Below are 72,089 nucleotides of genomic sequence, written 5' to 3' on the forward strand. Positions count from 1 at the left end.
CTTTTTTGAGTTTGGGCAAGGACACAGGGGCTCCATGATCCCCTATTGCCCGGGGGCCCCATGAGTTGTCAGTCCGCCCCTGCTCCAGGGTGTCACCCATCCTCTGGAACTCCCTGCCCCAACCCATCAGATTATCACCTATTCTCCTCTCCTTTAGGCGCACCCTGAAAACCCATCTCTTCAGGGAAGCCTACCCCACCCCCTGCTAACTTTGCAACCTCCTCCACTCTTCCTACCACCCCATCCCCCACAGCTATCTCCTCCTGTGCTACCATCCCCTCCCTCCTAGATTGTAAGCTCGAAAGAGCAGGGCCCTCGATCCCCTCATGTTTTGCATTGTATTGGTATTGTTCTGTCACATGTTCTGTCCCCCTTTGTAATGTACAGCGCTGAGCGAACTATTGGCGCTTTATTAATACTGTATAATAATAATAATAATAGAAGAAAGGCTACTTTGTTCTGCCCATACTGCAGTGTCCTATACTATGAGCTGACATCTTCCAGAACTAAATGTGTTATAGAGAGGGGCATACCCAAAGCAGTGGAGAGGTGGGATCTGAAATGAAAAAAAATGGTTATTTATGTATGATTAAAAAAAATAAAATGTGTCTCTAATATTGATGATATAAGAACAAACTATTGCAGCCCTTTAATATTTGTACAGGTCTGCATTCTTAAATTCCTGACCTTTCACATCAAACAGCAACTGTATATACATTTACTTTTAAAAAGCTCCTCCTATCCTAAAAAATAGTCCTTGAGCTTGAGTCAGTGACTTTGCCTAGGCCTAGGTGATATTGCAAGAAAATGAATATACCCACCATTAATGCTATTACTAGGCTGCAGCTAGAGGGAGCTCTAATGATTTGTAGTGTGACTTCAGGACACTAATACCAACAAGCTCACATTAAGCTCAGTAAGTGAGCAACACATGTTTTCTGTTCTCCTCTTGATACTGGTTAGTCACACTTTGTTTATACTATCTTTGTTCAGCTTTATATTTGCTCTGACATTCACTTTCTCTGTTTAGTATCTTATATGTTTGCAATGGTAATTCTCTAGTACAAATGGATGCAATTTTCAATGTGGCCTGTGCTGGCACTCTAAAGAAAATAATTATATCACATTAAGCTCAGTAAGTGAACAACACATGTTTTCTGTTCTCTTGATACTGATTAGTCACACTTTGTTTATACTATCTTTGTTCAGCTTTATGTTTGCTCTGACATTCACTTTCTCTGTTTACTATCTTATATATTTGCAATGGTATTTCTCTAGTACAAATGGATGCACTTTTCCATGTGGCCTGTGCTGGCACTCTAAAGAAAATAAATGTATAATTTTCTCCTTAACACATTAAACTTAGCATGAGCAAGTGAGCAACATGTGTTTGTGCTCTCCTCTTGATTGTTATACCTTGCACCCAGGTCACCGATAATTCTGTAACACAGAGATGATGATATCAGTCTGCTGCAGACAAGAGGAAGTATTTACGCATTCTCTTCTTCCCCAGTAAATAAATTGCAACATTGTAGCTTTGTAGAGAGTAAAAATATTAAAGGCTGCAGCAGGGGCTGATCTGTGTCAGATATTTGTGATCACAGACAGGAAATACGCAGGCACCAGTACCATGAAAGACGATAATGGTGTTTATGCTTTTTACTGTCTGCTACTATACTTAACTCTGCAAGATTTGATGGTTTATAAATACAAGAGTTAAAAAGATATTTTTTTCTCTCTCTCTGGAACTAAGCGACACTGAGTCCAGCAAAGGCCCACAGTATGCCTTTTTCTGGCCAGACTGGACAATGAACTGACCCTTTCTCTCTCCTTAAAGGGTTGTAAACCTATATATATATAGCCAATGACGTTACTAGCCTCAGGTGATACAAAGAAGTGAAGCAAATCTTACTACTATGCACTACACTGCACAGCATAGAGCAGAGAGCTGAGTGTAATCTGGGAGTGGAGGGAATGGACACACCCCCTCTACATAGTTTCATAGGGAAACATGCACAGCTGAGGTTGTTAATCACACAATGTGTGCATTACTAAATTACTAACTGACATATCAGCATAGATGTCACCTCCTTCCTTAAACTAATTCCTAAACTAAATCTCTCTAAAACTGAGCTGATGATATTCTCTCCCCCTTGTACACTTCTACATGACTTTTCCATCAAGATCAATAATACAACTATCAGTCCCTCCCCTCAAGCCAGGGTACTAGGTGTAATCCTAGAATCTGACCTATCCTTTTGGCCCCAAATCCAATCACTGTCAAAAGCTTGTAGACTTCACCTCCGTAACATCTCTGAAATGAACCAATTTAACCAATGAAACCACCAAGCTCTTCGATCTCTCGCCTTGACTATTGCAACTCCCTTCTCATAGGCCTACCTTTCCATAGCCTATCCCCTCTCCAGTCTATCATGAATGCTGCCAGACTCATCTACATTACCAACTCCTCAGTGCCTGCCACCCCTCTCTGCCAATCCCTCCACTGGCTTCCCATTGCCCAGCGAAATAAATTAAAAATACTAACAACATTCATAGTCATCTACAACTCTGCCCCGAGCTACATCACCAATCTTGTCTCCAAGTATCACCCAAACTGTCCTCTCCGCTCCTCTCATGATCTCCTGCTCTCAAGCTCCCTTGTCTCCTCCTCCATGCTCGTCTCCAGGACTTTGCCAGAGCCTCTCCCTGGAACTCTCTACCTCAATTTGTCCAGCTATCCCCTATTCTGACTGCCTTTAGGCAATCCCTGAAAACTCATTGCTTCAGGGAAGCCTATCACGCCTCCAAATAAACATTTATCACTTCCATCAGCTCATCCCCACAGTTATAGCCTGATTGTAAGTTCTTATGAGTAGGGCCCTCTTAATCCTCGTGTTTTGATTGTATTATAGCTGTGCTGTCTCCCTTTATATTGTAAATCGCTGCACAAACTGTTGGGGCTATATAGGTCCTGAATAATAATAATAGTATAAATATAATAATAATATTGTTTGCTTGGGGGGGGGGGTGTCTCTTGGGTTGTTTGGTGTCAGCCTAGACTGTTAGAAGTGACTCTAGCAGTCTATGCAGGTAGCAGATGAATTAGAGGGGAAACAGAAATAACACTAGAAGCTTTGGATTGAGAAATGCACACTATAGAAGGATGTGCTTTGTTCATTTTGTATTTCAGAGGTTTGAAGTACTTTTATATTTCCACAGGATATTAGAGAAATGTTGTGGGACCCCTTTGCAGACAACTTTCTCTTCACATATATCACCCATGGGATAGCTAGTTTGGATTAACTTCATGCTTAGAGATGGCTTTGAAAGGCTGACAGACTCCATATATAATAATTCTCCGTGCTATCCCTTGGATACCAATACAAAAGTCTGGAACCTAATAGACAAGATGTATAAATGCAGCTATAGCACGGTCTGGCCATTTCTATTTATTTCTTTTATATAAAATGCAAACTAACATGTTTAGTAATTACATTTATAACAATATTTTTTTTACAGTTCCTTTTGGAATATTTAGATATGAATACTAGACTTAGTTTGAGTACCCTTTGTTTATCAAGATAGCATGGTAGGAATTGGAAGCAGGGAATACATGCTTTCTATCCATCATTAAGATGATGAGTACATGTATATGGTAAATTTCAATTCAAGAAACAGAGGAGAGGTGGAAGATGTACAAATCTACGAAATGCATAAAGCAAATTCAGGAAGATCCTTGCACTGTAGGTCTTCATTTACAGCTTCCTCTCCAACAAAGAGAACAGTGAGTAGCACAAGAGTGACCTTACCAACTCTCAATTCAAATCTGGCGAGACCAGCAGTCAAAGACAACAGTGGTTTAAATGATCTCATAATGCAGATATACAGCTATGAGGCTACAAAACAGGGATTCATATTTATAGGAAATGCACAGGTATTTTTCAGAAGAAATTCAAGAAAAAAGGTAAAATTTTCTGGGCATTGACTATGCAAAATTAACTTTGCTCTATATGCCTTTTACAATAGCAAAACTTTGCTTTTTGAGCTTAGGTCCACTTTAAAGGGTATGTTATGGGTAAAATAGTACATCTTTGCAATACATGCAAGACCCTGCCAGTACAGAAAAATACATATTGATCTGCCAGAAATGCACATTTAGCTGAGCTAAACTCTACTTTAATGGTCCCTGCCCCCACTGCTGCTAGGATCTTCTGTTGGGTGCCAATCTTTGGCCAACTTCATTGGCTGGCGCACAATGACGTCACTTCTGCATATGCACATGAGTCAGTCTTCACGGCACACATGGACCACTTGCGAAGCTTAGTTTACATGCCAGAGAAGGCAGCAAGCAGGTAGGTAGATATATTTTATTGCAGAAGAGACATTGCATGCTTCTTCTGCAATAAAGAACCTGCCTGTTTGCAGTTTTTGACACTTTTAATTCTACTTTAATTTCCTGTTATGGACTGAAAACAAACAGCATATTTTGGACTCAAGAAATGGTGTCAGTCTTGCACAGTTGTCCTTTGCTACTCTACCGAGTAATTATTTCCTCAGTTCAAGATAGGAACTATGAGAGCTAATTAGACTCCTCGACGAAACAATTTCAATGGTATATTCAACAGATCAAAAGGAAGCAAATATAAGGTCATTGTTAGGGTTTTGATATGCTTTTTAAATGTATTTTTATTAGAACATTTTAAAAAAACGACATTACAATAGAGCAGAGCAGCTTAGCATTCACACATGGGATAGTCTAATGAAAATTGACTGGAAAAATGCTGTATATATAATGCACAAGTACAAGGAACTATAACAACAACCATTGGCCATGGTGGTTAACAATGTATTAACAATGACAATGATTATAGGGACTGCAGTTAGTGTTATACAAAGGTCATTTAATTGTTAGGCAGAGGCCTAATGTGCCAGAGTCTTTAATCAAACCTGTGACAATGTAACAAAAGGAGTATTGGATCCAATGAAGTATACAGTAAAATGAAAGAAGGAAAGAGGAAAGGGATGAGAGTGTCTTCACCTCAGTAGTCAATGGGAGTACGGAGGTGAGAAAGTAATAAAAGTGCATTGGAGATGGCTGAGCTAGCTGGATAAAGGCATTACACAATGGGAGGAACCTATAGGGAGGGATCTGTATATATTTTAGACCATGAGTATTAAAGTGGATCTAGGGATCCGACACCCATTTATAAATATTGAGAGTATTTTTCAAACTTTAAGAGTTAAAGAGTGAATTTGACTTCTTGAATGTGAGAATATACGTTGAGTGTTCTTGGCTCATGTGTCTGCTTCCAGTGGGAGGCTATTGTAGTGCTTACCTCTGAAAGGGCCTGCTATTTTGCCATGGGTTCTTTTCCAAAACTAGTGTATTAGCAGCCAGGCATACAGTTTCAATTACTCTTCTGGCTCAGTAAACAGTCTAGTAGTATAATTTTTGATGCTTTATTATAAGTTGCACTTGGACGTGCAGGGAAGCTGTGGGATACTCCAGTAGCACAATATAGAAACACGTGGACCCTTCTCACTTTCTCAAACAACTTAGTACAGTCCTTCCAACTGCAACTAAGGAACTGAGCAACACTAAGACACCATAGAAATATCCCAAATTGAGCAAGAACTCGAGCTGATGCACAATGGATAGTAGCAGCATACATTCACCAGGATCCTACACATACAGGTCTGTACTTACAAATACCCCTGGATACCTGAATGCCTCCTTCCAATATCAGCAAGACATTTCCTCTGTGAACTCTCATGACCAGATCCTTAGTGAAATCTCTCAATCAGTTCCAGCAAGGTCCATCTCTTCAGGCTGGGAACTTTTCCAGGGCAAGAACCCCACTGCCCCAGACCTCAGACTATTTATGCACTCCACAGGCACCTACTGGAGACCACATAAATATTAGGCTGTAAATTTGAGTCCCCCAGCCCACTACATTCCAGAATCCTCCAAAAGGCAGAGGGAAGTAATCAAACCTGCAACCAGTGAAACCCAGAACAGCCCAAAATAATCACAAGCTGCTCCACTGATTACAGGGGAGCTAAAAGAACTACATTTACTAACCTGACTAGCATCCTATCTAGGAGGGCACTACACTATTAAGCATCAGGTGGCAGTTATTTAGTCTAGAATTAACTTTCTGGAGTCTTTTAGCCACATTGGTTGGTAGAAGACCTAGAAAGTAGATGGATCAAGTGGTAGCTGAATTTTCAGAAGGTTGAAGAGGAGGGTCTTTACTGTCTGTCGTATCTTAGGGAAGGTACAGAATACATGGAATAAAATTCCTGAATCTCAGGGGCACCTCTGGCAACAGTTTAGAATGTTAGAGTTGAGGGATGTAAAAAAGAAGGGGTGTTACACCAGTGGTAAATAATTTTTTAAACGGTTTTCTTTATAGAGAGTACAGAGAGAGAATTTGTGGGTAGAAGTCTATATTTACCTATTTACCTACCCTTTATTTACCTAAAGGAGGCAAACCTATATTCATGTGCTAGGGACGAAACTGTTCCATTTTTCAACAGATATATTTTTTCTTGCTCTTTCTTGAGTTCCACTTCAATGGCACCAGATCATAATGTATTATTGTAGCGATACTTCCATTAAGCCAGAGCCTACATTGGCCAAAAAAGCAAAATACCTTGATTCTTTTGTCTTGAACACCGAAGAAGTCATGGGTGTAATAGAGAAAGCTGTGGAACCCATTTCATCCGGGAAAAGGTGTACATTGATGAAGTTACAAGTTTATTGTGGCTCTTACGATGAAATATTTAAACAATTGAAACCGTGTGGTTCCGGCGCATTAAGCCATCTCTAGATTTAAATCAAACAAGACGGGAATAGCCTCTGACAAAATCAATTATGTTATGTAAGTTTGAGAGGGATGTAGCTCCATTGTGCTGGGATCAGGCCCTCCTGATTTCCATGAATATTGAAAATTAATAATGCTTCAACTCTGCTTTATTAGAAATATGATACCTTAGTAATGAGGGATGGAACAACGAGGCTGTATCTGTTTTTCTTGCAGATAGAAGGCTTTTTCTGCATTGCCCAAACACCCATCCTGCTCCCGAAAATTTAGCTATATTAGATTATGCAGATAACATCTATGAAAATGCTTCTAATCTCCTTAGGTTGCCGAGAGTATAAGCATATGCTTAGATTTGCATTAGATTCTGACTTTGAAATACATTATTATAAGTCCCTGGCTGACTTTGATACCCCGTCTTTACATCTTACGGAAAGGTGGAACATTCAGTTATAGATAGCCCGCTTTTAGGATAAGGCCATTCAAATCTTTTTTTTTTTTTTTTGAAGGTCGATTCGAAGTCTGATGATTTAAAAATAATACTAAGTAAGATAGGACACACAGACTTTAGAGTGATTGAGTTTTTCTTTTTGAAAACAGCGCAGAATTTCTTGTTAAGTCCAAAGAAAATACCATGTCCTTTAAACAACCTTGGCTTCAAAATATGATTTCATGTTATTGTTAACGGTGCACAATAATAGAGTGTAATTATATGTGGTGGTCAGCATGCTTTTGCTCTATAAGTGATATTTAAAGTTGTCTTCTTTCTTTCTTTTTTTCTCTTTCTTTCTTTTTTTTCTTCTTTTTCTTTCTTTCTTTTCTTCTTTTTCTTTCTTTCTTTTTTTCTTTTCTTTCTTTCTTTCTTTCTTTCTTTCTTTCTTTCTTTCTTTCTTTCTCTTTCTTTCGCACGCTTTGCATTCATTAAGAAAATTCTCAAAATGTTCTCTGAATGCAGCCTGTGCTGAGTGGGCAACCTCCTCGGTTCACTAAGCAGCAGGGCAGCCACTTGGCATGGAACCATGAAGCTAGTGGATATCACTGGAGTAGGCTACTGCAGTGATTTCCAACACCTAGAACAGCCTTTCTCAACCTTTTTAACGTGGAACCCTTTAAATAATTTTCTGGTCTCAGGGAACTCCTGCTAAAAATTACCATATCTACAACTCATGATACGTTAGTGTGATGGTTGTTGGGAAGAATGCTCGTTACACTTGTGATTATTGGGAAGAATTACCCCCTTACGGATAGCTAAAAACATCAGTGGTGTCAATGGAAACTTATCTGAAAGGCAGAAATTACTCATTGCTCAAGAAACCCCTGGCAACCTCTAGAGGAACCCTAGTTGAGAAACCCTGTTCTAGAGGGATACCACAGGTATGGTACATGCATACTTACATTGGTCCATGGTGGGCCAATGTAGCAACAATGTCTATACATGGAATTTAGCTTTAAACCCTTTGCAAACAGTAATGTAACAGGTCCAATAAGATACAGCCCATCCCTTTTATTCTGCATTACATATCTGTGTAAGGACACTTGTGGTAAGGGGTGTGGCTGTTAATCAGCTCTGCCAGCACAGAGCACTGTAGAGGGAGGGCAGGGAGCAGAAAAAAGGAATTTCAGAGGGCTTCATAGTGAAAATCAATCACAAATCATAAAATGTGGGTATATAGCACTATAAAGAGATTTTTTAAAAAAAGTGTGAGGCTTCAAATGAGCTTTAATTTTCATGCTATATAAACCAAAAAAAGTCCCAGTTTACACTGGTCCTTTAAACATTTCTAGAGCAGAAAATATTGCTGATTTCCATGAATAAAACGCCGTGCAATAACATCAGCATTCTCCAAACAATTAACTCCTGAGCCTGCTGTGACTTATTAGCCAGAGATGCTCTTGAGTCCATCTCAAATTCTGCTTGCCTGTCATGTGGTTACAGATGGGGTCCGGCCTTCCACTTTAAAGCTGAGTATACAAGAGGAATATATTTCCCTCGCCGTAGCAGATGGCCAGGAAGTGTCATTTCAAATTTCCACCTTTATTGATCCTGGTCAGCACTTATTGACAGCTGAAAAAGATAATATTTTAATTGGGAATCAGATGGATGTCGTCTGGTGTTGTGTGTCAGCCAGGGCTCCCAGTAGAGAATCGGAGAAGCGCTGAAGCCAGAGGACAAAGATTAATGTGTTGTCCTTTCACTGAGGTGACCCACGGCGCGGGTTAGGCTGGCTGCAATGACTGAAGAGCTTTCTTTTTTACGCGGCTTAAAGGTTAACTGAGAAATAATCAATGATTCTTGTTGAGGAGAGTGACTGCCGATATAGTACTGCTTCATTTATAGGCCTTGTTTCTCGCAGGTTATATAGTGAAATAGAAGAAAATCCCAAACTAGATTCAGAGTGGAAACAGATATATTGAATTATTTTACTTGTGAAAGGTTTTTAAAGGGACCTCTAAATTCATTGTTCTAAAAGTAACACGTATCTTTATTATATTTCCAATAGAGCAAATTAAGTCATTTATATTGACAGCATGGAAACTGGGCTGAGACAACCTACAGCCTCCCAAAATCTGATGGTCCATGTGCTATAATGAATCTCTGGTACAATTTATTTCTCCATAATCTAAAAATGCAACTTGTAGAGTGGACCTGCCTCATGATAGCCATGGCAGGGTACACAAATGAGGGAACTTAAAAAAGAACTGAACTCTGCTACACTTACCTCTACTCCAGTAGTGTGAGTTCTGCAAGCTTCCTTGCTTTTGCTGACATAATCAGCTGGTCTTCTTCTAGATATGGCATCTTCAGACACCTTGGCCGACTGGCACAGGGTAGCATCTCTCCTATGCATTCACACAAGAGTTAAAGAGTAAGGCAAGTTAAAAGCTAACTAAGATTAAATCCACTCCCACCCACATTCTAAGACTATTCTATCTACCCTGTAAAAGGAAAGAAGTCTATACTTACCTATGCTGATGCCTCTTCGGTCCGGTCAAATGATCGGGTGCCAGTGTTGGCTTCAGTGCAGAGGAGAGTCAGCCAAAATGGCTCCAGAGCCTGAGCAATGATGTCACCCATAGGCTTACTATTGGGCAGCCATTGTCGGCTGTCCCTCCTCTACCCTGAAGCCGGTGCCTGGATCCAATCATGTGACCAGAGTGCCCCCAGCATAACTAAGTACAGACATCTTTCCTTAACAGGATAGTTAAATACACTTAGAATGGGGGTGGGAGCAGGATTGATCTTAATTAGATTTTGACTTGCCTTGCACTTTAACATGGTTCTAAAGTCATTGCTTTTTTACCTTAATGCATTCCCTGCATTAAAACTAAAAAAATTCTCAGTAGCAGTACTGCCCCCTCACCCCCATAAATACTTACTTGAGTCCTCTCTCAGTCCAGCGCTGTTCCTGTCTGCAGCGGCTCTCTCCTGTCTCCCTGCATTCTCAGGACAGAGAGGCCACAGCAGGAGCCATTGACTCCAGCTGGTGTCAATCAAATCTTGTGAGCAGAGGGCGGGGCTGAGCCATGCTGTGTGTGTCTATGGACGCACACATCCCGGCTCTGTAGTGTGCCCACATGTGTACCCCCATAGGAAACAGCTTGCTATGGATACATATGCAGAAGAGCAGGAGCCCAAAGTGCTGGCAGGGGGCCCCAGAGAAGGAGGTTTGGGGTATTTCTGTGCAATACCATTGGCCAAAGCAGGTAAGTATAAGATGCTTATTATTTTAGTAAAAAAAAATATATCCTTTATAACCACTTCAGTTCATCCTGGCACCCGGCAGATGGCTATGGAACTTAATGGTGGGAAACTAGGTGACTGATCTGCATTTTTACAGCCCCCAACCTCCCACCTACAATTAGACATGACCTTCTCTCAGGTCTGTTTTATATGCCTTGCTTTGCAGTGCAGCAATTTTCACTTGTCATTTCAAGTTTGCCCATTGAAATCAGAGGGGTCATGCTGCAACCACATTCCAAACATGGTAGAACAATGTAAAAACACAATTTAGATTGAGAAAACTGACACAGCAGTATTGTCTCTTGAATGCTCTTGACTGGCTATAAACCATCACTGAAAAGTGTGAATGAGCCCACCCATGTAATGAAAAGCTCACAGTGTGCAGTGCAATCGGAGTCATCAATTTCAGTACAGGAGAGCAAGCAGTACTAGACATGTGCACAGTAGAAATTTTAGTTTCGGAAGCATTCATTTATTGAAGAATTCCCTTCATTTTCATTATGTTTAACTGATTCATTTTCATTTGTTTCATACCTTTGGCAATTGTTTCGTATATTCGTTGGTTTGGGTGGATTTGAAAAAATTTGAAGTTTCCAGAAGATTGCTATATATTCAATATATCATCGAATCAGACGGATTTGATTCAGAGGGATTCAATATTTTTGAACACTAGTCCAACCCATCAAGAAATGGCATGAGTTGATTGTACAATATTGTCTGGAGCCATGTGCATCCAAATTAAGAAACAGAATGAAATTCAGATCCATTCGTTATCCGAATCTGAATTAATAAACGAATTTGAAAATTTAATTAATTACTATTACATCATGTGACTTCATCCGAATGAAACGATTGAAACAAATACATTAGTTCATTTCAATATAACTTTTTTTCTGGTTAGTTGACATTCGTTACAATGTCCATTTAAAGTGGAGCTCCACCAAAACGGGGAAGTTCTGCTTTAAGCCTTTGTCCCCCACTCCTCATTAAGGATTGGCACCTTTGAAGAGCGGGTACCCGAATTTGACAGGTACCCGCTCCCACTTCCGCTGCGATCGCCTAGGCGATCGGAAGCGGAGGTTGTCCTCCCCCCTCCCTCCCCGTAGTTTTCTGCTACACGTGACAGGTCCCAGAAGACAATGAGGCCATTCACAAAGCACAACGCTTCTCATGCATGCGCAGTGGGCACCCGGCTGTGAAGCCGCAAGCTGTCACAGTGAAGATGCCGGCGCTGGGGAGAGAAGACAGCCAGTGAAACCAGCCGTGGTGAGGACACCGCTGGACCGAGGGACAGGTACGTGTCTGTATTTAAAAGTCAGTCAGGGCATGGACTGAGCAAAGCTAAAAGGGAGGTCCTGCATGACCGGGGCTTGCGGACGAGGCAGAGACTGGATTTGGGTGGGAGTATAGGCAGATGGGGGTGGTTACTCATCTGATTGGAGCAATCGGGCTTCGGGGTGGTCTTGCTAGGATGAGGAGAGGGGTTGGGACTTCGCGGGGGTCAGCCAGAGCTTGTGCCAGCACGGGTGAGGTTTCTCCCGCCCTCCCTCCCTGGAGCTGTTTAGTTGTTTGTTTTGCTGTTTTGTTTTGTTTGCTTTGTTTATTGGTTTTGTCCTTTTTGTGTTTGTCGTGTTGTTTGTTTTTTGTGGGTTTGTTGCTTTGTTTCTTTTCCTGATCGCAATTTGATGTCCTGTGGTGTTGTCTGGTTTTCTGTTTTGTCATGGCAGCCAGCAGGGGTCACTGGGTCTTTGAAGGTGGTGCTGGAGTGACAAGTTGGTGGATTATGGGTTGGGCCCATCATAGGTATGGGTGTCCCTTCCCAATTATAAGGTCATGTTGGTAAGGTGGGAGGTCATTGGCTGTATCTGGGACTACGTAACTGTAGTATTGTCCCCGAGGAGGTGTAGTAGCGGCTGCTGGCCTTTATGTTGGGCGTCAGATACAGCTGAGTTATTGATGTGAGTAACAGTGCCTTCAAAGACCTTGGACCCGGTTGGGATTATTACTGTCAGTTATTATTTGATTGTACCAGAAGAAGTGTTATGTAAGAGTTATGTTAAATAAATGGGCTACTATGGCCATTTTTTTACACCAAAAAGGAGAGTCGCGTGGTTATTTAGGTGGGGGAGGTTGAGGGGGGGGTGGTTGTTTTCTGGCTTAGGTGGTAAGGGGGGCGGACTGACAGCTCATGAGGCCCCCGGGCAATAGGGGATCATGGGACCCCTGTGTCCTTGACAAAACTCAAAAAAGCCTATGAAAAAGATAGCAGGGGCATCTCATGGGGCCCCCTACTGACCCGGGCCCTCGGGGAGTGCCCGAGTTTCCAAATGGTCAGTCCGCCTCTGGGTGGTAAGTACTAGACTTGATATTCTGCATGTCCCTCAGTCAAGCAGCTACAGTTTTTGTAGCTGCTGACTTTTATTTTTTTTTTCAGGTGGAACTTCGTTTTAAGGATTCATTTACATCCGAATCTCTGAAAATCTAATTTTCATCCTAAAAATGAATCATAACGAAACTAGCCTGTACAACTGTGCAAGAAGGTAAGGCTTCAGCTTTAATTTTTCCTTTGCGGTAGCTATGTTTATTAATGTTTGCACCTTTTGGTGTAAAATAATAATCAGCTTTTTAGCTAGATCAAATTAAATTTTTTTGGGAACAAATACTCTTTTCCTAAAAAGTACACCCATCACTTTTTTTGCAAACAAAACTTTCAAAGCAAACTTTGAAAAAAAGACTTATTGAGCCTAGAGCAAAGAACACAAGATGCACTGTATATCATTGCCGATGATCTTTTGGTGCGTGTACCCATTTGCGTTTAAAAAGCAAACGGCAGCTATCGGCAGACCCCTTCCTGCACCCTCGTGTTCAGAACCATTGTCATCGTTCACCTTAACAAGAGCAGAAGAAAAGGTTCCACTGTTTCTCTATGCTTTGTTAGGCCTATCATCTCTTTTAATTAATAGTGTTATTTTGAAGCCATCTGAACTGTGTCATTCCCATTATCAAAAAACCCCAATGCCATTAATGAATAATTTTCATTACTGATCCTTGATATCGCTCCGGTTGATCTTCTGTTTCCCAAAGCCAACGAGTGATAGCATCATTTTCTGCCTGCGATCAAACTTAATTTGGGCTCTGATTATATTATGCTGTTGCGACTGAAGTGTCAGTTTTTGTCAGGCAATTAGAAGCTGTAACCTGTGAAGTTAACTTTGATAGGCATTGTACTGTAATTGGATTGTTACAGTAATAGGCTGGAGCATTTGCCTTTTCTTTCCCCGTTTTGCCACTTTGATTGGTAATACTTTGCTTGCGTGAACAAAGGCCTCTCTTTATTATGCAACTTAAGGGCATTTGAGAACACAAAGGGGTCTTGCGGGTTTATTGAAAATTGATCGTTTTTTTTTTTTTTAAAGTTAATCTTTAAACTAATTAGGATTTTGATACCAAGTCAACTTTAACTGGCAGAAATATTAATGTTGCAGTCTCCTCCGGTGAAATTAAGCCAGCCTGCACAGGAACCTAAATTTAAAATATACTGAGATGGTGAGATATAAAACTAAAACTGGTAAACAAGGTCATAAATGACTGACTTTTTCTCTCCTTATTAGAGCTTTATGGAACAGTTCGAGTTCATTCACGGCAGCAGTTGTGAGACAGTGAAACCTGTCTATTGAGCTGCGGTTTTAAACCCCCCCCCCCAACCTCTACCCCTTAAGCTGCAGATGCAGCAGCCAGGGGTGTACATATGCCATGGCTGGGGCAGGAATTATACCCCTGTCATTTTTGAAAGATGCTACCGCCCACTGACTGCGACCCATTCAAATGACTGGGGCCTGGAGGCTCAGGGCCTTACGGTATAATAATTGGCTTATTCTCTTGCGGGTATGTCCAGTTTGTACTGTGTACTTGCTTGGTATTTGTTTATGTTTATGATTTGCTTTTCTTCTTTGCCTTTCTTTTTCTTCTCCTCCCCCTCTTTTTTTCTTCCTCTTCTTCCCCCCCTCTCGGGGGTTTCTCTAGTCCTACCTTTTCCCCTTTCTCCCCCTCTCCTGCCCCCCCATGTTTTGTCAAGGATCTTCATTTGACTCCGTATGATATTTAGCATTGGAATTCCATGTGAATTGTATTTATACTGACTGCCTTAAGTTTGCCTGTTCTTATGTACCTTGCCTTGTTATTCTTTTGTTCGATTTCAATAAACTGTTAAAAAAATTTAAAAAATGAATGTGGCCACTCTGCAAGTGCAGGTGGTTGCGGCATGCTAGTGTGGGGTCCAAGGGGTTAAAGTAGGCAGCGAGGAGGCGAAACAACGCCTGTCAAACACCTATGAAAAGTGTTCCTCGCTTGGATTGCTTTTCAGAGGAGCAGCAGTCTCTGCGGCACATGTGAATGAACCCCTTATAGAGTCATTTTCATTCAAAGAAGAAGTCTAATTTCTTTATTAATTATAGTGTTCCGTTTCCCAGGGGACAAAATACATGTAGTACTTTGTCCCATCTTCCTATGCTCTGTGGAGTGCTAGCTTTGTGGTCATACAGGATGCCTCCATCTCCCCAGGGACGTCCAACAATGCAGCTAGCAAGGAGACAGCTGCTATGATAGATCTGGTACCCTTTTTAGTGTCCAAGTAATTTTTCTGAGGCAAGTGCCAGAAAGATGAATGCAGAGGGAGGGGGTCATGTTGGCTTCCCATGAGGGACGGACTGACAACTCATGGGGCCCCCGGGCAATAGGGGATCATGGGGCCCGTGTCCTTGCCCAAACTCAAAAAAGCCTATGAAAAAGGTACCAGGGGCATCTCATGGGGCCCCCTACTGACCCCAGGCCCTCGGGCAGTGCCGAAGTTCCAAGTGGTCAGTCCGCCCCTACTTCCAATACCTCTGCATTTCCCTTGCTGGTGCTTGTCTTGGGGAACGACTTAGAGCCAGAGCTATTGATACAGCTATCTCCTTGCTAGTTGCATTGTTGGGCAGCTGTGGGGAGAAGAGGGGCATCTATTCCTATCATGTAGTAAGCCTTCTACAGTGTGTTGATAGCTGGCACTTATTTCCATCTCCAGACAACTTTTCCAAGACAAGTGCTGGCAAGAGGAATGCAGAGGGAGGGGGTCATGTCAGTCTCCAATACCTCTGCATTTTTCTTGCCTTGTCTTGGGAAACTACTCATAGCCAGAACTTTTGATACAGCCATCTCCTTGCTAGTCACGTTGTTTGGGCAGCTGTGGGGAGAAGAGGGGTATCTATTCCTATTATGCAGCCAGCTTTCTACACTATGTAAATAGCTGGCACTTATTTCCAGCTCCAGCCAATTTTTCCAAGACAAGTGCTGGCAAGAGGAATGCAAAGGGAAGGTAATCATGTCAGCCTCCCATCCTCTGCATTTCCCTTGTCGTGTTTGCTTCTGGAAAGTACTTAATGCCAGAGCTATCAATGCAGCCATCTCCTTCCTAGCGGCATCAGGGGCGTATTTACCACAAGGCAAACAAGGCATTTGCCTAGGGTGGCATTTTTCAGGGGGGGCAGCAGCATCTTTCATGAGGCAGCTGCATTTTTCAGGTGGGCAGAGCCACCCCCCAAAAGAAGGGATGGAAGAAGGGAGACACGCAGCATGGGGACCAGGTGGGATCTGAGAGAGGGTGCGGGCTGTTTGTTGGTGTATGCAGAGCCTGACTCTTGTTCCCGGGGATGTCCGGAGCTGTGAAGATCTTCTCTCTTGCAGGGTCGGGGGGGGGTTGCCAGTGTATGGGGGAATGTGGTAGTGGAAGGCTCTCTTGGGTAGAGGTGGGGGCTGGGGTGTTGTTGGTCAATGTCAGACTCTATTCATGGGTGAGGGGGTGCTGGTCGGTGTTAGGGTCTCTCCATGGGGGGGGGGCAATTTTTGTGTTGCCTAGGGCAGCACAAAACCTAAATACACCACTGAGCGGCATTGTTTGGCAGAAGTTGAGAGAAGAGGGGCATCTATTCCTACTATGTAGCCAGCCTTCTACAACGTGTAAATAGCTGGCACTTATATCCAGCTCCACACAATTTTTCTGAGGCAAGTGCTGGAAAGAGGAATGCAGAGGGAGGGGGTCATGTCGGCCTCCAATCCCTCTGCATTTCTCTTACCTTATCTTGGGAAACGACTTAGAGCTAGAGCTATTGATACAGCCATCTCCTTGCTAGTTGCATTGTTGGGCAGCTGTGGGGAGAAGAGGGGCATCTATTCCTATCATGTAGTCAGCCTTCTACAGCGTGTAGATAGCTGGCACTTATTTCCAGACAACTTTTCCGAGACAAGTGCTGGCAAGAGGAATGCAGAGGGATGAGAGTCATGTCAGTCTCCCATCCCACTGCATTTCCCTTGCCGGTTTTTGCCTCTGGAAAGTACTTAATGCCGGAGCTATCAATGCAGTCATCTCCTTGCCAGCAGTGTTGTTGGGCGGCAGTTGAGAGAAGAGGGGCATCTATTTCTATCACATAACCAGCCTTCTACAGCATGAAGAATGATGGAACAAAGTATCTCATGTATTTTTTCCCCTGGGGGACAGAACACTAGAATAAAAAAAAGAAACAAGATAGCTCCTTTAAACAGGGAAATGGGCAAAATTCAGACAATGACATGCTGAAACTTTGAGGGATTAGCCCTGAATGTTTCACTGATTCTTACTGGAAGCTGAAGTAGTCCTGATATCTTTTCCCTTGCATCAGTATTTCATTTTGGTTACGTTTACCTTTACTTTCATTTTCTGAAATTGATGTGTTAGCCAGCTGGGGGCAGAGTGACATGGTGGAATATTGCACGTAATGTAAACAACGCAACTTCAAAGAACTTCAGTCTGTACTGTAGAAAAGATCATTTAGGTCCAAACTACAGGATCAAAAGTTCTTCTAATAACAAATCACCCCCACAGCTTTGCCACAATATAGTGTTACATTAAAAAAAAAACAAAAAAAAATTTATTTTAAGGGCTTTTTTATTTCTAACTTGTTTATTTTTGCTGGAGTTCTACTTTAAAGTATATTTAAATTCAGACTTTTTTTTTTTTTAGTCTTGTATAGAGTAAGGCCATAGAAGAGTAAATAATACTTTGAAAATTTTTGTTTGCATTTGAAAAAGATCTAATGAGTTTGTGATAACACCATCATTGATACAAATTCCCCCCCCACTCGACATATTGTCATCCATGTACAACACAAAAGGTGCATTTTTTTGTCGATCGATTTCAGGATAAATGATTGTGCTCATGCGCACTACGATTTATCAGGTTATTGTTTATCAATTCTACTTGCGCTTTGAAAATCATTTGCTCATACTAAAAAAATTCCAACATGACTGTTTGTTTTTTTTTGTAATAAATCTTTGCATTTCAAGAATCTTTATAAACTCACTAATATTTAGAAACTTGCATGATTGGGTGTTTCAAAAAAATTTTGAATGTCTTTTCTACTCATCTATAGCCATCTTAACCTCCCTAGCGGTATTCCCGAGTGTAGCTCGGGGTAAAGTTTCAGTACCAAAATCGGTAACCCTGAGCTACTCTCGGGCTTACCATGCGGCGTTGCACAGGGATTCCCTACAGCGCTTACCTTGTCCTTCGCTCCCACGATGTGTCCCCTGCAGCGTCCCCGGCCATCTCCTCAGGCCGATGCCGGCATCTGGCTTCCGTGTTCCGGTCCCTGTGACGTCGGGACGTACGGGCGCCGGAACTGGTGGCAAATTTGAAAATTTGAAAAAAAATATATTTTTTTTTAAAACGATTATTTCATAGCAAAACATTCCTGTATCAAAGCATTTCACATACATTTTGTCCCACGTGCTTTGTCCTGCGCCCTGCCTGCATTTTTACTGTTCTTTCTGCCTAGAAACTTAGAAAAGTCCACGGCATCCAAAAAGCGTCGCTTTAGGTCAAAATCGGTTTTAGACCAGCTAGAGAACAGCGATAGTAAATTAGAACCACTTGCAGAATTGAGTGATAATGATTCGTGGGGGAAATTCGTCATCAGACGCTGAAAACGATTTTGCGATTTTACTCAGTGATGTGCGAACTTGGCGCTCTATTTCAAATTTCAGTGTTTTTGGTTTGATTATATTATTGAATTAAATATATTATTATATTATTATTTTTTATGATTATTTATAAATTATAATTGATTTCGTGTTTCAAGTTTTATCATACCCGGAATGTTTACTAGACTCTTGTTCGGACAGATTTCAGGGAGTTATTCCTAAATTACAGGCCTACAATAAAAAAAATACATATTTCCATGCAAAATAATGGTACCGCTTTCAGCACCAAAAATCTAAAATAATCATACCACCAGGGAGGTTAATAAAGGGTTAAGACCCTATCAGATTTCTTAAATTTTTTTAAATTTTGTATAGAGTAAGGCTGGCCATAGAAATCGTTCAAAAAAATTTTGTTTGCATTTGATAAAGATCTGTCTAACAAGTGTGTGATAATGCCATCATTGATACAAAATCTCCACTTCCCTCCCAGTTGTTGACATACTGTCATACCTGCATAGCACAAAAGGTGCATTTGTTGTTGTTCAATTTCAGGATTCGCGCTCGTGCTCTTACGCACTACTCTTTATCATGTTATTCTCTATCAATTCTACTACTCACACTTTGAAAATCATTTGCTCATACTAAAAAAATTCCAACATGACTGTCTAATTTTTGTAATAAATCTTTGCATTTCAAGAATCATTATAAACTCACTAACATTTAGAAACTTGAACGATTGGGTGTTTCGAATAAAATTTTGAATGATTTTCTACTCATATATAGCGAGCATAATAAAGGGTTAGGACCAGGGGTGGACTGACCATTTGGAAACTCGGGCACCCCGAGGGCCTGGGGTCAGTAGGGGGCCCCATGAGATGCCCCTGGTACCTTTTTCATAGGCTTTTTTGAGTTTGGGCAAGGACACAGGGGCCCCATGTTCCCCTATTGCCCAGGGGCCCCATGAGTTGTCAGTCCGCCCCTGGTTAGGACCCTATCAGATTTTTTTTTTGTCCATGTTCAGTTGGGGAGATTTTCCAGCACCTATTGTCACAGAGACACAATAGGAAGTGAGAGAGAGAAAGAATTTTCTCCAAAAATGAGATAAAAATCTTATAGTTATAGCCGGAACACGTTTTCCATTTGATCATTTTACCTCCATTCCTGTTCCAATGACATTTGTAAAATGTGGTTTTCATAGCAATTTCTTCTGGTGACAGTGGTGACTAATAGAAAGGGATACAGATGAGATAAAGAGGGGAGATTTATCAGTCCGCCCCTGGTTTTGACAATAAAACCTGGAAGCTGATTGGTTTCTTTGCAGAGCTGCACCAGATTTTGCACTCTTAAGTTTTATTAAATAACCCCTACATTCTTCTCTTGCGATGCGTTGCAGTAACATGGGTCCTGCATGCATTACTGCAACACATGTTGAGGTCAGATTAATTTTGAAAGCAGTGCAGCTCCAATACAGATGCATTGCAGTGTACCATAACACATAGCAACACATACCATGCTGCGTTGCTAAAAATGGTCCATGTATGTCTTTTTAGGATGTTTTGGTGCATTGCCAGAGGCTGCACCAAGACCTTTACAGGTATTTACACTGCTAGCATTTCAAAAATGCATTTTATTATATATATATAATGTATATTTTATTATTTATTTTTTATTTATTCATTATAGGTACTTATATAGCACTGTCAATTTACGCAGCACTTTACATATACTGTATATTTCTCATTCACATCATTCCCTAACCCTCAAGGGGCGTACAATCTAAGGTCCCTAACTCACATTCATACATACACATACTAGGGCCAATTTAGACAGGAGCCAATTAACCTACCAGCATGTCTTTGGAATGTGGGAGGAAACCGGAGTACCCGGAGGAAACCCACGCAGGTACAGGGAGAACATGCAAACTCCAGGCAGGTGGTGCTGTGGTTGGGATTTTATATCTGCCTGGAGCTCATTTCAAAATACAACTAAAGGATTCCATATGACAAGTCCCAAATTCAGTTACTATGTGATGCACAAGCCTCATAAACAAACATAAAACTTTTTTCACCTCCCCTGACTGAGCCAAATCCTCCTTCATTTGTGTCTCCTATGCTCCCCCTCCCAGACACTGCAGCTCACAGTGGGAGGGGTTCAGCAACAGAGGCAGTTCTGCCAATCCAGAAAGTAGTGAACACAGCTAGGAGTGCCCAAGTGATAACTGACAAGTCAGAGGCTTTTGAATCATTAGTGACAATGCTAATAGTTAGCATGTCTGCCTGACAACACTAGGGCTGTTGGTTCAAATCCCAACGATGGCAACACGTGCCTCAAATTTGCATGCTCTCCCTGTGCCTATGTGGGTTTCCCCCCACACTCCAAAGATATAGTTACATAGTTAGTCTGGCTGAAAAAAGACAAAAGTCCAAACAATCAAAAAAAGTTATAATCCTATACCCATCATTGATCCAGAGAAAGGCAAAATAAAAACTCAGCAAAGCATGACTCAATTTGCTCCTGCAGGGGAAAAAATTCCTTCCTGATCCCCGAGAGACAATCGGATATTCCCTGGATCAACTTTACCTATAAATGTTATATTCAGTTATATTCTGTGTATCTAGGAGAGAATCCAGGACTTTTTTAAAGACATGTTGGTAGGTTAATTGGATCCTGTTTAAATTGTCCCTAGTATGTGTATGTATGAATGTGAGTTAGGGACCTTAGATTGTACACCCCTTGAGGGTTAGGGACTGATGTGAATGTACAATATATATGTAAAGCGCTGCGTAAATTGACAGCGCTATAGAAGTACCTGAAATAAACAATATCCACACGCCCTGCAACATCTTCTCATCCCACTGGAGCTCAAGCAGGAAAAGCCTACATGGGAGTGGCAACGCTGCACATTATTCATGCGCGGTGCAGCATCGTTGCCACCCCATCACCGTAAACTGCATTAGTTTAGGGTGACCAGACATTCTTGGTTTTCAGGGACAGTCTTCGATTTTAGGAGGCTGTCCCCGGAAAAAAAAGTGTTTTTTAATTTTGGCCCCAAAAGAATGTGGTCCCAGTTTCTTTCAGGTGGCTTCAGTGTGATCCATTTTATCAGCATTTCTATGATTGGCCTGGAGCAGGAGGGGCGGGGGGTGGGGGTTTCTCCTCTCTTGGCTTGTGCAGGGTTTGTCTTGGATAGCAAAGGATATAAATTATTTGTTGCCTTGCCCTTGTGACCTTGGCCTGTATGATATTTATTTTAGAGTTTGTAAGTTAACCCTACACTGGGGTACAGGGTTGGGAAAAAGGGTGAGTGGGCATCCAGGTGAAGCAGGTGGACTGTGCACAGTGTTTTATTGTGGGGGTGGGGTTCCTTGTGGCTAGGTAAACCTGTAGCAGTAGACACCAGGGGCACTTTGTGCCAATAATATACTCAGCTGGATTATGATCCTTTGCTGGCTGCCACCTCTAAATGCAGCCTGGGACATGACCTGACCCATGAGCGTGCTGGTGATGGCCTGTGCAGAAAAAAGCAGGGGGGTTCTGGAGAGGTGACATGCTCCATATGACGCCACAGAACACCTCCCCCCCCCCCCCCCCGCTGCTCTGCAAGTATATGGTGCCCGCTACTCTAGATAACTTACTTCTGACGCCTGCACTGTATGTTACTTACTACTGACCCCTGCACTCTACATTGCTTATTACTGATTCCTGAACTCTGCATTATATACTACTGACCTATACACTCTGCATTACTTATCACTGACCCCTGAACTGTGCATTACTTACTACTGACCTCTACACTCTGCATTACTTATCACTGACCCCTGAACTGTGCATTACTTACTACTGACCTCTACACTCTGTATTACTTATCACTGACCCCTGAACTGTGCATTACTTACTACTGACCTCTACACTCTGTATTACTTACTACTGATTTTTAAACTTTATGTCATTTACTTCTAACCCCTGCACACTTCATTGCTTACTATTGACTCCTGAATTCTGCATTACTTACTATTGACCCCTGCACTCTGTACTTCTTACTACTAGTGAACTCACCAGCAGATGGCAAATTGTGGTGACTCACCAACAATGCCATGCCAAGGTATGGTGAGTATAAATTCAGGGAGCAGGGGATTTATGCTGGAAGTGGTCATGGGGGTGGGGGATTGTACTCCGAGGAGGAAGGAATTTTCGTATGGAGGACAGTTTGTGCTTTACTTACTTTTGGCCTCTGCTGTGTGATTAATCACTATTGGACCTGTACTCGTTGTGCTACACACCCCTGCACTCTGTGTGGTAAACACTCCTGACCCCTGCACTCTGTGTGTTACACACCCCTGACCCCTGCACTCTGTGTTACACACCCCTGACCCCCCGCACTCTGTGTGTTACACACCCCTGACCCCCGCACTCTGTGTGTTACACACCCCTGACCCCTGCACTCTGTGGGTTACACACCCCTGACCCCTGCACTATGTGAGTTACACCCCCCCTTACCCCCCGCACTCTGTGTGTTACACACCCCTGACCCCTGCACTCTGTGTGTTACACACCCCTGACCCCTGCACTCTGTGTGTTACACACCCCTGATCCCTGCACTCTGTGCGTTACACCCTCCTGGCCCCCGCACTCTGTGTGTTACACACCCCTGACCCCTGCAGTCTGTGAGTTACACCCCCCCTGACCCCTGCACTCTGTGTGTTACACACCCCTAAACCCTACACTCTATGTGTTATGCCCTATCAACCCAGAGCAAAGAAGGCTCAGATGTTATTAAATCATACCTATTTAAGTCCTTCCCGCTTTAAACACAATTTAGCCACACCCAACATTCATAAGCCGTTGTTAGCCCTGTCTCGGTTCAGCCCCTGCTTTACCCCCAAAAAGTGGGTGTGGTCAGTAGGGTCTCACCATACATCAGGTGGACTTAACGGATCATCAGTAGGAATGAGCTCAAGGATCAGAACAAAACAGATTTGGACCAAACTTTGCCTGTATTTATACCGCTGCTATATATGACAACTTCCTGTCAATGACTGTTAAGAAGGAAGCGGGTTATCAGCATCAGCCTCATCATTAGCAACAGGTGATGTCACTTCCGGGAAACTTAGTGAGCCAATCACAGAAGCAAGAAATGACACTTCTGGGGGGCGTACTGTACACCACCTGTGTACACAACAAATCCAGGTTTATACAATGCATTACATTTTACGCAAAATTACAGCGCTGCAGGTTGAAAAGGTAAATTTATTTTTAATAACTTTCAGTTGCAATTGTATACCCTATGTTCATTTTTTTATTTGCTTTTTTTGTCCTACGAAAATGGAGTTACCCTTTAAAAAACTGGAGGATTTAACCTCTTTCCGCCTGGCCTATGGCCAAATGGCGGCCGGCAAAAACACTCACCTTTCCGGGTGGATGCCATTTGGCGTCCTTTCGGGCATGTGCAGTCTGCGTGCCTGCAGAGCCTCGCAGCGGTGCGATCTGTCACCAGCCGTGTACCTTGGACACGGCCGATGACAGATCTGAGTACCGGCCCCGTTGCCGGTACCATGTGACCTGCTGTGGCCAATCACAGCAGGTCACATGACAGTTGTATACAATGGATGGCTTCATTCATGCCATCCATTGTATACTAGTGTGTCTAGCTGTGAATGGTCACAGCGATCACATGCACAAGGAAATTACTATAGTAACATTGTACTACTTTGGTCATAGTGAAATCTAAAAAAAAATCTTAAAAAAAAAGTAATAACAAATTAAAAATAATAATAATAATAATAAAAAAATTAAAAATAAAAATAAATTATATTTTTTTTCATACTGTCACCAGTCAGTGTCCCTGATCACCGCCATGCCAGTTATATAATGACGCTGTACTGCACTGGTGACAGTATGTAAACAAAATTGTGAAAATCATTTTTTCATTTTTTCATTTTCCGAAAAATTATGACAAAAAAAATACAACTTCAAAAAATTTGCCATGCCTCTTATGAAGTACGTCGGACTGTCTACTCTGCAAAAAGGGGTCATTTGGGGGATATCTGTACTGTTCTGACATTTGGGGATATCTGTACTGTTCTGACATTCTTGGACCTCAAGAAATTAGATTGGCTGTCAGTACTTCAGGATTGATCAATTTTCAGATCTCTACCATAGTTTGTGAACTCTATAACTTTCCTACAAACTAAAAAATACATCCTAATTTGGGTTATTTTCACCAAAGACATGTAGCAGAATACATCTCGGCCTAAATTTATGAAGAACAATTATTTATTTGCAAACATTTATAACAGAAACAAAGAAAAACGTGGTTTTTTTTCAACATTTTCTGTCTTTTTTTGTTAATTTAGCAAAAAAAAAAAAACCCCAGTGGTGATTAAATACCACCAAAAGAAAGCTCTAGTTGTGTGAAGAAAATGATAAAATGTTAGTTTGGGTACAATGTTGTATGACCGCGCAATTGTCATTCAAAGTGTGAGAGCACTGAAACCTGAAAATTGGCCTGGGCAGGAAGGGGGTAAAAGTGCCCGGTATGGAAGAGGTTAAAATCACTCAAAGTGCTGCAATTTATTTTTTGATAGGAGGTAACAGTTCTATCTTCGCTAACGGTGATTGTGACTCAACTTGATTTCAGTAATATATTTTCATGGTGTTATTTCATAAATATTTGTTGATGAATACATACACACACACACACACATATATATATATATATATATATATATATATATATATATATATAGTATATGCAGTACACTGTATATATTAAATGTCACTAGAGCACAGAACTGCTTCAACACTGACAATCACCTACTTGTAAGACAGATGGTATTCCTGACAGTCATTGACACATCGAGCCTTGGATGCAGAAACTTTTTTTTTTCCCTCATTGTTGCGTAGATACCTCCCGAGTTCAAACACCCCGTCTCCTAAGGGATAGTTCTAACACCAGCCAGATGGAAGACTGCTATTGTTTATGTAATAAGATGACAAGGAGGCAATCATGCCGGACTGTAAGCTCTTTGGCCCAGGAAACACTGACTTTAAAGTGCAAAGGATCATCAGCAATTAAAAACTCACTAGGCTGTGGGGGTGGATTGGTAGTGAGAGATATATTCTAGATAGAACAATTAGGTAACAAAGGAACCAGAAGGAACTGCATGACTGTAGACAGCTCCTGACAAAACCATGTCTATGGCAGACCTCAGCAGGAGTCGCCACTAATATATATTAGGGGGAATGTACCACTCAAGTCTGTGGTGCCTATAGGTCTAGTGCATCTATAAAGAAGAAAGCTCAAACTATCCAAGTGTTTTTTGGGAGCTGACTTGACATCGAGGAATGGATGCGCCTTTGTCTATAGCAAAGCAGAAAAAAAAGCAAGAACTCCACATAAAGCAGAATTCCTAAATGCACGGAGATCAGCTGATTTAACCGCCAAAGGATTTGAAATTCTGTCCTTCCGCTCCTGAGATATACACAGCTCTGCCACAGAGCATAGCCCTAACTGGCAGGACAGGAGACCTGAAACTCTTCAGCTGCAGTAGAGTAATGCTGAGTACACACTAGAAGTGGGCTGAATGAAAAAAAATACCTTGCAGATCGCCATACTAACACAAGGGTTGAGGGACAATGCCCCACCAGAACATGCTGATCAGCGCTCGCAGTCAATGGCTGTAAGCGCTGATCAGATTCTGGTTTTCCAGCATGCCAGTTTGCCCTCCCACCAGAACATGCTGATCAGAGCTCACAGCCATTGGCTGCGAGCGCTGATCAGATTCCGGATTTCCAGCATTCCTGTTCGACTGCCCCCTCCCCCACCAGAACACACTAATCAGAGCTCACAGCCATTGGCTGCGAGTATTGATCAGATTCCGGATTTCCAGCATTCCTGTTTGACTGCCCCTCCCCCACCAGAACACACTGTTTAGAGCTCACAGCCATTGGCTGTGAGCGCTGATTGGATTCTGGTTTTCCAGCATGCCTGTTCAACTGCTCCCTCCCCCACCAGAACACGGTGATCAGCACTCACATCCATTGGCTGTGAGTGCTGATCAGATTCTGGTTTTCCAGCATGCTCATTCAACAGAAGCCATTTCTGAGACAGGCTTCTGTCGGACAGGGAGCTGTACATACGGACTGAAAATTGTCCGTTTCCTGCTGAAGTGCCTGTTTTTGGATGATTTACAGTCCGTGTGTACCTAGTTTAACACTTTCCAGTCTACTCCAACCCCTAGCCTGGAGGACTGTTAAAGGAGAAGCAGAAAAATGAGGAGCTAATCTCTCTGTTACTCTGCTCTCTCCTCCTATCAGCATGTAAGCAGGGGTTAGTAGCCTTTTCAGTAAGGTCCCTCCTTTGGCTGTGGCTAGTGGGTGGTGTGTAGTGTGGGAACAGTCCTAGGCATAGGAGTGATTGGAACAGGCTACCCCTGATATATGCTATGTATGTTTGTACCTACAAGGAGGAGTATGGGAGAGTGGGCTGGACACTCTGTCTACTGGTACTGAACTGTGCTCTGTAAGTGGAGCTATGGAGCTGAGGAATGTGTTGTATGGAGCTGAAGAATTTGTTGTATGGAGCTGAGGAATGTGTTGTATGGAGCTAAAGACTTTGTTGTATGGAGACAAGGTATGTGTTGTATAGAGCTGAGGAATATGTTGTATAGAGCTGAGGAATGTGTTGTATGGAGCAGGGGAATTTGTTGTATGGAGCTGCGGACTTTGTTGTATGGAGCCGAGCAATCTGTTATATGGAGCTGAGGAATGTGTTGTATGGAGCTGAGAAATTTGTTGTATAGAGCTGAGGAATGTGTTGTATGGAGCTGGAGAATGTGTTGTATGGAGCTGAGGAATGTGTTGTATGGAGCTGGGGAATGTGTTGTATGGAGCTGAGGAATGTGTTGTATGGAGCAGAGGAATATGTTGTATGGAGCTGAGGAATGTGTTGTACGGAGCTGAGGAATTTGTTGTACGTAGTTGAGGAATGTGTTGTACGGAGCTGAGGAATTTGTTGTATGGAGCTGAGGAATTTGTTGTATGGAGCTGAGGAATTTGTTGTATGAAGCCGAGGAATTTGTTGCATGGAGCTGAGGAATTTGTTGTATGGAGCTGAGGAATTTGTTGTATGGAGCTGAGGAATGTGTTGTATGGAGCTGAGGAATGTGTTTATGGAGCTGAGGTATTTGATGTATAGAGTTGAGGAATGTGTTGTATGGAGCTGAGGAATGTGCTGTATGAAGCCGAGGAATTTGTTGTATGGAGCTGAGGAATGTGTTGTATGGAGCTGAGGAATGTGTTGTATGGAGCTGAGGTATTTGGTGTAAAGAGCTGAGGAATGTGTTGTATGGAGCTGAGGAATTTGTTGTATGGAGCTGAGGAATGTGTTGTATGAAGCCGAGGAATTTGTTGTGTGGAGCTGAGGAATGTATTCTATGGAGCTGAGGAATGTGTTGTATGGAGCTGAGGTATTTGGTGTAAAGAGCTGAGGAATGTGTTCTATGGAGCTGAGGAATTTGTTGTATTGAGCTGAGGAATGTGTTGTATTGAGCTGAGGAATGTGTTGTATGGAGCTGAGAAATGTGTTGTATGGAGCAGAAGAATGCATTGTTGTTGTATTCTGACAGTGGGGACTCCTCCACTGTCAGAATACAATGATCAGTGCTGCAGCCACTGACCGAATGAGAAATTTTCAACATCTTATTCAACAAAAGTCGATTAGATCAATTTCTGTTGAATGTGAACGGCCATACATGGATCAAAATTCAGGTGGTCCCTGCGGAACAAGCCAAATTTCGAGTTACCTATGACAAACTTAAGGCAAGTCATGCCAACTTCAGGAGATCCTTAATAGGCCTCTAAAGAAATGAAGATGACCCTCTTCTGCAATAGAAAAGGTGATATACTGTACTTTGGGGGCCCATGGCTCTTACCACACCTCCAATCCAATGCTACATTCTCTGTTTGTCATTCAACAATTCTGAGAGTACCAGATTCCCCTGATCGCTACATCACTACAGGACCAGGGGCGGACTGACCATTTGGAAACTCGGGCACTGCCCGAGGGCCCGGGGTCAGTAGGGGGCCCCATGAGATACCCCTGGTACCCTTTGCATTGGCTTTTTTGAGTTTGGGCAAGGACACAGGGGCCCCATGATCCCCTATTGCCCGGGGGCCCCATGAGTTGTCAGTCTGCCCCTGTACAGGACTGTAGGGGTAGAATGAAGGAACATGGCAACCAGAGGGGGGAATTGGTATCTGACATTCCAGGAAGTGTTGAATGCCAAGGAGACTGTTGGGGTCTACATAGCAGGAATGCAGGGGACTTAGGAGACATGAACCACCATAGAGTTGAGCTTAAACCTCTCCTATTACAGGAGACAAGCAACTGATGGGGCCTCTTTACCCACCCTATCCGTAAGTACTGCACATACAGGTATGATTTACATGCAGGGGAATATTTTACAATCAAATAAACATGCTCATTTTTCACAGGCACACATTTCACACTTACAGAGAACAGAAGACGGCAGAGTAGCAGAACGGAAGGACATTAATAAGCAACCACGTCTGCAGCTCCCCTTGCTCTTTCTGACCAATTAGCTGGATTAGAAAAGTGCAGCTGTCCTCTGTTGATGAAACACTGCACATCTCAGTGTTTGGAAAAAGTGTAAAGGTCATTTAACCCCACTGAACTCCACATGGCACCCGGGAGCCACTTTCTGGCGTCAAGCCATGTTTAAATGAGCTACAATAACTTGCGTGGCACCTTCTCACTTATTAGAGACACCTGCACATGGTATGATCACTTAGCAGAATCCTTAGAGTTCCGCGGCGTAATACTAGAATAATGACTCATTAATGACTTACTGTGGGGGAAGACGAAGTTGAATTAAATGTAGGAAAAAGCAGCAATGTTCTATTTACCAATAAAACATGGTGTACTCGCCAAATGTCCTTATATTGGCAGAGCTATAGAGGGTGTTTATACAAATATAGAAATCTCTCGCCATTCAGTTCAATTCAATGTGTATCTGAAGAAGAACTTTTGTTGAAATGTGTCTCTGACTCCAGCTTCCTTAAAAAAAATAGATTGCCGAGACGTTGCTAAACTGGAAAAAAATCAGAAATACTTTTCCTAGCACCGTTTCCTGCAAAATTGCCCCTTTTTGGGCTTGAGTGATGCCCAGGATTATTCAACCCACTTCCTAAGAGACCAGGTTGTTGAGGGCCTGCCCCATGGGAGTGTGCCATCAGGATATCCTGGAGTCCAAGGAGAATGCTGTAAAGAGCAACCCATGCCATGCTGCATTGATGATCTGCTCACCACCAATGGAGGAAGAGGGTGAAGGGGTCCTTTCTGGGGATTATGTTCAGGGGTCAGCCTATAATGAATATATAATATGCAATTGATTTTATAGTTGGGGATAGATTGTCATTTCATTTTAATGTTTCTGTGAGATTTTCTTTGAGAGACCACCTACCTTTAGAGTCCTATTTTAATTTATCTCCTGATTTGTCCAGGATTGTGCGTATTCAGTTTCTAATTGGGATGTGAAGGTTTTCTTTGGATAACACCCCTGGTACTGTTTGGACCCTGGGAGTGAGTCATCAATCCACCCTTGAATCATGGGAAAATGTTGTAGAGAGCAGCCCATGTCATACAGCATTCACATTGTGCTCATCACCAATGGAGGAAAACGGTGAAGGGGATCCATGATTTCACGGATTTCATCATAATGTGGTGCTTGTCTCTACAGAATTCAGAATCTGGCCACCATTGATGTAAAAAAAGCATGAAGAGGACCCATGATGTTGCACAATCATGCCAAAGACACCAGAGAAAAAAACACAAAAACACTCCTCTTAGCGATGTCCCATGCACACTTGTTACTTTTCAGACTTGAATCGTTCAACCCATTTCCTATGAGCCCTAGGTGTCAAGGGCTTGCCCCCTGGAAATGAATCTGGGCAAATCAGGAGATAAAGAAAAACTGGACTTCAAAGGTGGGTGGTCTCTCAAAGTAAATCTCTCAGAAACATTAAAATGAAAAAGTTTTATTTACAAAATGCATTATCAAATCCCAGGGACAAAGTATCCAAAACTTTAAAATCAATTGCACTTTATATAGTCATTATAGGCTGACCCATGAACATAATCCCCCAAAACCATTGTATAGAGTTTTAGATACATTCAAGCAGGCTGAAGAAACCCTTTAGCATTGGGATTCATTCTGTTTATCTACAATTGAACTTATCTTCTGATCGCCAACACTTCCTGGACTATACTATTTGGGAATGGTTTATTATATCCAGTAGTACCTATGGAAGTGTTTGAGCCTGCTTGACCAGGGGATGGGGAAGGTGTAGGGTGTTCCTGTTTTCATCCATGTACTGTAATTTTAAAGGGCTGGCTCACCTTTTCAGAAAAAAATTAAAAGGTAAACTAACACCCTATACCCTCCCTAGGTGTGTGGCCCCTGCTGCACTTACCTTTATTGGTGATACAATTTCACCATCCGTGCAGCCCATTGCAGTGGTCTTGGGGTTTAAAACCCGTGCTGTTCTTAAAAATGTTCCCTCCTCCTAACTATTCTGCATACAATAAAAGATGTGTATGCTTACCTATTTTCAGTCCACTTCCATCTAGTCACATGATCCTGCAGCTCCAGATCCCTTGGGTCAGTGAACAGCTGCTGCAGGGAAGAGGAGGAAGCTCCAACAATGGATGGGCTATAGTAGCCTATTGGTGATGTCTCAGCTCCTGGAATTCACAGTCATTTTCAAGCGGATCATGTGCAGGATCACATGATGAGCAGACCGCAGCTTATTAACTGGTTCTTCCCTGAAAGTACAGAGGCTGCCCATGCTGGAAAGCACCAGTCCATTCACAGCAGCTCCAATAAAACAGTCTAGGGGATGTCTATTTAACATTTACATCTTGAAGAAACTTTAACAGGAGAGAGATTAGGACATGGGATTCTATATAATGATTAGTACATAGCAATTATAGGACAGTCTTCTTCTTAAGCATTTATGGATGCTGGACAGTCTAATGTCTCACAGCTGTGGTCCATGAGACAGATTTCTGAGCAGATTATGGTCTCAGAGCTGAAGAGCATGAGGCAAGTCTCTGAGCAGTCTAAGATCACACAGCTGGGGACCATGAGAGAGGTTTCTGAGCAGTCTAAGATCACACAGCTGGGGACCATGAGAGAGGTTTCTGAGCAGTCTAAGGTCTCACAGCTGAAGACCATAAGGCAAGTCTCTGAGCAGTCTAAGGTTTCACAGCTGAAGACCATGTGGCAAATCTCTGAGCAGTCTAAGGTCACAAAGCTGGGGACCATGAGAAAGGTTTCTGAGCAGTCTAAGGTCTCACACCTGAAGACCATAGGTCAAGTTTCTGAGCAGTCTAAGGTCACACTGCTGGGGACCACAAGGCAAGTCTCTCCACAGTCTAAAGTCTCAAAACAGAAGACCATGAGGCAAGTCTCTGAGCATCTAAGTTCACACCACTGGGGACCATGAGGCAAGTCTCTGAGCAGTCTAAGGCCTCACAGCTGAAGACCATGAGCCAAATCTCTGAGCAGTCTAAGACCGCAGAACTGAAGACCATTAGGCAAGTCTGTTTGGCATTTAGTTATCTTGCACCTATGCACAACTGCTGGTGCCCTTTCCAATCTCCAAAACACTACATAGTCACAGGGATTAATTTAGGGTCTTTATTCACAGGTTTCCAGGACAGCTGCCATCTTCCAGCTTCCTCCAAACATGACCCATTTAATGAGAAGGTCCTTCTCTAGACCAGGTGCCTTGTGGTGAGGTCCTGCACTCAGCTTCTAAAAAGGTCCATCCAGACCATCAGCCCTGACCCCGCTGAGGCCTCTAAACAACAGCATAGTCCATGTGCTGCCTAAGAGCAGCAGCATCTCAGGCTCCGGACCCTCCTGTGGAGAGAGAACCCAGATCTCCAGTGCTTCAGACTATTTATCACCTTTCTAGTCCCTTTCTAGACACTCTTCTCCAAAGCTGACTGAAGCCAGGGGTAGACTGACCATTGAAAACTCGGGCACTGCACGAGGGCCCGGTGTCAGTAGAGGGCCCCATGAGATGCCCCTGGTACCTTTTTCATAAGCTTTTTTGAGTTTGATCCCCTATTGCCCCGGGGCCCCATGAGTTGTCAGTCCGCCCCTGACTGAAACATGATAAATATTAAGGCTGAATATTTACTTCTCCCTCCCTAAGCCTCTTCCAGAGGATGAGGGAAGCAATCAAACTCCCAGCCTGTGAAACCCTGAACAGACCAGGACAAACACTCACTGCTCCCTTGATTACAGAAGGAGACAAAAACTAAATTTACTTAGCATTCTATGCTGCTTCATTGCTATAGTTAGGGTTTTCTTCTGCTTTAACCATTAAAAATCTATTGTTTCTAATTTTTCTTGTATATAGTCTGTTGGTCTTTTTTTTTTTTATTTTAAAGTTCGTTGGATTTTGTCTTTTAGTTCTCTGCCTTTACTGTACAGAATAGTGTAAATAGATTGTAGATTATAATGTAATTTATGGAGCCCTCTTGTTAGCGAGTATGCAGCCCCAGATAAAATTGGGGCAGAGACGTGGTGCCACACAATGGTACACGCTAAACCCAGGAAGCGCATTCTCTGAAGTACACCATCAAAGACTTTCTATTCTGCCTCTAAGCATCTGTGAAACGCGGCTAAAAATGTTTTAATCAGGCTGTTTATGTATGATGCAGATCTGAGACGGAGATACATCCCGACTATCTGACATCTAACAGTTTACACTCACACACAAACAGAAAAGAACAAGGATACAGAGATCCACACAGAAACATTATTCACATCTCCCCGGTGCTAAATCTGTGTCAGTGTGTAATATAATTTGCTTTTTATGATTTCAAACACAATTATGCACACCGGTAGCATATTTGCTGCTTCAGATGAACAAAAAAATAGCTGCTGAGATCAGATATTGGACACAGATGGAAAGATTTCTTAACAGACCTGAGACTGTCTCAATTTTTGGGGTCCCAATAGGTGTTGGGCAGTAAAAAGTAGCTGGGGGATGTCTAAAAATTCTCCGCAAAAATTGCAGTTAGCCTAAAGTAGATGTAAACCATAAATAAATGACATTCAGTTTGGTAAAGCACTGTGTATCGTAAATAATCACCTATTTGTTCTTACTGTTTTAAGGTGCCATGCACACTAGTGTTTTTTAACCTCTGTGGCGGTATTCCCGAGTGTAGCTCGGGGTAAAGTTTCAGTACCACAAGCAGTAACCCCGAGCTACACTCGGGCTTACCATGCAGCGCTGCTCCGGGATCTCTTCTTCTCTTACCATGTCCTGCGCTCCCGCGATGTCCCTCCTGCAGTGTCCCCGGCAATGTCCTCCATCGGATGCCGGCATCTGTCATCTGGGTTCCGTCCCCTGCGAGCTTCGGGACGTACGGGGGATGGAACGGCAGGAAATTTGAAAATGACAAAAAGTGACATTCACTAAAATCACATAGTATAACATTACTGTATCAACCCATTTCACATACATTTTGTCCCGAGTGCTTTGTCCTGTGCCCTGCCTGCATTTTTACTGTTCTTTCTGCCTGGAAACTTAGAAACGTCCATGGCATCCAAAAAGCGTCCCTTTAGGTCAAAAGCGGTTTTAGACCAGCTAGAGAACAGCGATCGTAAATCAGAACCACTTGCAGAATTGAGTGATAATGATTTGTGGGGAAATTCTTCATCAGACACTGAAAACAATTTTGCGACTTTGCTCAGTGATGTGTGAACTTGGCGCTATATTTCACATTTCAGTGTTTTTGGTTTGATTATATTATTGAATTAAATTTATTATTATTAAATTATTATTTTTTATGATTATTTATTAAATTATAATTTATGATTTCGTGTTTCAAATTGTAACATACCCGGATGTTTACTAGACTCTTGTTCAGACAGATTTCAGTGAGTTATTCCTAAAAATGACAGGCATACAATAAAAAAAATACATATTTCCATGCAAACAAATGTACCGCTTTGAGCACAGAAATATGGACATAATCAGACCGCTAGGGAGGTTAAAGCTTTTAGAAGCTGTTATTAGCATTTTTTCTGATTCTAGAAGCTAAATAGTGTTATCCTATGTGTCCATGCACACTACTTTAGGCTATGAGTATTTGTTGAGCTTCAGCATGTAGGAGATTAAAAAAAATAGTTTTTGTAGAGTTTTGTGGAGCGTTTTTCGAGCAAAAAAAATGCTAAGCACTCCTAAACGCTGCTAAAAGCTACCAAAATGCTCCTAACAGCTGTTTTCTAGCTTTTTATTTTTTTCTCTGGTGGAGGTGCACTGAAGTGGGCAGAAACAGATAGCAGGAGATCCGCATACAATTCTAATAAAACGCTAATGCTCCTAAATGCTTCTGAACACTACTAAAATGCTACTAAATATGCTCTTACCAACCTTTTTATAGCCAGCGTTTTTCCAGCATTTTTTTTAGCTTAATTTAAACGCTAGGGGGGGTGCTTTGGAGCAGGGGGGCTCCCCCCCAAAGCACCTTATTGATGGGGACAAGGGCCTCTTCCCCATGGCCAGTGGTTGTGGGGGTCTGCGGGTAAGGGGCTTATCGGAATCTGGAAGCCCCGAGATCCCAGCCCCCCCCATGTGAATGAGTATGGAGTACATGATACCGCTACTCATTCACAAAAAAGTGTAAAAAATTACAGAGGACAGTCTTTGACAAGTTCTTTATTAAAAACAAAAATTAAAAACATCCCCCGAAGTAGATCCAATGTCAATCATGATGCCCGCCGCTACCTTCGACTCAAAATAATAATAAAAAAAAAAAGCACTCAGCTCTCGTTGTTGGCTCCCGGCCATCTGAGAGCTGCACTGGCCTGACAGTTCTTAAATATCTAAGGGGTGGGGCCACCAGGTGACATCAACCGGGTGACCTCACACCTTGTGACGTCATCATGCACTGTGATTGGCCAAAGCATTGCACCTGACCTGTGGTCAGGTGCATTGCTTTGGCCAATCACAATGCACTGTCAGAGTGCAATGCATTGTGGGGTACGGAGCGTGAACAGCAACTTGACTCGAACATCGAGCCCGACATTAGTGAGATATCAGGGGTCTGTTTAGACCCCTGAAATTTCACAAAAGTCCCCCAACAGGGCTCCCATTTTTTTTATAATAAAAAGAAACATTGTAAAAAATAATATTGTAAAAAACAAAAATCACTGACACCATCCTCTGTCCTACTGACAATGTCCGTTGTCCTGCTGACATTGTCCACTGCTCTATTGACTGACACCATCCACTGTCCTTCTGACACCAGTCACTGCTCTACTGACACTGCCCACTGCCCTACTGACACTGCCCTACTGACACCGGCCACTGCTCTTCTGACACTGCCCTACTGACACCGCCCACTGCCCTACTGACACTGTCCAAAGCTCTAATGACACCATTCACTGCCCTACTGACACTGCTCTACTGACACTGGTCACTGCTCTAATGACACCATCCACTGCTCTTCTGACACCACCCACTGTCCTACTGACACCATCCAAAGCTCTAATGACACCATTCACTACCCTACTGACACTGGTCTACTGACACCAGCCACGGCTCTACTGACACCACCCACTGCCCTGTTTGTTTACATTTATTGTAGTGTTTGTGTGTATATATATATATATGGCTTTATTTCTCAGAGAATAGGTGCAGAAACTCACCACCTTTTTAGTCACCCCTTGTCTCCACCCCCTACCCACCTCTGAGCACAGTCCCTTGGTTCCACCCCCTACCCACCTCTGAGCACCGTCCCTTGGTTCCACCCCCTACTCACTTCCCAGTACCGCCTCTTTTAGAGAATACAGAACCAAGTATCATTTTGTGGTGCTATGTAATTTGTATGTAATGTGTTATTGATAACAAGAAAAGCTGTAAAATACAGTACACCTCTGCAGCCAGCAACAATGGACCCCCCACAACAAAATACCACACCAGATCGACCCCAACAATCATATACCCCCAGTAGCAAAAACAGATCTCCCAGCAGCCAGCATCAACAGGCCCTCCAGCAGCCAGCAACAATAGACTCCTCCCTCAACATGAGATCCCTCCCAGTAAATGAAAGTGTTACAAACCCAGGACTCTGCATTCACTATATCTGGTCTCCCAGGACCCTGCATTCACTATATCTGGTCTCCCAGGACCCTGCATTCACTATATCTGGTCTCCCAGGATCCTGCATTCACTATATCTGGTCTCCCAGGACCCTGCATTCACTATATCTGGTCTCCCAGGACCCTGCATTCACTATATCTGGTCTCCCACAGTACACACAACATGGAAATGCAATTATTTTAGTACATATGAACTGCTAAATACCTTTTCTCATCAGCAGTATATAGCAGTCTTGTGACTTCTATCAGTGTCCAGCAGAGCACTAGTTAAAGCTTGTAGGAGGAGTTTTCTTTTTCCTCTAGGAGGATGCAGGACTGCTGACCCCCTGTCTGGACAGTGCTGATTGGCCCTGTGCTGATCACATGCATTCTACCAAGAAAAAGAAAAAAACTCTCTAGTAGTACACACCAAACTGAGCATGTGCATAGTGACTTCAAACCTCAGTTCTATCAAGAGATATTTAGGGGACAATGGAAGAAGGGGAGGATCAGAGAAAAGAGGATCAAACACCCTTTTTACACAATGTAGAGGATTAACCCCTTAGGTTCCACAGTGAGTATAACAAGCATGCTTTACTGCCTATACAGACTGATTTTACTGTTGTGGGTTTAGTAACACTTTAAGAATCCCTCCAGCAACAATAGAACCCCATGCAAAAATAGATTCCCACCAGTGAAAATAGACCCTCCAGCACCCCCTTTCCATTACATTCATTCAGTGCTGGAGGTGCCGGAGCTGCATTTCCCCGCATTCCCGCTGAAAAAAAGCCCTGTGTGTGTATATGTGCCGAACACACGAACGGCGGATGTCGACTCGAACATCTAGCCCAGTGGTCGGCAAGCCGCGGCTCGCGAGCCACATGCGGCTCTTTACCCACTCTAATGCGGCTCTTCTGTGTGCCGGGCGCCTGCTCCCCTCCCTCCTCTCGGTCGGCCGCTCCCCTCCCTCCTCTCGGTCGGCCGCTCCCCTCCCTCCTCTCGGTTGGCAGCCCCAAAAGTCCGCGCGGACCTTTTAATCCGGCCCGCGGATGTGGCTGTCAGGATGTGTGTAGGCAGGGCAGCGTGCCGAACGTGAGGGGAGGGGAGCTAGGCTCCTCTCACAGTCCGCCCTGAAGACCCGAACGGCGCGGGAAGACAGCGAGAGGAACGCAAAAGGTAAGTGAATTGACACGGGGGACTTGGCTTACTAGAAGGGGGGGGGGGAATAGTACTGTGGGGGATGAAATACTATATGAGGGATGAAATACTATATGGGGGATGAAATACTATATGGGGGATGAAATACTATATGGGGGATGAATTACTATATGGGGGATGAATTACTATATGAGGGGATGAAATACTATATGGGGGGATGAAATACTATATGAGGGATGAAATACTATATGGGGGATGAAATACTATATGAGGGATGAATTACTATATGAGGGATGAATTACTATATGAGGGATGAATTACTATATGGGGGGATGAAATACTATATGGGGGGATGAAATACTATATGAGGGATGAAATACTATATGGGGGGATGAAAATACTATATGGGGGGATGAAATACTATATGAGGAATGAAATACTATATGGGGGGATGAAATACTATATGAGGGATGAATTACTATATGAGGGATGAAATACTATATGAGGGATGAATTACTATATGGGGGGATGAAATACTATATGAGGGATGAAATACTATATGGGGGGATGAAATACTATATGAGGGATGAAATACTATATGGGGGGATGAAATACTATATGAGGGATGAAATACTATATGGGGGGATGAAATACTATATGAGGGATGAATTACTATATGAGGGATGAATTACTATATGAGGGATGAATTACTATATGGGGGGATGAAATACTATATGGGGGGATGAAATACTATATGAGGGATGAAATACTATATGAGGGATGAATTACTATATGAGGGATGAATTACTATATGGGGGGATGAAATACTATATGGGGGGATGAAATACTATATGGGGGATGAAATACTATATGAGGGATGAAATACTATATGGGGGGATGAAATACTATATGAGGATGAAATACTATATGGGGGGATGAAATACTATATAAGGGATGAAATACTATATGGGGGGATGAAATACTATATGAGGGATGAAATACTATATGGGGGATGAAATACTATATGAGGGATGAATTACTATATGAGGGATGAATTACTATATGAGGGATGAAATACTATATGGGGGATGAAATACTATATGGGGGGATGAAATACTATATGAGGGATGAAATACTATATGGGGGGATGAAATACTATATGAGGGATGAATTACTATATGAGGGATGAATTACTATATGAGGGATGAAATACTATATGAGGGATGAATTACTATATGGGGGGATGAAATACTATATGAGGGATGAAATACTATATGGGGGATGAAATACTATATGAGGGATGAAATACTATATGGGGGGATGAAATACTATATGAGGGATGAAATACTATATGAGGGATGAAATACTATATGAGGGGATGAAATACTATATGGGGGGATGAAATACTATATGAGGGATGAAATACTATATGGGGGATGAAATACTATATGAGGGATGAAATACTATATGGGGGGATGAAATACTATATGAGGGATGAATTACTATATGAGGGATGAATTACTATATGAGGGATGAATTACTATATGGGGGGATGAAATACTATATGAGGGATGAAATACTATATGGGGGGATGAAATACTATATGGGGGGATGAAATACTATATGGGGGGATGAAATACTATATGAGGGATGAAATACTATATGGGGGGATGAAATACTATATGAGGGATGAAATACTATATGAGGGATGAATTACTATATGAGGGATGAAATACTATATGAGGGATGAATTACTATATGGGGGGATGAAATACTATATGAGGGATGAAATACTATATGGGGGGATGAAATACTATATGAGGGATGAAATACTATATGGGGGGATGAAATACTATATGAGGGATGAAATACTATATGGGGGGATGAAATACTATATAAGGGATGAAAATACTATATGAGGATGAATTACTATATGAGGGATGAATTACTATATGGGGGGATGAAATACTATATGAGGGATGAAATACTATATGGGGGATGAAATACTATATGGGGGGATGAAATACTATATGGGGGGATGAAATACTATATGAGGGATGAATTACTATATGAGGGATGAATTACTATATGGGGGGATGAAATACTATATGAGGGATGAAATACTATATGGGGGGATGAAATACTATATGGGGGGATGAAATACTATATGGGGGATGAAATACTATATGAGGGATGAAATACTATATGGGGGGATGAAATACTATATGAGGGATGAAATACTATATGAGGGATGAATTACTATATGAGGGATGAAATACTATATGAGGGATGAATTACTATATGGGGGATGAAATACTATATGGGGGATGAAATACTATATGAGGGATGAAATACTATATGGGGGGATGAAATACTATATGAGGGATGAAATACTATATGGGGGGATGAAATACTATATGAGGGATGAATTACTATATGAGGGATGAAATACTATATGGGGGATGAATTACTATATGTGGATGAAATACTATATGGGAGATGAATTACTATATGGGGGATGAAATACTATATGGGGGATGAAATACTATATGGGGGATGAAATACTATACGGGGATGAAATACTATACGAGGGATGAAATACTATACGGGGGATGAATTGCTATGGGGGATGAATTACTATATGGGGGATGAATTACTATGGGGGATGAATTACTATATGGGGGATGAATTACTATGGGGGATGAATTACTATAGGGGATGAATTACTATATGGGGGATGAATTACTATATGGAGGATGAATTACTATATGGGGGATGAATTACTATGAGGGATGAATTACTATGGGGGATGAATTACTATGGGGGATGAATTACTATGGGGGATGAATTACGATGGGGGATGAATTACTATATGGGGGATGAATTACTATGGGGGATGAATTACACTATGGGGGATGAATTACTATATGGGGGATGAATTACTATGGGGGATGAATTACTATATGGGAGATGTATTTTCAGTTTTAAAAATGTGGCTCTCAAAATAAATTTCAATCGTGGTTTTGGCGAGATTTGGCTCAGTTGAAAAAAAAGGTTGCCCACCACTGATCTAGCCCATCTCTAGATATAATAATTCTTTGAACTTGCTGCCTACCTGGACCAACACGAATAAACTCTGCTTCCCACTAATTACTGTAAACATAATACACACAGTATATAATAGAATTCGAAGACAATGTATCATTATTGTTACATTGTATTTACTCTGTTCCATTAATCTGCAGATCAAAGGGGTGACCTTTGAGTAGAAAAAATGAAATAATAAATAAATGCATATTAGGTAATTACAATTTATTACCGTTTAACCCCGTATTGACCCTTACTTAACTGGAATCAGTCCTAATAAACTCCTTCTTTCTCTCCATAGCCTTCTTTTATATTATTTCTATCTTTTAGCCATTAATGGTTTTTTTTCATTTGTTTTATAGTTTGTAATTTTTTGTGTCATATTACAAAAATGTACAAATTGAAAAAAGCATCTGTTTCACTTAATAAATTCTTGTGCAGAACTGTAATTTCAGTGTCATTATGTTTTTAACATTTCTACTTTTTATTTACAGTAATAATAGTTGTTTTAAAACTAACACGGGTCAAAGCTGAAAATAAAAACATTTTTGTTCTTTTTTTTGTATTGTTATGTCTTTTTTTTAAAAGGATTTAAAAGGAAAAAAAATATTTGTTGCAAGACAATAGGAAAGCCTAATTAGCCTTGGGAAAAAATCTATTATTTGTTATGTTAAAGTGTTACTAAACCCACAACAGTAAAATCAGTCTGTAGATGCAGTAAAGCATGCTTGTTATACTCACTGTGGAACATAAGGGGTTGATCCTCTGCATTGTGTAAAAAGACTGTTTGATCTGTTCCACCTCTTTTTCAAGCAACCACCTCTTATCTCCTGATAAGATAGACTGAACCATAGGCATTTTGCACATGCTCAGTTTGGTGTGTAGTGCTAGAGAGGTTCTTTTTTTTTCTTGGGAGAGTGCATGTGATCAGCACAGGGCCAATCAGTACTGGTCCTCCTAGAGGAGAAAGAAAAGTCCTCCTACAAGCTTTAGCTTGTGCTCAGTTGGACACTGATAGAAGTCACAAGACTGCTCTAACTGCTGAAGAGAAAAGGTATTTAGCAGTTTATATTTACTAAAATAATTGCATTTCCATGTTGTGTGTACTGTGGGAGACCAGATATAGTGAATGCAGGGTCCAGGGAGACCAGATATAGTGAATGCAGGGTCCGGGGAGACCAGATATAGTGAATGCTGGGTCCTGGGAGACCAGATATAGAGAATGCAGGGTCCAGGGAGACCAGATATAGTGAATGCAGGGTCCGGGAGACCAGATATAGTGAATGCAGGGTTCTGGGAGACCAGATATAGTGAATGCAGGGTCCGGGGAGAGTGGATATAGTGAATGCAGGGTCCGGGGAGATCAGATATAATGAATACAGGGTCTGGGAGACCGAATATAGTGAATGCAGGGTCCGGGGAGAGCAAGATATAGTGAATGCAGGGTCCGGGAAGACTGGATATAGTGAATGCAGGGTCCTGGGAGACCAGATATAGTGAATGCAGGGTCTTGGGAGACCAGATGTAGTGAATGCAGGGTCCTGGGAGAGCGGATATAGTGAATGCAGGGTCCGGGGAGACTAGATATAGTGAATGCAGGGTCCTGGGAGAGCGGATATAGTGAATGTAGGGTCCTGGGAGACCAGATATAGTGAATGAAGGGTCCTGGGTTTAGTAACACTTTAATGTGTATTAGATAATCAGTTAATTTTGAGTTGCCAGCACAGCCAAAACTGACCATGACCCATTTTTTCTACAGCAATGTATCATAGCACATTGAATTTTCACATAGTGAAGGTGAATTGTCCACTACTGTATTAGCTCATTGAGAAAAGATGGTCCAATACACCCTACGTGGTATGCATGTTGCTGAGTAACACACATTAGGACACGCATTTTAATGAGTGTTACAGTAATGCATAAGTGTGAAGATGCCCATTTCAAAATATGTACTTGAAATGGTTGTAAACCCTTACATATGCTCAGTAAAGTGACTAGCCTAGGTGACACACAAAGATAAAATAAATCCTCCTACATAAGCTGTACCTTTTTATCTGCAGCCATTTCATATCCACAGTAGTTCAAAGTGCACAGGTTACACAGCATTTCAAATTTTCAGAAGGCAGGGGGTGGGGATCTGGTTTCATTCACAGCACAAAATAGAGCAGGGAGCTGAGTGTAATTTATGACCTGAGTTGAGGGAATGGACACCCCCCCCTTTAGAGACGGTTTACACTATAGAAACGCAGTCCAGATGCGTTCTATACGTAACTGCTCTGAAATTGCACAGAGTGCTCCCAAATCTCCTCTTCCCTGCTCCTCTTTGTCCAGCGCCCCCATTGGAAGCTGCTCACTCCTAAGCCCAGCTGCTGCGTCCATAGACACAGAAAGCGGGACTCAGCCCCACCCCCTACTACCTCATCACTGGCTTTGATTGACAGCAGTGGGAGCCCATGGCTCTCAGTGCTCCAGCAAGGCCAGTAAGACACGGTGAGGGGAGAGAGGAGCTGAAGACTTGCATAGTGCTGGATCAAATGAGGGCTCAGGTCAGTAAAAGGTGGGGTGAGAGGCCAAAACCGATGCCTAAACATTTTTTACCATAAGGCCGAGGTGCAACTTGGCATGTGATTTGCCATACCATGCAACTTGCAAATCGCATGGCAAGCCACACCCTTTTGTCCGCAATTACAGCAGTCATATCGGTGCGATTCCGACTTGGTCACAAGCAAGATTTTCAAAAACGCACCAGACCTGCAACTGATCAGTGTGAAGAGTCCCATAGGAATACATGGTCACACATTTTTCTTTTTATTATATCAATATAATTATACAGATTTATGTAGCGCCAGCAGTTTGCGCAGTGCTTTACAATATAAAGGGAGACAGTACAATTACAATACAATTAGGTACAAGAGGAACCAGAGGGCCCGGCTCGATAGAGCTTACAATCTAGGAGGAAGGGTTGAGTGATACAAAAGGTAATAGCTGTGGGGGGGGGGGGGGGGGGGGGGGGGATGAGCTGATGGAGGAAATAAATGGCGGTTTACTAGGTAGAAGCAGGATAGGCTTCTTTAACCAATTGCCCTCCAGAAGATTTACCCCCCTTCCTGACCAAGCCATTTTTTGCAATACGACGCTGCGTCACTTTAACTGACAATTGCGCAGTCATGCAATGTTGTACATTGCATGACATTGCGCATCCCTGCCGCCCGGTAGCAGTACTTCTGCTATAAGGCAGTCAGGAAGCAGTTAAAGAGAAAGGTTTTCAGGGATTGTCTAAAGGTGGTTAGATTAGGAGATAGCCGGACAGATTTGGGTAGGGAGTTCCATCAGATGACAGGGGAGAGATCTGTGTTGTTTACACACAGTTTACACACAGTTCTGCTGATGATCACCTGGTCCAAACCAGGGGCGGACTGACAACTCATGGGGCCCCTGGGCAATAGGGGATCATGGGACCCCTGTGTCCTTGCCCACACAAAAAAACCTATTAAAAAATCCTCCTCTTCTTAGGTCCTCCACCACAGTTCCTGACTCTGACCCCCTGCTAAGTGCCCCCATAGCAAGCCTCTCTCCAGGGAGAGAGCCCTGAGAGTTGCTGCTCTCAGGCACATCGCTGGATCGAGATTTGGTTCAGATAAGTATTAGGGGGAGCCAGGGGCGGACTGACAACTCATGGGGCCCCCGGGCAATAGAGGATCATGGGGCCCCTGTGTCCTTGCCCAAACTCAAAAAAGCCTATGTAAAAGGTACCAGGGGCATTTCATGGGGCCCCCTACTGACCCCGGGCCCTCGAGCAGTGCCCGAGTGCTCGAATGGTCAGTCCGCCCCTGGTCCCAACCAAGAATCGTCTGCTGGGACCCAGTGATTGACATGCCGAGGAGCCAATAGCGGCTCTGGTAGGGAGCGCGCACGTGTGTGCCCGCTCCCTACCCAGAGGTACAAAATCTCGTATATATACGTGATTTCGTGCATTCCTGCCGCCCTGTAGCAGTACCTCTGCTATAGGGCAGTCGGGAAGCGGTTAAAGAGAAAGGTTTTCAGGGATTGTTTAAAGGTGGTTAGATTAGGAGATAGCCGGACAGATTTGGGTAGCAAGTTCCATAAGATGGGAGAAGCTCGGGAGAAGTCCTGGAGGCGAGCATGCAAGGAGGTTCACACGAGAACTAGGGAGCAGAAGGTCTTGGGAGCAGTTTGGCTGATATTTTGAGACCAGGTTTGTGATGTAGCTGGGGGCAGAGCAAGGACACAGGGGCCCCATGATCCCCTATTGCCCGGGGGCCCCATGAGTTGTCAGTCCATCCCTGCTTTGTAAGTTGATTTTTAACGCAACAGCAGAAGAAAAAGGGATCAGAGTGAAAGCAGCCTTATATGTAATGCAATCTAAGGGCAGAGCTCTCGAGAATCAGAATATTCACCCAACATGGACAAGTGTGCACGATACAATGCTGCAGCTGGACTATATAATCAGGCCACCTAGAAATGAATGGGATTCGAACTGGAATTGTGTGTTGCTGCAGCAAAATTCCCAAACATAACCAGCTTCCTTAGTGTTCTTTGTAAAGCAAATGCATAAAATCATTTTTCATTCCATCTTATTAAAAAAAAATGAGTGGACACCTCCCTAAAATGAAGCTGCTCATGATACACTCAATGCACCTTAAGCGCCGGTAGAGACGCCATAAATGGGGCTGTCTGATCCAATTCAAGCCTTTCATCTTTCATTCTTTCTTTTTCCAGCACATCATTTTTATCTTTGTGCATTACGACTGCCTTTTATTCACTGCTCTCTGATGTAGAGTCATTAGTGCATTTGAAATAAATGTCAACAGCGCTGACTTATCACCCCTTACATGAGCACAGCACACAACAGTTAAATATTGATTGCAGGGAGCCCGAACACTTTTGTTAGCGGATTAAAGGGCCACTATCAGCCCAACTTGGAAAGAGATACATAATTACATATTTATATAGCGATATAGCGATCTGGTTTCTTTATCTGCATATCTGCTTTACAAAGGAAACTATAATGTGTTTTAAGTGAGTACACATTTTGAACCATTATCTATTTTCCCTGGAAGCCATTTTTTTTTTATGGAGAAGTTTATATTCATCCTCATCTCTTAGGGCATGCGAATGGGTGGCTGCAAAATGACACAGCTGAGCCTCATTTTTACCACCCCAAGAGCCGCTTCCCCTTAAAGTTATTTGAAAGGGTTTTTTTCTTTTTTTTGGAAAATAACAAACATGCCTATACTTACCTGCTTTCGCACAGAGCAGCCTGGATCCTCCTCTTCTTGGGCCCCCCGCAGACTCTCCTAGTTCCCTCTTCTTGTCAGGTGCCCCCACAGCAAGCAGCTTGCTATGGGGGCACCAGCTCCTCCATGTATCCAGGGCAGGGGCGGACTGACCGTTTGGAAACTCGGGCACTGCCCGAGGGCCCGGGGTCAGCGGAGGCCCCCTTGAGATGCCCCTGGTACCTTTTTCATAGACTTTTGAGTTTGGGCAAGGACACAGGGGCCCCATGATCCCTTATTGCCTGGGGGCCCCATGAGTTGTCAGTCCGCCCCTGATCCAGGGGCGTATTTACCACAAGGCAAACAAGGCATTTGCCTAGGGCGCCATTTTTTCAGGGGGGCAGCAGCATTTTTCAGGGGAGCAGCTACATTTTTCAGGGGGGCAGCAGCATTTTTCTGAGGGGCAGCACTGCCCCCCAAAGGAATTGCTGGAAGAAAGGACACACGCAGCATGGTAATCAGGTGGGATCTGAGAGAGGCTAGAGGCTGCTTAATGGTGTATGCAGAGCCTGACTCTTGTTCCCGGGGATGTCCAGAGCTGTGAAGGTGAGTGTCTTCTCTCTTGCCAGGGTGGGGGGGTTGCCAGTGTGTATGGGGCAGTGGTAGTGGAAGGCTCTCTCTGGTGGGCCTGGGGTGGGTGTGTTGTTGGTCAATGTCAGGCTCTTATCGTGGGGGAGGGGGGTGTTTTCAGTGTCAGGGTCTCTCCGTGGGTGGGTGGGGGAGCCGATTTTTGTGTTGTCTAGGGCAGCACGAAACCTAAATACACCACTGCAGGTATCCATTCACAGATGGAGCCGCACCGCCTCTCTCTCCTTATTGGCTGACTGGCTGTGATTGACAGCAGCGGGAGTCAATGGCTCCCGCTGCCGTGTCAGCCAGTGAGGAGAGGAAGTCCCAGGACAGCCAAGGCTCTCGTGCATATGGCTGGAACAGGTGAGTATTGGGGGTACTGTGTGTGTGTGGGGGGGGGGCTGTGGCTCCCACTTGCTGTATTATCCAATGAGGAGGCAGAGACCCGAGACAGCCAAAGCTGTCATGCACATCGCTGGGTCTCTAGGGGGTTCAGGAAAGTATTGAGAGGGCTGGGGGCACTGCTGCACACAGAAAGATTTTTTACCTTCATTTATAGAATGCATGAAGGTAAAAAAAAATCTTGAGCATTTAAAACCACTTTAAAGTGGTTGTAAACCCTTAAATATACCTAGTGAAGTGACTGGCCTCAGGTGATACAGAGAGAAGAGAGAAAGCCTTCTGCATAAGTTGTACCTGTTTATCTGTACCATATCTCCTGTAAATCCATTCAAAGTTAAGAATTTACACAGGATCTCCCAACTCTGAAAATTACACTCTGCAGAGCTCAGTGAGAGCTGATTGGAGGGAAGAGACCCGCGTATACCAGGAGTACAGTATACAACGCTCTTTTGATTAATGCATCTGGTGAGTGCGCACTCTGTATGTTTAATACATCCACTTAAGGAGAAATAATACTCTGGGACTTTACGAAAGTCATTTGAAGATCCACACCAGTCCAAGAAATTTTGGACATTATATTACCACCACGCATGTCACGATTATGCGTTTCTCATAAACATCTACACTTTAATTTATTTGTTCACTTTTAGATTATTATTGTTATCATTGATGTTTATTACATATTATATGCAAAACGCATTTATCCCATACATACGTTTATAAGACAAAAATTGGTTATTTCTGTTTAATACTAGCGCTGCACCAGTATCTATTTATCGATTTATCTGAAGGCTTTTTGGTTTACCTTTTAGTGTGTTCAGCTGCTTATTTTATACATTTGGTTTTAGGATTAGCACTTGCTTCATTTTTCTATTATTTTTTTAGTTTGGGCAAGGACACAGGGGCCCCATGATCCCCTATTGCCCGGGGACCCCATGAGTTATCAGAAAGCCCCTGAATGGACTAGTATATTTATTTAACCTATCAAATTTTATAAATTTGTAACTACGTATCAAAGAGAAGGCAAATTTATGAAATACCTTCTTCAGCTCTGTGTACACAAAGGAGCATGGGGGAGCTCTTGTCCATAATGGGCATGGTATTGACACAACTCCAGATGATCCACATTGGCTCACAATTGATATGATCCAAAAATATTTAAACAGAATAAAGGTGAATAAAGCACCTGGACTGGATGACATACACCCACGGGGCCTTAAAGAATTGAGCTATGTCAATTCAAAGCCATTGTTTCTCATTTTTAGGGACTCTTTAATGACTGGCATAGTACCACTGGATTGGCATAAGGCCAATGTGGTGCCAATATTTAAAAATTGGTCAAAATATTTACCAAGTAATTATAGACCTATTAGTTTAACATCTATAGTTGGGAAGATACTGGGGAGTTTAAAAAAAGACCACATAGATGACTTCTTGCTGGAAAAAAATATTTTAAGCAACAGACAGCATGGATTCATGAAAGACAGAAGTTGTCAAACAAATCTGATTTCTTTTTATGAGGAGGTGAGAAAACCTTGGACAACGGGGTGGCGGTGGACGTGGTATACTTGGACAGAGGGGTGGCGGTGGACGTGGTATACTTGGACAGAGGGGTGGCGGTGGGCATGGTATACTTGGACAGAGGGGTGGCGGTGGACGTGGTATACTTGGACAGAGGGGTGGCGGTGGACGTGGTATACTTGGACAGAGGGGTGGCGGTGGACATGGTATACTTGGACAGAGGGGTGGCGGTGGACGTGGTATACTTGGACAGAGGGGTGGCGGTGGACGTGGTATACTTGGATTTTGCAAAAGTGTTTGACACAGTTCCCCACACACGGCTAATATGTGAAGTAAAGTCTACAGGCTTGGAAAAACCCGTATGTAAATGGATAGAAAACTGGCTAAAAGATCGTATTCAAAGAGCAATGGTTAATGATTCATACTCTGAATGGTCTGGGGTCATCAGTGGTGTACCCCAAGGTTCAGTGTTGGGACCATTACAATATATTTATAAACAATATAGGGTCTGGGATTAACAATCCCATTTCAGTCTTTGCAGATGACACCAAGCTGTGCAGTGGAATAACGTCCTTACAGGATGTCTCCAATTTACAAGCCAACCTCAATGCCAGTGGAGTATTTAGGTTTTGTGCTGCCCTAGGCAACACAAAAATTGGCTCCCCCACCCACCTACGGAGAGACCCTGACACTGACAAACACCCCCCTCCCCCACGATAAGAGCCTGACATTGACCAACAACACCCCTCCCCAGCCCCACCAGAGAGAGCCTTCCACTACCACTGCCCCATACACACTGGCAACCCCCCACCCCACCCCAGCGAGAGATAAGACACTCACCTTCACAGCTCCAGACATCCCCGGGAACAAGAGGCAGGATCTGCTTACACCATCAAGTAGCCTGCAGCCTCTCTCAGATCCCATCTGGTTACCATGCTGCATGTGTCCTTTTTTACATCTCTTCTTTCGGGGGGCGGTGCTGCCCCCCTGAAAAATTCTGCTGCCCCCCTGAAAAAATGCCGCCCTAGGCAAATGCCTTGTTTGCCTTGTGGTAAATACATCCTTGCTCAATGCACTGTGTAATTGGGCAACTATGTGGCAAATGAGGTTTAATGTTGATAAATGTAAGGTTATGCACTTGGGGGCTAAGAATATGCATGCATCATACATACTAGGGGGGTAAAACTGGGGGAATCAATGGTGGAGAAGGATCTGGGGGTTCTGGTAGATCACAAGCTTAATAATGGAATGCAATGCCAAGCTCCGGTTTCTAAAACTAGCAAAATCCTCTCTTGTATTAAAAGAGGTATAGACCCCAGAGAGAGATATCATATTACCCCGGTACAAATCATTAGTAAGACCTCATCTGGAATATGCAGTTCAGTTTTGGGCACCAATTTACAAAAAAGAACATTGGGGAACTGGAGAAAGTACAGAGAAGGGCAACCAAACTGATAAGAGGCATGGAGGAGCTCGGCTATGAGGAAAGATTAGAGGAACTGAATTCATTCTCTCTTGAGAAGAGGAGATTAAGGGGGATCTGATCAACATGTATAAATACATCAGTGGTTCATATAGTGATCTCGGTGTAGAGGTATTCATCCTGAGGTCATCACATAGGGCTAGGGGGCACTCTTTATGTCTGGAGGAAAAGAAATGTAATCTCCAAACATGGAAAGGTTTCTTCACAGTGAGAGCTGTGAAAATGTGGAATAGACTCCCTCAAGAGTTGGTTCTGGCCAGCTCAGTGGATTGCTTTAAAAAAAGTCCTGGATTGTTTCTTGGATACACAGAATATAACTGGATACTAACATTTATAGATAAAGTTGATCCAGGGAATATCCGATTGCCTCTCGGGGGATCAGGAAGGATTTTTCTCCCCTGCAGGAGCAAATTGGAACATGCATTGCTGGGTTTTTTTGCCTTCCTCTGGATCAACTGTGGCTATGCTAATTACACTCTTTTTAACATATGGAGGATGCATGATCACAAAGCCCAGCAACTGGTGTTGACCGTGTTTGGATGGATGGATGAAGGGTCAGTCCACCCAAGAATGATATTTCATTTTTTTGGTAGATGCTGAAGCATCAAACCATTTGACAATTTCTTCTATTTCTTGGGGACTCTGTTTGTGAGATCTCTTGGTTGAGTCTCTGGGTCTGCACACTTGCTACGTGCATTATGAGTGGCTCTCACAATGTAACACAGAAGACAAATGGGACATTTAAATATGCACTCCACAAGTTTTTTCAACTTTCATAAAACATATACCTGTATATAAAACTAATAGTTTTTTTTTGTTATAATTTTTGTTAAAATCCTCCATTAAATCAAAAACACTGGAATTTACAATTGTACATATGACAGAGTTAAAAAACATGACGTTACTTATTCCATGGGTTTTCTGCTTTCTACTTGGGATGTATTTTCATATTGATCCTCAAGATAATATCAATCCATCTATAAGAATGAAAAAAAATATATATATATAGATATATATATCTATATACAGTTGCAAGAAAAAGTATGTGAACCCCTTGGGATTACGTGGAGTTTTGCATGAATTGGGCATAAAATGTGCTCTGAACGTCATCTAAGTCACAACAATAGAAGAACACAGTCTGCTGAACATAATACTACACAAACATTAGATGTTGCCATGGTTTAATTGCACATAACATGTAAACATTCACAGTGCAGGGAGGAAAAAGTATGTGAGGCCCTAGCTTAATGACTTCTCCCAGAGCTAATCGGAGCCAGGAGTGAGCCAACCTTGACTCCAATCAGTGTGATGATATTGGATGTGTTGCTGACAGCTGTCCTGCCCTTAAAAAACACATACCTGTTTTGGGTTTACTGGTTTCAAGAAGCACTGTCTGATGTGAACCATGCCTCACAGAAAAGAGCTCTCAGAAGACCTACGATCAAGAATTGTTGACTTGCATGAAGCTGGAAAGGGTTACAAAAGTATCTCCAAAAGCCTTGATGTTCATGTGTCCACGGTAAGACAGACTGTCTACAAATGGAGAAAGTTTAGCACTGTTGCTACTCTCCCTAGGCGCGGTCGTCCTGTAAAAATGACTGCAAGAGCACAGCGCAGAATGCTGCATGAGGTAAAGAAGAATCCCAGAGTGTCAGCTAAAGACCTACAGAAATCTCTGGCACATGCTAACATTTTTGTTGACACATTTACAATAAGGAAAACATTAAACAAGATTGGAGTACATGGGAGGACACCACAGAGGAAGCCATTGCTGTCCAAAAAGAATATTGCAGCACATTTGAAGTTTGCAAAAGAGCACCTGGAAGTTCCACAGCACTACTGGCAAAATATACTGTGGACAGATGAAACCAAGATTGAGTTGTTTGGGAAGAACACACAACACTATGTGTGGAGAAAAAAAGGCACAGCACACCAACATCAAAACCTCATCCCCACTGTAAAACATGGCGGAGGGAGCATCATGGTTTGGGGCTGCTTTGCTGCCTCAGGGCCTGGGCGGATTGTTGTCATTGATGGGAAAATTAATTCCAAAGTTTATCAAGACATTTTGCAGGAAAACGTACGACCATCTGTCCGCCAACTAAAGCTCCGCAGAGGATGGGCGATGCAACAGGACAATGACCCAAAGCATACAAGTAATTCAACAAAACAATGGCTGCAACAGCACAGAATACGCCTTCTGGAGTGGCCCAGTCAGAGTCCTGACTTCAACCCGATTGAAATGCTGTGGCATGACCTTAAGAGAGCGATTCACACCAGACATCCCAAGAATATTGCTACACTGAAACAGTTTTGTGAAGAGGAGTGGTCCAAAATGACTCCAGATCGTTGTGCAGGTCTGATCTGCAACTACAGGAAACGTTTGGTTGAGGTTATTGCTGCCAAAGAAGGGTCAACCAGTTATTAAGTCCAAAGGTTCACATACTTTTTCCTCCCTGCACTGTGAATGTTTACATGTTATGTGCAATTAAACCATGGCATCATCTAATGTTTGTGTAGTATTATGTTCAGCAGACTGTGTTCTTCTATTGTTGTGACTTAGATGACGTTCAGAGCACATTTTATGCCCAATTCATGCAAAACTCCACGTAATCCCAAGGGGTTCATATACTTTTTCTTGCAACTGTATATATATATATATATATATATATATATATATATATATATATATATATATATAAATGAATAATATATAATGCATATATATAACCTCCCATATATTGGATTATATATCAAACAGATAAAGAAAAATACAATATACCCCATTAATGCTTTTCCCCATAACATGGTGGAGATGGTAAAGAAAAAAAAACAGGACATCAACACCCTACATACAAACTCAAAATCTCTCAACATACAGTATATATTTACTAACCCACATATTATAACACTAAATTCTTACCTAAACACTTTCTCACAAAACACAGCCAGAGGAAAGATGGATATGATCCTCCTGACCTGTGGGGAAGCTTAAAAGACAAGAGATGAGTAGACCTAATCAATGCACAAAAAAAATTAATGTATATGTAGTGTCAAATTATATCCATTACCCAAAAATAATCCAAAATAGGGATTATATATGAAAAACAAACAATAAACTATTACCTAAACTTACTTACATAGGAATGTGTGCACAGAAAGACCACCAAGCATTAGTATGAGGATATTGTGTTTCAATAGGCATTCAAAAAGCACAAAAAGAGAGAGCTGTCTTCAGAATATTCTTGTATCGCTATAAAATAAAATGGGTACATATAAGTCGCATATTCACATGTTCTCCAAAATGAAAAGAAGGCATCTAAGCTTTGATACTTAACAGTATGGAGCCTGCTCAGAGTTTAATGTGTCATGTCAATGCACTGCCATTATCTCACACCATGCACACCCTCCTTTTATACGTCCCTCTCTGCCTCCCAAGGGCAGCCCCACAAGACCAAAATGGTGGACTTCTCCCACCAAAACCATGACATAGAGGAACCCAACCACCCTCCCAACATTTACCAGATCAAGATGAAAAACTGGCACGCTTGGGGCTCTCATAATCTTTGCTAGATTTTTTATTAATTTTATATCAAGGAGAACATAATAGGAGGAGCTGGAATACACCAAATTGGGCAGAAACACCCAAAACTCCCAGAAGGTTAGGTTCTGGGTCAAGAGTTTTCAGGGTGATCTCACTATAAGAGTATCCAAGACATATAAGAAGTCAGGAATCAAAAGCACATATACAGTATAGGAGGCATTAGATCACTTGTTGCCTATATCTAATAATGCAAATTATTTGTTCAGCTGGCCAGCTTTGGTTAGGCTGCTGAGATGTAATGCAATGCCACCAAGGGGGATTCTAAGAAAAGTCAAAGTTTGTAAGTGAGGCAGTGGGAGTGCCAAGTTATAAGGGGTTGATTAACTAAAGGCAAATTGACTGTTCTGCTTCCAAGGGAATGTTCCCCAGAGCTTAGTGAATGAGGTGATGTTCTGCTGACTTCCATCATCCAATCTTGTGCAAGCAAAAGTGCTTCTTTTTTTATTTTCCTTGCGCATGATTGGGTGTCTGTCAGGAAATGAAATGCAGGCAATGTTCTTTTCCGTGCAACTAAGGCTCCTGCACCTGTACCAGCACACAGATGAACTTGGGCTAATATCAAGGCGCATCTGTGTGTGCCAGTGGGCAGCAGCATGCACATAGACGCCAAATTGCCTATTTAAAGGAAACCCTGGTGTGTGCTAATCACTGGATGTTCTTCAGCTCACCCATGATCTGTGTTCCTATGTTCCTGTTATATAGTTAGTCTGGCTGAAAAAAGACAAAAGTCCATCCAGTTCAACCATATTCATGCTGACTGATTTCCCATTGCTGACCTGACTTGTCCCTAACCTTGCTCTTTGGATACTGACCTCAGCTTGCCTGCTCTCTGCTTGCTTCCCTAGTGCTGATCTCGGCCTTCTACTAGACCTCGTTTTTCCTGCTTCCTTGGTACTGACTTCAACCTGCTACCTGACCACAGCTCTGCCTTATTGTGTATGACTCTGGCTCATCCTGACCACATTTCTGACCATAGCAGTCACCTGCTAACAAGCTACTGAAACCCGTGCTTCTTTGAGCCTTGTACCTCTATTACCACATTCAGGGGTGCTCAGATCAGAGCTGCAAGGGAAGCCCTCTTGTCAACTCTGTCTCCAACCAAGGTACGTGAAACTATCCTATGCAAAGTGAAATTTCAACACATTCACCGAGCTCTAAGGAAAATGCCCTTGCAAACTGAACAGCCTATTAGTCATAGTAAATCAGCCCCACAGAGTCAAAAGAATTTGATTCACATTAGGATGATCCAAGACTTTCAACACATTTCAGGTACTGAGATGCTCCCCCTTCATCAGGGCTACAATCCAAAACAAGTACAAATGCACATTCGGTAGTATTACATATCATAAAAAGGATAAAAAGTTCATATGAAAAATTAATAAGAAATATTAAGAAAATATAAGAAAAATTACTTTTTTGCATCCAAGCATTTAGCCAAGTACTGTTTTTGCATCTGAACATATAAATCAAAGTGTAGAGTGCTGTTTAAAGAGGTGGAGGAATGATTGGATGGGATCAGGGCTCATTTGGAATATTATAAGAGGGGTGATTGCTAAAGGTGATATTATTATTATTATTATTTGCACAGATGGTGGTCACTTTGTGAGTATGAGAATCTGAGTGAACAGTCCTGTGTAAAAGATAGCAGGGGTGATTGCTAAGACTACAATTGTTCTGTATATGTGCATATACAAAATTACTGGTATCTAATCAAATGTTAAAAAAATTAAGCAACCAAACTTTAAAAAAAAATCAATTATGGACTGTTAAAACACCAAGACATGCCATTAATTCTAGGAAATACCAAATGTTACTCTCAAAATTATACTAGAAAACATTATATTATTGGTGCTCTCAAACTTATACTAGTAAAACATTATATTATTGGTGCAGACCATAATAAGAGGAAATAAATCATGCATAAGTTTACATCACATAAAACAATTGTAAACATTACCGCAATTATTGGCAAAAAAGCTCTTTTAAATGCTATATAAAGAAAAACATTGTAGCAAATGTTATACTCAAAATAAAATAAAAAAGTCAAAGACTGACACAGTCCACCAGGCTCCACCTGTACTGAAAATATTCAAATATGGAACAGCTTGCAAATAAAAGTATTAGTCACTTAAAAAAATATATCTTTCCTTAAAAGTTACAGTAATGGCTCCTAATGTGTACTGAAAATACACCAATTTTCCCCTTTAACACATTTAATAATAGTAATAATTTCTTGTTAAAAACAGTAAAGTGAACTTTTTTTTTATTGAACATATCATTGTTAAACACCATGCGTTTCACGGTTCATTTTTTTCCCTAGTAAAAGCACTGCATTGGAAAGTCAGAAATTAACAAAGTACACTTATCTGTTGAAGATCTTCGAGAAATGTTGAAAAGTCTTCACTTTTCTCCTATAGTTTGTAAGAGGAGTGAATGAGTATTTATGGAAAATTATTCAAAATTCTCCCTCTTTAATCCATCTCTAAAACAATTTTCCCTGCTCTTAAAACACTGTAAAGTAGCACTTACAGCTATTGCATATGACACCTTAGAATTGATTTATAATTGGGTAAATGCTCCATTACTAAAGAGTAGTATTACTATTCCATTTTCTCACGTCAAAACCATATCACCCACTTTTACCAGGCTTCATGATATATTTAAGTTTCTGAAAAGCCCAAAAATGTATTGTGCAGCAATAGGTGGGCAATAATGGTAAAGTGTACCGTGTGGAGAAATACATAACACCAATAGTGATCCTTGTAATTATGTATTTCATAGAGCACCAACATTGTATACCACAAGATGGTCTTCAGATGACCTTAATCGTCCATTGCTATTATGTTTTTGGTGGGTAATGAAGTTATATCAGAGTTGAATAGACAGGAGCTTAGGGGCTGGTGGATGTCCATGGAATCCAGCTACAAATGTCACACTTCTGCAGTAAAAACTTCTGCGAGCTGCATTTTGCACGGACACGGCAGCCCATTAATTTGAATGGGCTGCCGTGCCTCTTGAAACGCAGTGAAAAGATCCCTGCAGCATTTTAGGATTAGGATTAATGGCATCTGTATGCATCCAGTATGACTTTCTGTATTGGTGGTTGTGGTCAACAGGTATTGACCTGCAGTAGGAATCTCCTCCCCGCAAAAAATGTGAACGTAGCATAAGTGGTCTACAGCAGTTTGAGTAACAAGATACATTATAAGGGGTTATAATTGTTGATTTTGCCCTGGCCAATCACTGAGAGGTTTATTTCACTGATTCTGGAGAAGGAGATTAATATTCAGGGTGACCTTTTAGAAGAGTATTTGCCTCCCAGGCTTGCTCCAGATATGATGCTGGTGTAAGAAAGGTCTTTCTGTCCTGCAGAGGAGGAGGAGGCCACTATGACCAGGATCTTCTATCTTGAGCCTTGTCCAAGTTGGGGGTCTGTGCTAAGGCCTAAGGAAGGGCACATCCAGAGGAAGCATAGCAGGAACCAGGAAGCATCTTAGGAGGAGGCTTCTATGCTAAAGCATGTCCTGGAGAGCTGGGTAGAAGCTGCTGCTGGTTGACATCGAAATAAGTTCTCTGTGATCATCTAATAAAGAACCCATGACTGTTCACATAGGGTCAAGGACTTAGAGTTTACTTACAGAAAGAACAAAATTGGCCTTTTTGCAGAGTCATTGATCAGCTTGGCTGCTCCTAAAGGGCAACTACATTAACTGCTTCTAAAGATTTGAGCTATTTTCCATTTATTAGGTATCCAGAAGGCTAACCCTCTCCCCAGAGTTTATTGAGCAAAAAAACCCTTAAAAGACAAAAATGACTGTTGCCCAATTTTCTTTTTTACCTCCAAAAGAAAATCCCACCCTGAGAAGTGAAATGCTACCATCCAGGTGGACATCCTCGCCACCCAGACAGGAGGAGTACTACACAAAACAAAGAAAAATACTTTCTCCTGGCCAGTATTCGGCATGGTTTTGCTCTGGAATCGCTTCTACACAGGTAAAACTTCTATTTTATGTTGGATTTTATTGCCAGCTACATGTGCTGTACACAGATGGGCTAGACTAAAAAAACTCTAAAAAGAGTACCTGTTAGGTTGGAACTCTGTTTCTTCTACATAAACAACAGCTTAACCTTTTTTTTTTTTCAGTTTATTTATGAAAGTTGCAAGATATTAGCAGTCTGCTAGTTTGTTTTCCTTATCTTTTAAAAAATGAGTACTCCTCTGCAGATCTATATGAAAAAATGCCTGCAATCTGTCTTTGTACACGCTGTAATTCCATCCTAAATTATGATATTTATATTACAGCTATAAATCACAGCAAGGTGCCACAAATAAATCATGTGGATTTTCCAGGTTGAATTTTATTTATTAATAGCAAGGGAAAGTTTTATTAGAACAAATTAAATAATCACCTCTTCATTTAGAAGGCTTTGAACTTAATTACCGAACAAACTACTCACGCACTAAGTGCTTGACGAGAACGCATGCTGATCGCAAAATGTTCATCAGCTTTCCTTATGTGTCAATAAAGCTTATTTTGATTTGAAAGGTACTGATATTTTGGGGGACATTCGGTGTGATATCACACAGCTTTTGTTGCTGCTACAAAGGTTTTCAGTTTAAACCCGCTTTAAAGAACAAATGGGGAGGAGCAGTCTTTGTCAAATGATGCTACTTTATGGCAATGACATCAACCTTGAAGGCAGTGGTATATGTGGAGGTCGATTTACTAAAAGAGTTGAACATCTTCAGATAATAAATTGTGAAAACATTCACTTTAGTTATCCTCACATCTGAAAAAGCAAATTCCCGTTTACCTATTTTTCTAGGTATGTATGATTCGTTGCGTTACAAATCGAAATTCAGACAAAATTGTCGTTACTTGGATGTATCCAAAGTTCTCATAAACAATAGTAATGAATTTCAACAAATCCAAAATAAATTATTATGAAACAAACTACCGGAATTAGAATTTGAAAATTAATTTAAAAATTAACTTGAATTCGAAAATAAATTTGAGTTCAAAATGGAAACATTTTACAATAAATACAGTAAGATATAAAAGTGAAATACTATGATGGTTCCTACTGCTTTATAGAATAGAACAAAAAATAATAGAACAGATTAAAACAGAATAGAATAAAAAAGAAAGGAATAGAAGAATATAATGAAATAGAATAGAATAAAACAGAACACAATGGAATAAAAAAACAAAAAAAAAGAATAATAGAAAATAAAAAATAATAGAATATAAAAGAATAGAATTGAATAGAGTAGAATAGAAAATAATATAAAAGAAAAAATAGAATAGAATAAAATGAAATAAAATAGAATAAAAGTATAGCCACCTTCCAAAATTAGAATTTTGAATTGATTTGAAAATAACCAATATATGAAACAAATCCAAATATATGAAATTAATTCTGAAAACGAATCATTTTTACATAACAAATGTGGTACAACAAAATTAATAACGAAACAAATGTTCCCATTGTGCACATGTCTGCTTATTTCATCTGCACCTGATTGGATAAGTGAGTATTGACACATTTATTATGTGAAGATTCTCTACTCCTTTAGTTAATCAGCCTAATTATCTACAAATGCTTTTAACAATGTAGTTCCCTTCAATCCCCAAAGAGTACTTTACCCACCTGAGCAATGTTGAATACCCAGTACATGTAAGTATGGAGAGCATGTGACTTTCCACCCTGTCTTCCATTATGTAGATATGAGTGTATGAGTGGCCAATAACTGGGCAGCAGGGAGCAAAACCACAGCACTGTGTGGACTCAAAAAGTACAGATTTGCCTATAGGGAACAACTAGAAATCTTAATTGTGCTAAGCACTATCCTGGAGGATCTACTTTTTGTATTGAATATCTCCTTAAAAATTGCAGTGCACTTTCTCACATGCTATGGCATCTTTAACCCTATAGTTGTATATCTACAGTGTGAGATCATGTAAGGTGCTATGTACATCTTACTCATTCCCATGGGGGCGGTATCAGGGTGCTCCCTTTAGTCAAAGGTGGCTTCCAGATTCCAATAAGCCCTCTGTCTACAGACCCTCACAGCCAGCGGGCCAGGATTGTGAAGAAAAGGCCCTTGTCTTCATCAATATGGGGACATAATGCTTTGCCATGGGGGACCCACCTATTTTAAGGACATGTGTTCTTATTTCATCTGCACAAGATTGAATAATTGAAAAGAATATTGACACAATTTATGTGTAAAAAGTAGTAAATCAGCCCAGTTATCTGCCACTGCTTATCTGCCACTGCATTATAGTTCCCTTCAGTTCCCAAAGAAGATTTTTGGACCTGAACTCAAAAAGTACAGATTTGCTTATAAGGAACAACTACAAATATTAATTGTGCCTAAGCAGTACTCTTGAACATCTACATTTTTGTATTAAATACCTCCTGAAAACAAGTAGTGCACTTTCTTGGCATCCCTGTTCTTTAGTCTCATAGCTGTATATCTTCAGAGTGAGATCATGTTTAGTCAAAGGGGGCTTCAACATTCCAATAAGTCCTTTGCCAACAAATCCCCACAACCACTGGGCCAGGGTTGTGGGGAGGAGGCCTTTGTCCTCATCAATATGCGGACATGATGATTTGCCATGGGGGACCCACTCATGGTAAATGCATGTTTATGTATTTGATCTGCACAGGATTGAATAATTGAAATTAATATTGACGCAATTTCTTGTGTGGCATATCTCTACTCCTTTAGTAAATCAGCCCAATTATTTTCCACTGTTTTTGACAGTGTAGTTCCCTTAAATCCCCAATTAGTACTTTTACCACCCAAATCATGTTGAATAAATACCAGTACATGGAAGTATGGAGAGCATATGACTTTCTACCCTGTCTTCCACTATGCATATGTGAGTGTGTAGCACCTGGCTATTATTCAGCCTGCAGGGTGTTAAAAGAGACAGTGTCCTGCAACTCAGTGACACCCACTGGTGAAAAGCTTTATGGATTTTGTAGGGTGAACCACAGGACTTTGTTAGAAGGCAGCAAATTAGTGGACTACATTTCCCAGTGGAGCTGGAGTGTGGGCGGTGGCATATAAAGGTAGAAACATGAGAATAGGAAGTGAGCTGGGAGAGAGCTGGAAGGAACGTGTGAGGAGATATCTGTGCAGAACACCGAAGAACCAAACCAGGACGCAGAGAGGGAGAGCAGAAATAGAAGGAGGAATAGCCGACCGCTAACAATGACAAAAAATCTGGAGGACTACCATAACAATAAACAAACAGAGGGTGAACTGTCCTACTGCATTGTCCTTTAAAATATTTAATATGTAAAAAGGTAAGTATTATACTCACAAAGTCATTAAAAGTACAAATTCATCTCATGAGTACAGCACAAACAGTCCGCAAACATCAAGATGTAAGAGAACGATGCAACATCCACAGGGTGACGAGTTTCGAGGACTTATCCTCTTCCTCAGAGCCTATGTAGGGTACTGCCGAAGTTAAATACTACTTAAAGAGATAGTGTCTGTGCTGGCCTACATCCTTTTGAGGGATTTCCACCTGTTGCAATCAAGGAGGTCCGAATTCTTGTAGTGCAGCAACTAGGCCCCAACATGCACACAGAAGATCTTTCACTGCAGTTAAAGGGACTTTAACCTTCCTAGTTAAAGAGCTCTTTCTTTATCTCAGATTTGAAACTTGTTATTAGCTTCTGAGGGCCCAAGTGAGCCAGCCTTATTCTTTAGTAGTATTTCTTTTTTTGCTCACTGGAGACAGAAACATCTCAGAGCTGAAGCCCTTGGTTAAATTCTGACTTGTAGGACTTCCAGAACGGATTGAGATTTTTGCTGTATGTGTTGACCTTTGCTTAAAGTTACTAAGAGTGATAATCATTATTAACGCGCCTATAATTTTGTGCTGCTTTACTGCGCTCATACTCAACTCTAATATAAACAAAGTATCAGTTCACTCTAACTTGTGTGTCTATTTTCTGGTAAAATTTAGTTTATTCTGGCCAGAAATGTATGGTGGTGTCACCAGGGGCTGGGTTTTCAGAGTGGTGTCAATGTTGGTTATGTGTTAGAGAAGACACTGGTAGCTTGTGAGGCAGAACTCTGACTTTACTTGTGTGGCTTAAGTTACAAACATACAGAGCTTATTTCAGCAGACAGTGATAGCAGACATCTTGCTTTGAGAGAGAGACGAAGAGAGGGAACCAACAAGTTTTACACATATGCACAACTGGTAACCTTAGTGTACAGTGCCATCTACTGGTCAAGTGATATTAACACACAAATACTATATATAGTACATGCTGTTGTATCTCCAACAGTCAAGAGTGACAGGGAGACCGAAAATAACTCAGCCACCCTTAAGGGGGTAGTGCTACAAGTGCACGAGTAGCCAATAACTGGGCACCGGGGAGCAAAACCATAGCACTATGTAAGATCAAAGGTCCAGAACTCCAAAAGTACAGATTTGCTCATAGTAAACACCTAGAAATATTTATTGTGCCTAAGCAGTACTCTTGAAGATCTACTTTTTGTATTGAACACCTCCTGAAAAATAGCAGTGCACTTTCTGATGTGCCTTGGCATCCCCGTTCTTTAGCCCCATAGCTGTATATCTGCAGTGTGAGATCGTGTAAGGCACTGTGTACTCCTTCCTAATTCACATTAGGGGGCAGTATCTGATTGTCCTCTTTTGACAAATGGGGAATCCAGATTCCAATAAGCTCTCTGTCCATAACCCCATCAACCACTGTGCCATGGTTGTGGAGAAGAGGCCCTTGTCCTCATCAATATGAGGACTTGGGTAAGGGTGTGATGTAGATTTCGGAGGGGACCCCTTTTTTTCTTGGTTTTTGAGTGGGGCTCCCCATAAAAATCCATAGCAGACTCTAAAAGTCTGGTATAGAGTTTGGGGGGAACAAGACAATGGATGATGTCAATGGTTGCTAAAGAAGTGGAGGGTTCATCTGGGTTAGCGGACGAAGGAAGCTGTTATATAGAATAGCGGGAGAATAAGCCTATGTTGTTAATCTCTTGCCAAATGGGCTGAACATCGAGTATTTGGAAGAATGCCTGAACAAAGTTCAGTCCAAGCCTATGTTTAAACTGAACTGGGAGCTCAACCCTACCAGTCAACAGACCACCAGCGGGCCACCATCATCAAAGAGACAGCAAAGTCCTGCCTCTACAAGTTGGCCACCTTCACACAAAGACACAACATGATCTGGTAAGGTAGTAATGGGGCAATAATCAGTTTCAGGACGCCCAAAGGCAATACTTGTGACAACTTTTGCCTTCAGCTCACCTTTTGTGGGCACAGCTGGCATAGTGCAGGTCCTCTTTAGGTGCTACTGTTGCTTTGACCAAGATGCCCAAAGTACAGGTTTACATTAAGCCACTGTTAATGAGACAGCTCATTTCTTATTGCCATGTCTGCCCCTCTTTTATTCCTTAGACTGAATGAATCTCTGCATGCTCACTCGCTTCCACCATTTATAATAAATGTTTCTCGTTTCCTTGGCTTAGGTAGACACAGTTTATGTTTGTTATAATGAAGGAAGAGTGGCGTGCAACACTTATGAATTTATGAGTGATTTACATCTGCCTCGAAAGTTCATAAATGAAATGGGGGAGAAACAGATGCTTCATTCCTTGACTGCCTCGTGTCTGCACATACTGATGCTGAAGAGGAAGCGGGTAGGTCCAATAAATCAGGAGACGCTATTCTTGCTCTCATGATTCTCCAGCTTGAGCATCCAAAGCAGCCTCAAACGTTGTCTTCTTAATGGCTTTCTTGAGAAGGCCTTAATGCCTTGTAACATTGTGGCTGCAGCCTCTTGGCTTGGAATGAATAGATTATCCTAATGAATGTTCACAGGAAATGTCTCCTCGCGGACAGCAGAGAGGAAGCAAGTACCAGGCACAACAGATGGACGAGTTGGATCTGACCAGCTTCTTGAGAAATTATTAGGGCTCGTTCTGGGTTCCAGACAGAGGGCACAGCTTGTTGCGTTTCCACATTAATTAATGCAAACAAAGGAAGCACAATCCTTGAGGTGTCTTGTTACCATGGAAGTAAAGTTATGCAAGATTATTGTACTCATAATTTTACTGCTACTTTCTGGCAGTCCTTTGTGATGCAGCATCTGGCTTCCAGGTCACGGTGATGGTGAAATATTACTAATATAGTTAATAAAGGGGGCTCTCCTCTGGGATCTACACAGAGCTTGTACTCTGACAGGCAAAACAAGAAATTTTACAAATGCAATTGGAGCAAACTTTTGAAGCTGAACTCCAGCTATACATTCGGTCTTGCACAGTTATACTGGCTCCTCTCCTGTACTGAATTTGCTTACTCCGATTTCACCGCACACTGTGGATGTCTCACAATGTGCATTAGAAGATGCAGTAAGTCAAAAAGAGCCTGGCTCATTTCCTGGCTGGGGGGTGTGCAGCATCATCTAGCTCTTTCATCCCCAACTTGACTGTCCCTGCCTCATCTTCTTTCATTCATTTGATTTTAGCCTTTCAATCATGGAGTCTCAGCTTCACATGTGGACTTGAACTAGAGCATCTGTATGATAATGCAGCCTGGCTAGATATTTGAATAACTCCTCCTAAATCAGTCCATAGATGATCGATTTTCTTTCCTTCCACCATGCGCCAGCTGTCTTGATGGGGGAATGCCTCTCGCAGTGCTGTTATGTTCTGCTGGTCGGTTGAGATGGGGAGCCTTCCCACCACGCAAAGCGCAATGATTACTGCTAGCAGCTATAGACGGTGGCAGCAATCGAAGGTAAAAAAATCTGACAGGCTGGTTGTACCCAGTTTGATCGATGGATCAACTTGGGCACAGTCATCCTGCCCATACATGGATAGAATCTCGGCTGGTACCTGCCAAACTGGCCAAATTTTGATCCATGTATGACAGACTTAAAGTGGTTGTAAAAACCTTCTGTGTGCTGCTCCCCTCTCAGCATCCCCAATACTCACCCATTCCAGTGATGTGCATGAGAGCCTTGTCTGTCCTGGGACTCCCTCTCCTCATTGGCTGAGACAGCAGCGGGAGCCATTGGCTCCCACTGCTGTCAATCACAGCCAGTGAGTCAATGAGGAGAGAGCATGGGGCAGGGTTAAGCCATAGCTTTTTGTGTCTTATGGATGCATAGAGCTGGGCTCGAGAATCAGCACATACCAGTGCCCCCATAGCAAGCAGCTTGCTATTGAGGACACTTGTCAAGAGGGAAGAGCCAGTAGTGCTGGCGGGGGACATGAGAAGTAGAGGATCTAGGCTGCTCTGTGCAAAACCACTGCCCAGAGCAGGTAAGTATGACATGTTTGTTAACTTTTTTTTTTAAAGATGAAACTTTATTACCACTTTAGGAGTGAGTGCACTGATTACATCAGACTGAGGGCTCTTAAGAGGAGTACTGAGACAGGGTGCTGTGATGATTTCAGGAAACTACATATAGCACTCTGCTGGTCACTCCCATTGCCTGCATTGCTTAGAGAAACACAGAGACCCAGTGATGATGTCACTATGTCTAAAAGCTGTGTCTAAGGCATGGAATGAAGACAGGAAGGTTGCACTAAAACATTTCATTAACATATTGATGGGGGGAAAGGAACCAGAAAAGACAATTTATAAGTAGTTCATTCTTATGCTTGACCATCAGATTTATTCTGAAGATGTACAGACAAACATACATCAAAGGAAATCTTCTGCTCAGCTGAAATACAGACATATAAACTGTTGTTGCAAATTATTTGTAATCCCATTAGGCCAGATTTGTGATCTAGGCACCTCTGAAGGACTTCACAGAGGTGTCCTCAACAGAGCCAGACTATTCAAATGGCAGCCTGGGCAGGAGGCTGGGGTGCAGTGGACCCAGCCTTAACCTTCAGAATCCTGCAGTGGATATACAGAGGACCCAGCCTTAACCTTCAGAATCCTGCAGTTGATGTACAGAGGACCCAGCCTTAACCTTCAGAATCCTACAATATTCTAGAGGTATAGCACAACTGATGAAAACTATGCACTGGCCTGCCACTTGTAGGCAGTTGTCTGATGGGGCTATGCCAGTGAAGTCAGGCTTCAGTCCTTATAAATATCCCCCAAAAAAAATTAAGGGGAAGGGAGCAAAGCTACTACCTTGCCTAGGGTCCAATTCTGCCATAATTTTGACTCAGAAAAATTGGAAGTTCCTATGATTCGAAACGTGAAATCTTCAGGTCATCACATGAAGTTTTAGTTAAACATGGAGGAGGATTCTTGGTGGACTGGGTTTTTTTTCTGATTCATAGTTAGTGACTTTTATAGAGGGACTGACACCCTGAACCAAAAGGTCTGGTCAGGGGTTCAAGATACTGACCCTAAACATAAGCTCTAGGCTATGTCACAACTACCTTACAAGAAAAGAATGATAGGCTCTAAATCAGGGTTTCTCAAGCAAGGTTCCATTTGAACCCTAGGGTTCGTAAAGAGGATGCTAGGGGTTCCTTGAACAATGAGCAATTTCTGCCTCTCAGGTAGGTTCCCACTGACACCATTGATCTTTTCAGCTATCTGTAAAGGCTTTATTCTTCCCAATGACCACAAGTGTAAGGAGCATTAATCCCACTGCCCATCACACTAATGTATCATGAGTTGTAGATATGGTCATTTTTAGCAGGGGTTCCCTGAGACCAGAAAGTTATTTGAAGGGTTCTTCTGTGTTGAAAAGGTTAAAAAAGTCTGTTCTAAATGATGGAATGGCTAGCACAGTCTCCAGACGTAAATCTCATAGGGTCAGTTTGGGATTAGGAATGAGCTCAAGCTTTGGCCCAAACAGGTTTTTTGGGCATTCCTCTGTAAGCTGGACATTTTTCTTTTTCCACAGGAGCTGAACACCATACATAGTAGCAGTATTTATACTGCTGCTATCTATAACAGCTTCCTTCCTGTCAACAGTTCGTTCAGGACGTAGTGAATACCGCTACCCACAGAATCATTAGCAGTGACGCCACCCAGACTTTTCATTTATTGGCTGGGACTCCCTGGCCATGTAAACAAAGGGGTGGTTAAAGCACTGATATCACTGACTAAATATGGACACAGCCATATTTGTCAATGACTTCACCAGGGAAATCCTGTCCCTTTGTTTAATTTTAGCGGCAGGGATTGATATGTTATCTGGTACTAGTGATCAACAGGAGCTGGATTTTTTTATTTTTTCAACGGGTTGGTGGTCATTGTTTATCATGATTGAAGTGAATCTGCATCCCTGGGTGACATGATTGATGATAGATGTACATTGTGGGACATTTGTTTATTTTATTCTTTTATTAAAACCTAAGTGCAGCCAAAATAATTAATAAAACAAACCCACAAAAACAGCACAAGGGACCTAATGTACAATCAGTAGGATATGTCCCTTGTGCTGATGCCCCTTTTGTTAGGTGAAGCCCTCCTCCATCTATGCCCCCCATCGTTACTACCATAATTTTCCAGGGAGTAACACAATTGTTGGAATTCCTGCAACAGTGCTAAGTCAAGCACTTAGCCCTGTTTCACCCAAATGTGTTTTTGGATGCAATTTGAAGGGGAGTGATTCACGTGACAGAAGAAATAACATGGGTTCCTATGGTGGTTGTTCACATATATGTAGTCCAGCTGCACTGCATTAAAAATACATTACTATTGTAACTGAACCAAATATGATTTGCCCCACAGCAGCTCCCTGAATCGCACTACAATACTGAGCAATTTTACATTGCATACAGTATGTGTGAACCTAGCCTTGGATTACATTTTGTAAGAAAAATTATTGTTATCTCCAGTTTATTTGTCTGATGCCTTACTTTCTAAATAGATTAAGATATTAAACTGTGTACTTTTCAATAAAAGCTAGAAAGAGGGGGTGCTCCTACATTTTTAATTATATATATATATATATATATATATATATATATATATAAATATATATACAGCTGTGCTCAAGAGTTTGCATAACCTGTCAAAAATCCTGAAATGTTGGCATCTATATTGAAAATATGACTGATTTCTGGCAACTCGACCATGCAGCCCATTTTTGTCCAAGTATCATCCTATTGTGCTCCTTGAAACAACCACACCACATTTTTCCAGAGCAGCCTGTATTTCTCATGAGGTTACCTGTGGGTTTTTCTTTCTATCTTGAACAATTCTTCTGGCAGTTGTGGCTGCAATCTTTCTTGTTCTTGGCTTGGTATCAAGAGATCCCTAAACTTTACACTTCTGGTGATTGAACAGTACTGACTGGCATGTTCAAGGCTTTGGATATGTTTTTATACCCTTTTCCATCTTTATAAAGTTCCATTATTTTGTTACACAGCTCTCTTGAGAGTTTCTGCTCCCCATGGCTCAGTATCTATTCTGCTCAGTGCATCCACATGAGAGCTAACAAACTCATTGACTATTTATACACAGACACTAATTGCAATTTAAAAATCCACAGATTTGGGGAATTAACCTTTAATTGCCATTTTAACTAGTGTGGGTCACCTTGTGTGTCTGTATCAAGGCCAAACATTCCAGGATATGTCAACTTTTGATCAGAGCCATTTATTTCAGGTACTTATATAGCGCCATCAATTTACGCAGCGCTTTACGTATATATTGTACATTTACATCAGTCCCTAATCCTCAAGGGGTGTACAATCTAAGGTCCCTAACTCACATTCATACATACGCATACTAGGGACAATTTAGACAGTAGCCAATTAACCTACCAGCATGTCTTTGGAGTGTAGAAGGAAACCGGAGTACCCGGAGGAAACCCACGCAGACACAGGGAGAACATGCAAACTCCACGCAGGTGGTGCCCTGGTTGGGATTCGAACCAATGACCCTAGTACTGCCAGGCGGAAGTGCTAACCACTTAGCCACTGTGCTGCCCATTTAGGTGATTTCTGTTATCATTATGATTTAAAAAGGAGCCAAACAACTATGTGATAATAAATGGCTTCATATGATCACTATCTTTAAATAAAAGACAGTTTTTTTGGCAAGATTAATCATATTTTTTAATATATACGCCAACATTTCAAGTATCCAAGCTTTTGAGCACAGCTCTATTTAAATGTGTTACCTGTTACATAAATATACTGTGGTTTTGCTGCTTTCCATACATCAAATGAAAGTTATGTCTACAGAAAACAGTACACTTTCTAGGTGGCATATCCTCTAACTGATTTTATTTTCAGCATTTATGAAGAAAAGATGAGAATTGGATTTTCTGACAGCAAGTAGAGGGTGCGCCTAAAGAACTGCATGTTAAATATGATGAAGTAGATTTTGCAAAATAAATGGAAATCACAACTATATGGTTGCACAGTATTAATACTCAGTGATCTTGGTTAAAATTACCGATTATTGTTCTTGTTCAAATTGTTTATTGAAAATAGAGAGTCAAAAAATGTACAACCATAGAACTGGATGATTACTGTTCTTTAAAGTGACTGGCCTCAGGTGATACAGAGATGAAACAAATCCTCCTACATACGTTGTACCTATTTATTTGCAGCCTTCTCTTCGCTAGAGCCATTCAAGGTGCAGAATTTAGAAATCATTTCTGAGCTCCAGGAAGGGGGTATCTGACTACATACAATGCAAAGTATAGAGCTGGGAGCTGAGTATAATCTGAGACCTAAGTGGAATGGACACAACCCCCTCTACACAGTCTCATAGGGAAACATACACAGCCGAGGCTATCAATCACCTGCTATGTGTAGGGGCATATTTACCACAAGGCAAACAAGGCACTTGCCTAGGGTGGCATTTTTCAGGGGGCCGTACCTCCCCCCAGAAAAATGAATGGAAGAAGGGACGTGAGTGCCATGTGAACCAGGTGGGATCCCAGAGAGGCTGCGGGCTGCTTGATGGTGTATTTAGGTCTTGACTCTCATTCCCGGGGATGTCCAGAGCTGTTAAGATGGGTGTCTCCCTATTTCTGGGGGGGGGGGTTGTGGAAGGCTCTCACAGGTGGGGGGCAGGGGTGTTGTTAATCAATGTCAGGCTCTCTTCGCGGAAGGGGGGATGGTGTTGGTCGGTGTCCATGGGGGCAGACAATTTTTGTGTTGCCTAGGGCAGCACAAAACCTAAATACACCACTGGCTGCATGCTGGAGCTAGGAAAAGGTTGTCCCCTGAGATCTCTTAGTGTCAGCATATACCATCAGAAATACCGTAACTCATTCAGATAGCCAGAAATCACAATGGGTGCTTTGTATTGAGGCAAATACACTATAGGAGGATATTCTTTGTTCATTTTTCATTTCAGAGGTTTACAACCACTTTAAAGAGTCCCCCTGTCCCACAATACTCACCTTGCCAGTGTTTCCCCATCCCCCACTGCTCCCCCTCTTTTTCCACTGCCTGAGCTTCCAAGACCAGCCAACACCGAGGATCCTAATTCCGGCTGCGACAAGTAAAAATTCCCCTTGCAAAGTGAACATACTCTACTTCCTTAATAATGCCTCTTTAAATAATGTTTCTCTCTCTCCCCTTATTTATTTATATCTTTATATATTGTCCAATTAATTTAGAACTCGCAAATTGACTTTAAAAAATACATGAAAAAATGCAAATGACATTTTTACAAGATATTTTTCTCAAAATGACTGTTCTTTCGCGAAAATCAGAACCGCTTACTCGCTGCCAAATTTTACAGACTGTGCTTTCTATTTTTTGTTTCTATCTGCTGCGTGAGAAATGATGTCTTCATTTAAAATTCTATTCATGTTATCACTAATAGAGGCGATTGTAAAAACAATTGTTTAAAGACAAAAGGGGCGACTGGATCACTACCGCTCGATACAAAATTTAAGTAATTAAGACATGCAAACTATTATACAATTTACTGTGAGTGTTGTATGAATAATTAATTAATTGTTAACCATTTTCTTTCTGTAGCCTGTACATTTTGGGAAGGCATTGTGTAGCTTGAGCTTCTGAGATTACTTTTAGTGATTGCACATTGATAATGAGAATGATGAGGGTTTAGTTGATTGACATCATTTTCCATCAAAATTTAAACTAGAAAGTCAGTTAGGAGAATTCTGATGGTTCCTGAGTCACTAATGAGATTATCATTAGAAAGTTCGGATACTCCCAGAAGACTAGATGACTTGGTGCCTCAGAAGGCTGGCTGTAGTCTTTAATAAACTAAAGTAACAGTTGTATCACATGATGATAAGCACAGATGGATTGATAAATGTAGCAAACCCGTGTCTACAGGCACTGATGCATTTGCTGGGCCCCAACCAAACCAACACCTGATGCATGCATCATCTTAGTTACAGTATTGGAATGACTGACATAAATTCTCCTTCTTAAAACAGAATTCCAGCCAAAAGTAAAAACAAATAACTGAGAGAAGGAGAGAAGCGCCTCTAAGTGCAATATGTCTCTTTATTAAAGTATATAGGTAGGAAAAAAATATATGGGGTATGTAGCTCTAAAGACTATGTGAATCAATCAATAAAAAGCATCAACATATACTAAACCAGTATATAACACTCGTATTAAAGAGGCTGAAGGTCAATTAAACATAAAAAGTTCATGTAATATATAGAAGAGGCAGTGGATGTAATCCAAATGTGCTTCAAATCCAACTTGATAAAATGGAAAAATCTAGTGTGGTTATGCGCTTACCACGTAGACATACAATCTGAGCATTCATCATCAATCATCATAGGCTAGACATCAAGGTCTGGTCAGCAGCATGAGCAGCATCTGGTCACCATAGTGGACACTCAGGGATGACGGTACGCACACTCGAGGGACCTCTCAGACTCACCAGCAAGTCCCACGTTGTCCAGCTTTCTAATGGCCCTTCACTCCAGAACACCACCTTGCACAGATATGCATAAATGAAACCTCCAGGTCTGATTCCCAGGCTACCTGGTGGCTAGTGGTTCCCTGGTGGTAAATGGCGTCAATTGGGTGGATCCACTGACATGTTTCAAGCAATACGCTCGTTTTCAAAGGGGTATAGGTAGGAACACTCACATAGATAAGGTAATTGTAAGCGTAAAAACCGTGGTTACCAGTAAGGTGGGTATCCAGGGTGAAGAGCCGTCATCTGTTTGCGGTATGGAGAGATCAGCGTACCGCTGGAGCAGCGTGGTGGCTGGAGGGGAACAGCGGTGAGGCCGGCCAACATGCACGTCCTCCCTCAAGCTGCTTGAAAAAGGAGCACACGTCCGCC

The 72,089-nt window shown here is 42.0% G+C and overlaps 1 long non-coding RNA gene across 1 annotated transcript; it reads right to left on the minus strand.

The window, feature by feature from the left end:
- Nucleotides 1–18,133: 18,133 nt before the first annotated feature.
- LOC149444322 (uncharacterized) lies at nucleotides 18,134–53,251 on the minus strand. The gene is made up of 3 exons (XR_016306530.1): nucleotides 53,185–53,251; nucleotides 51,167–51,238; nucleotides 18,134–18,257 (listed from the first exon to the last, which is right to left on the minus strand). It is a non-coding gene; the product is annotated as an uncharacterized LOC149444322 (long non-coding RNA).
- Nucleotides 53,252–72,089: the final 18,838 nt, after the last annotated feature.

Source organism: Staurois parvus, unplaced genomic scaffold, assembly GCF_062004578.1.
Source record: "Staurois parvus isolate SC_StPar_1 unplaced genomic scaffold, SC_StPar_1.0 ptg000788l, whole genome shotgun sequence".
NCBI lineage: Eukaryota > Metazoa > Chordata > Amphibia > Anura > Ranidae > Staurois > Staurois parvus.